The sequence below is a fragment of the Anomalospiza imberbis genome, chromosome 13 (assembly GCF_031753505.1).
Source record: "Anomalospiza imberbis isolate Cuckoo-Finch-1a 21T00152 chromosome 13, ASM3175350v1, whole genome shotgun sequence".
In the NCBI taxonomy this organism is placed as follows: domain Eukaryota; kingdom Metazoa; phylum Chordata; class Aves; order Passeriformes; family Viduidae; genus Anomalospiza; species Anomalospiza imberbis.
The window spans coordinates 18,547,641-18,617,256 of record NC_089693.1 but is presented as its reverse complement, the minus strand read 5'-3'; the positions used below and the strand labels follow the sequence as shown (position 1 = coordinate 18,617,256).

Sequence of the window (69,616 nt, the reverse complement as noted above, 5' to 3'; positions counted from 1 at the left end):
CATCCCATTCCATGGGGGAAGTTTCAGGATGGATTCTCCATCCCATTCCCATTGATGTTCCAGGATGTATTCTCCATCCCATTCCATGGGGGAAGTTCAAGGATGGATTCTCCATCCTATGGGGGAAGTTCCAGGGTGGATTCTCCATCACATTCCCTTTGATGTTCCAGGATGTATTAGTCTTTATCATTATGGGATGATAATGAGATGATAAGGGTTGATAAGGGGTGATAAGGGGTGATAAGGGGTGATAAGGGGTGATAAGGAGTAAGAAGGGATGGTAAGAGATGAGGAAGGGTGATACGGGGTGATATGAGATGATAAGGGATGGTAAGGGGTGATTAGGGTTTATGAGGGATGAAAAGGGTGATAAGGGATGGTAAGGGATGATAAGGCATGATAGTTGATAAGGAATTATAAGAGGTGATAAAGGAAGATAAGGGGAAATATGGGGAAATAAGGGAAGATAAGGGATGATAAGGGAAGGTAAAGGGCACTAAGAGGTGGTAAGGGATGATAAGGGAGATAAGGGGTGATACGGGATGATAAGGGATGATAAGGGATGATAGTTGATTGTAAGGAACGGGAAGGGATAATAAGAGGTGATCAAGGATGATAAGGGGTGATAAGGGATGATAAGGTATGATAAGGTATGATAAGAGAGAAAAGGTAAGGATTTATCCCCTCCTGAGTTATTATCCCTGCAGGAACATCCATTCCCTGGGCCCTTATCCCGCCTTTCCCCGCGCTCCCGATATTCCAGCCCTGGGCTGCTCCAGCCTCATCCCAGCGGGATGCTGAAGAGGAGGGCACAGCTCAGGGGGCATCGGGGAGCCCAGATTTGTTTTGTTTTGTTTTGTTTTGTTTTGTTTTGTTTTGTTTTATTTTATTTTATTTTTAATTTAATTTAATTTCATTTCATTTCATTTCATTTCATTTCGTTGTATATTATTTTTTATTTTTCTTTTATTTTAATTTTTAATTTTTAATTTTCAAGTTTTAACTTTTAAATTTTAATTTTTAATTTTTAATTTTAATTTATTTCACTATATTTTATATTTTATAATTATTCCCCCGCAGGCCAGGGACAAGGAGACACCACAGGTGGGGACAGGGGGACATGGCAGCCATGGGGACAAAGGGACACTGCAGGTGGGGACAAGGGGACAGGACAGCCATGGGGGGACACCACAGCCATGAGGACAAGGGGGACCCCACAGATGGGGACAAGGGGACACGGCAGCCATGGGGACAGGGGACAGGGCAGGTATGGACAAGGGGACACCACAGGTGGGACAGGGGACAGGGCAGCCATAGAGGGACACTGCAGCCATGGGAAGAGGGGGACACAGCAGCCATGGGGACAGAGCACAGGGCAGCCATCGGGGAGACACTACAGCTGGGGACAGAGGGACACCACAGCCATGGCATGGGGACAGAGGACAGGGCACGTGGAGACAAGGGGACAGGGCAGCTATGGGGACAGGTGACAGGGCAGATGGGGACAAGGGGACACAGCAGCCATGGGGACAGGGCAGCCTTGGGGGACACCACAGCCATGGGGACAGGGGACATGGCAGGTGGGGACAAGGGGACAGGGCAGCCATGGGGACAGGGGGACACAACAGCCGTGGGGACAAGGGACACGGCATAGTGGGGACAAGGGGACAATGCAGCCATGGGGACAGGAGGACACTGCAGCCATGGGGACAAGGGACAGGCCATGGTGGGGACAAGGGGACACTGCAGCCATGGGGACAGGGCAGCCTTGGGGGACACCACAGCCATGGGGACAGGGGACATGGCAGGTGGGGACAAGGGGACAGGGCAGCCATGGGGACAGGGGGACACAACAGCCGTGGGGACAAGGGACAGGCCATAGTGGGGACAAGGGGACAATGCAGCCATGGGGACAGGAGGACACTGCAGCCATGGGGACAAGGGACAGGCCATGGTGGGGACAAGGGGACACTGCAGCCATGGGGACAGGAGGACACTGCAGCCATGGGGACAAGGGACAGGCCATGGTGGGGACAAGGGGACAGGGCAGCCATGGGGACAGGAGGACACTGCAGCCATGGGGACAAGGGACAGGCCATGGTGGGGACAAGGGGACACTGCAGCCATGGGGACAGGGGACCCCAGAGCTGGGGATAAGGGACAGGCCAGCCCCGCCCCTGCGGGAGCAGCTGTAGTGCTGTGGCCTTGAGGAGCTTTGTGGGCGCTGAAAGGAGAGGGGACGGCCCCGAGGCTCTAATTGCCTTAATTACCTTAATTGGGGCCTCAGACAGGCTCCAAGGTCAGCCCTGAATCCTTGGGAGAGGGGGAGGGAGAGGTTCCAAACTCCATGGAAACGGGAATGGGGGATTTGGGAACGGGGGATTTGTGAATGGAGGATTTGGGAATGGGGCTTGGGAACGGGGGATTGGGAATGGACGATTTGGGAATGGGGGATTGGGAATGGGAGATTGGGAATGGAGGATTTGGGAATGGAGGATTTGGAATGGAGGATTTGGGAATGGGGGATTTGAGAATGGGGAATTTGGGAATGGGGGATTTGGGAATGTCCAGGAACTCTCTGGAGGTGTGAATGGGGGATTTGGGAATGTCCCAAAACCCCTGAAAAGGGGAATGGGAGATTTTTAGGAATGCCCAGGAACCCCTGGAAATGGGGGATTTTTGGGATATCCAGGGGTGAGGAGCGGGGTCAAAGGGCTTCCAGGACCCTGGAGTATCTCAAAAGGAAAATCCCAATCCATGTCCCATTCTCTCAGGGATCTTCCACCACTTTTCCAGGCTCCCTTTCCCTCCCTGAATCCCTGGAATTCTCTGGGATTCTGGGATTGCATACTTTTGGGATGGGAACATTTTGGGGGGGATCTGTTGCTGCCACTTCCATAAAATCCCATTTTTCCCTGAAGTATGCCCCTGGAGCACCTGCCTCCTTCACTATGGTTAAGGACAGGCCCCTCTCTGTCCTCATCCCAAAAAAACAACTGGCTGCCATGGCAATGCAGTGATGGAGTGGCAATGATCCCATGGCTTGGGATATTGGCACTGGAATGGGCAGAGAGATCATCCATCCATCCATCCATCCATCATCCATCCATCCATCCATCCATCCATCCATCCACCATCCATCCATCCATCCATCCATCCATCATCCATCCATCCATCCATCCATCCATCATCCATCCATCATCCATCCATCCATCCCCCATCCATCCATCATCCATCCATCCATCCATCCATCCATCCATCCATCCATCCCCCCGTCCATCCATCCATCCATCATCCATCCATCATCCATCATCCATCGTCCATCATCCATCCATCCATTCATCCATCCATCATCCATCCATCCATCCATCCATCTATCCATCCATCATCCATCCATCAATCATCCATCATCCATCCATCCATCCATCCATCCATCCATCCATCCCCCCGTCCATCCATCCATCCATCCATCCATCCATCATCCATCATCCATCCATCCATCCATCCACCATCTATCCATCCATCCATCCATCCATCCATCCATCATCCATCCATCCATCCATCATCCATCCATCATCCATCCATCCATCCATCATCCATCCATCATCCATCATCCATCATCCATCCATTCATCCATCCATCATCCATCCATCATCCATCCATCCATCCATCCATCCATCCATCCATCCATCCCCATCCATCCATCATCCATCCATCCATCCATCCATCTATCCATCCATCTATCCATCCATCATCCATCCATCCATCATCCATCCATCATCCATCATCCATCCATCCATCATCCATCCATCCCCCATCCATCCATCCATCCATCCATCCATCCATCCATCCATCCATCCATCATCCATCCATCATCCATCCATCCATCATCCATCCATCCATCCATCCATCATCTATCCCTCATCCATCCATCCATCATCCATCCATCCATCCATCATCCATCCATCCATCCATCCATCCATCCACCATCCATCCGTCCATCCATCCATCATCCATCATCCATCCATCATCCATCCATCCATCCATCCATCCATCATCCATCATCCATCCATCCATTCATCCATCCATCCATCATCCATCCATCCATCCATCCATCCATCTATCCATCCTTCCATCCATCCATCCATCCATCTATCCATCCATCCATCCATTCCCACCTTTTCCCGACCCTATGTCCCTGTCCCTGCCATGGCTGGCGCCGGTCCGGAATCTTCCATGGAAGGGTGGGGGAAAAGCAGCAGAGGGGGCTTCATTCTCCATTTCCCTGGAAAAAGGACAATCCTGGCTGGGAGATCTCCTGGAAAATGGGATCCTATGGGCAGGTGGTGACCCTTGAGCTGCTTTTCGCCTTTTTCCATGGAAAAGGAGCACGTTCCCAGTTTTCCATGGCAAAGGAGCCACATCCTCGGTTCTCCATGGAAAAGGAGCCAATTCTTAGTTTTCCATTGAATGGGCGCCGCTTTTCTGGTTCTCCATGGAAAAGAAGCTGCTTTTCCCATTTTCCATGGCAAAGGAGCCGCATTCCCATTTTTCCATGGAAAAGGAGCTGCATTCCCATTTTCATTGACAAAGGAGCCACATTCCCATTTTTCCATGGAAAAGAAGCTGCTTTTCCATTTTCCATAGCAAAGGAGCTGCATTCCCATTTTCCATGGCAAAGGAGCCACTTTTCCCATTTTTCCATGGCAAAGGAACCACTTTTCCCATTTTCCATGGAACAGGAGCCCATTCCCATTTTCCATGGAACAGGAGCCCATTCCCATTTTCCATGGAATAGGAGCTGCATTCCCACTTTCCATGGAAAAGGAGCCGCTTTTCCCAATTTTCCATGGAACAGGAGCTGCATTCCCGGTTTTCCATGGAAGCAGCCGCGGCAGCGCGGATCGAAGCCGAGTCTGTAATTGCCTCCCCCGGCTCCTGCATAATGCACGAGCTGCTCCTGCTGCCCCGCGGCTGCCCCGCTCCCCTCCTATTGCATTTTCATTATTTTATTTTATTTTATTTTATTTTATTTTATTTTTTCATTTCATTTCATTTCATTTCATTTTTATTTTATTTTATTATTTTATTTTATTTCATTTTTTTTATTTTATTTTTTGTTTTATTATTTCATTTGATTTTACTTTATTTCATTTCATTTTAATTAATTTTATTTTATTCCACTTCATTTTCTCATTTTATCTCATTTCATTTCATTTCTCAGCCCCTTTTATTGTATTTATCAACTCCTTTTATTGAATTTCTCAGCCCCTTTTATTTAATTAATCAACCACTTTTATTGATTTATCAACTCCACTTTTCTTTAACTTATCAAGTTTTATTTAATTTATCAACCCCATTTAATTAATTTACCAAGTTTTATTTAATTTATCAAGTTTTATTTAATTTATCAACCCCATTTATTTGATTTATCAACGCCTTGTATTTAATTTATTTTATCAACCACTCTTTTATTTATTAACCCCTTTCTTTTATCAGCCTTTATTTTATTTTATTTTATTTTATTTTATTTTATTTTATTTTAAAATTTATTTTATTTTATTTTTTCATTTTCATTTTTATTCTATTTTATTTTATTTTATAATTTATTTTATTTTATTTTATTTTATTTTATTTTAATTTTTATATTTTAATTTAATTTATTTTATATTTTCTTTTATACATATATTAATTTTACATTTTTTTTTACCAACCCCATTTTTATTTGCTTTCCCAACCCCTTTCACCTTTGCATTTCCAACACTGGGAATCCCGGAGTTCCTTCCTGTCCCTCGTGTCCCCTGGCTAACGGTGACAGCCAGCAGCGAGGGGACAGAACAGATTGAGGACAGTGTCCCCAGCACGTTCCCATGTCCCAAACTTGTCCCCTGTTTGATGGTGACAGCTGGCAGGGAGGGGACAAATTTGGGATGATGTCTTGGGGACACCTCCAATGTCGCCGAGAGCGTGGCTTGGGGACCAAGCCAGGGAGAGTGTCCCCAGCATGTCCCCATGTCCCAAATTTGTCCCCTGTTTGATGGTGACACAATGGAGGGGGGGACAGATTGAGGACAGTGTCCCCAGGACGTCCCCATGTCCCAGATTTGTCCCCTGTTTGATGGTGACAGCCTGCAGGGAGGAGACAGATCAGGGACGATGTCTTGGGGACACCTCCAAGGTCCCCAAGAGGTCCCCAAGAGCGTGGCTTGGGGACCAAGCCAGGGAAAGTGTCCCCAACATGTCCCCATGTCTCAAATTTGTCCCCTGGTTAACGGTGACAGCTGGCAGGGAGCAGACAGATCGAGGATGGTGTCCCAAACATGTCCCCATGTCCCAAACTTGTCCCCTGTTTGGTGGTGACAGCCAGCAGGGAGGGGACAAATTGGGGACGATGTCTTGGGGACACCTCCAAGGTCCCCAAGATTGTGGCTTGGGGACCAGGCCAGGGAAAGTGTCCCCAGCATGTCCCCAGGTCCCAAACTTGTCCCCTGGCTAACAGTGACAGCCAGCAGGGAGGGAACAGAGTGGGGCCAGTGTCCCCAGCACGTCCCCATGCCCCAGATTTGTGCCCTGTTTGATGGTGACACAGAGGGGACAGAGTGGGGACGATGTCTTGGGGACACCTCCAAGGTCCCCGAGAGGTCCCCAAGAGCGGACCAGGCCAGGGAAAGTGTCCCCAGCATGTCCCTATGTCCCAAACTTGTCCCCTGTTTGATGGTGAGGGCCTGCAGGGAGGGGACAGATAGGGAAGGGTGTCCCCAACATTTCCCCTTGTCCCAAGTTTGTCCCCTGGTTAACGGTGACAGCCTGGAGGGAGGGCACAGAGTGGGGACAATGTCCTGGGGACACCTCCATGGCCCCAAGAGGTCCCCAAGAGCTTGGCCAGGGAAGGTGTCCCCTACACGTCCTGGTGACCGTGGCCTCTCCCCTGAGCCCCGTGACCCCGATGCATGTGACAATGTCACCACGGTGCCACCCTCTCTGGGAGGACACGACAGCATCCCCAGGAGCCTAGCGTGCCACCCAGTGTCCCTCTGAGCTGCCACCACCCCCTCGGGCCACCTGGTGTCCCCTCCCCACCATCCCCCCACCCTTGGGGACAGGGATTGGGATCAGAGCCCACCCGGAGGGATCTGGCGACTGCCACCACCCCCTTGGCCACCTCGTGTCCTCTCCCCACCACCCCTGGGGACAGGGATTGCAATCAAAGTCTTTCAGGGGGATCTGGAGACTGCCACCACCCCCTTGGGCCACCCAGTGTCCCCTTCCGGCCACCCTCTGGGACAGGGACTGGCATCAGAGCCCACCTGCGGGGATCTGGCGACTGCCACCACCCCCTTGGCCACCTCGTGTCCTCTCCCCACCACCCTTGGGAACAGAGATTGGGATCAAAGCCATTCAGGGGGATCTGGCGACTTCCACCACTCTTTGGCCACCTCCTGTCTCCTTCCTGCCACCCTTGGGGACAGAGATTGCAATCAAAGTCTTTCAGGGGGATCTGGTGACTGCCACCACCTCCTGTCCCCTCCCTGCCATCCCCCCACGCTTGGGGACAGGAATTGGGATCAGAACCCACCTGGGGTGACCTGGCGACTGCCACCACCCGACTGCCACCAGCCCCTGGCCACCTCCTGTCCGCTCCCCGCCACACTCAGGGACAGGGACTGGGATCAGAACCCACCCGGGGGGATCTGGCGACTGCCACCACCCCTTGGCCACCTCCTGTCCCTTCCCCGCCACCCTCGGGGACAGGCGCTGGGAGCGGAGCCACCGGCACTAATTAATGAGCTCGTTAATTGCCGGCAGCTGCCGCCCCTCCCCCGCGCCGCTCACAGCCCGGCGGGTGCGAGACGGCGCGTCTGGCACGGCCCGGCCCGGCCCGGCACGGCACGGGTTAAACGCGGGAAAAGCCGGGACTGGGGGTAAAAAACGGGAACTGGGGGTAAAAAACCTGGGATTTGGGGATATAAAACTGGAATTCAGGGGTGAAAAACTGGAATTGCTCTGGAATTCAGGGGTGGAAAACTGGAATTCAGGGATAAAAACCCGGAATTGCCAGATAAGACTCTCGAATTCCTGGATAAAAGCTGGAATTCGGGGATAAAAAGCCAGAACTGGGGGATAAAAACTGGAATTGGGGGTTAAAAAGCTGGAATTCCCGGATAATTTCTTGGATTCCGGGATAAAAAACTGGAATTCAGGGGTAAAAAGCTGGAATTTCGGGATAAAAAAGCTGGAATTTCGGGATAAAAAGCTGGAATTCTGGGATGAAAAGCTGGGATTCGGGGATAAAAAGCGGACATTTGGGGATAAAATACTGGGATTCAGGGGTAAAAGCTGGGATTGGGGGATAAAAAGCCGGAATTCCTGGATAAAACCCTGGAATTCCTGGATAAAAGCTGGAATTCAGGGATAAAATGCCAGAACTGGGGGATAAAAAGCTGGAATTCCCAGATAAAATCTGGGATTTGGGCATTAAAAGCTGGAATCTGGGGATAAAACTCTGGAATTGGGGGTTAAAAATCTGGAATTCCCAGATAAAATCTGGGATTCTGGGATAAAAAGCTGGAATTTAGGGATAAAAACCTGGAATTGGGGGTTCAAAAGGCAAAATTGGTGGAAAAAAACCTGGAATTTCCAGATGAAAGCTGGAATTGGGGGATAAAAAGCCAGAATTAGGGGATAAAAATCTGGAATTCCCAGATAAAATCTGGGATTCAGAGATAAAAACTGGAATTTGGGGATAAAAAGCTGGAGTTCCTGGATAAAAGCTGGAATTCCCGGCTAAAAGGCAGAGCTGAGCTCTGTGGGTGCGGCTCCAGCCACCCGCAAATCCCGCCACTGGCACTCCGTGTCACCCCGTGTCACCCCGTGTCACTCCGGCACCGCAGGGGTGGCTCTGTCCTGACCCCGGGCCCGTGTCGCTCCCGAGTCGCCCGTGTCCCTCCCGTGCCACTCAGTGTCCCTCCCGTGTCCCTCCCGTGTCCCTCCCGGGGGTGGCTCTGTCCTGACCTCCCTCCCGTGTCCCTCCCGTGCCACTCAGTGTCCCTCCCGCGTCCCTCCCGTGTCCCTCCCGTGTCCCTCCCGGGGGTGGCTTTGTCCTGAACCCGGGCCCGTGTCCCTCCCGTGTCACTCCTGTGTCCCTTCCATGTCCCTCCCGCGTCCCTCTGGTGTCCCCCCGGCCCTGCAGGGGTGGCTTTCCCCTTCCGTGACCTGCCAGCCTTTGGAATCACGAGCCCAAAGCCCCAGAGCCCCACAGACGGAAATCTGGGAACGTGCGGCAATCGGCGCTCTTGTTTCCCCAGCATTTTTCCCAGGTTTTTCCTGGCTGGGGACAGGTGCTGTGACAGAAGGTGACAGCACGGGAGCTGCAAGCTTGGGATGATCCCAATCCACCCCAAGGGATTCCCGGGCGCAGGGAGCCGGAGTTCCAGGTGGGAATCAGGCCAGGGCTGCTCTCCCTGGAGCCTCTCTGTCAGTTCAGCTCCCATCCCAAAAATCCCAGAAGGATTTCAGTGTGAAGGGAAGCCAGAGCTGAGCCTATATCCATGGGCACTTCCCAAATATCCCAGACTGCTCCAATCCCATTCCACGGACATTTCCCAAATATCCCAAACTGCTCCAATCCTATTCCATGGACATTTCCCAAATATCCCAAACTGCTCCAATCCCATTCCATGGGCGCTTCCCAAATATCCCAAACCGGTCTGATCCCACATCCCTGGGCACTTCCCAAATATCCCAAACTGCTCCGATCCCACATCCATGGGCGCTTCTCAAATATCCCAAACTGCTCCGATCCCACATCCATGGGCGCTTCTCAAATATCCCAAACTGCTCCGATCCCATTCCATGGGCGCTTCCCAAATATCCCAGACTGCTCCAATCCCATTCCATGGACACTTCCCAAATATCCCATATCCATGGGCACTTCCCAAATATCCCAAACTGCTCCGATCCCATTCTCTGGGCACTTCCCAAATATCCCAGACTGCTCCATGTCTCAGCCAAGCTCAGCGTGGCTAAGCCCAGCTCAGCCAAACGCTCCCTGCAAGCCGAGCTGGATGAATTCCAGCTGGGAATTCCAGCCCCGCTCTCATTGTTCCCACTCCTCAGAACATTCCCGGCTCCAGACCCAACCTTGGGACGTTTGCTTGTGAATTTTTCCTGATTTTCTTTCACATTCCCGCTTTTCCAGCTCTTGCCCTCACCCCCACCGCAGTTTTTTCCATCTTCCCGAGAAACCGAGCTGGTTTTCCCGGCAGCTGCTCCCAGCGGGAAAACAAAACATCCCTAAACCCTGCAGCGATCGACCACCCCAAAAAAATATCCCAAAATCCCAGAGGAGCCCCGGAATTCCCTGCTGGAATTTGTTTCCCTGCTTTGTTTTCCAGGCAGGAAAACTCCTCCCAAAGCGGGAATTCGCAGCTCGTTCCTGCTGGGGGTGGAGGGAAAAGACATTCCCGGTGTCCCCAAAATCCGGGAGGTTCGGAGCACCCCTGAATCTTGCCGAGCATTCCTGGAGCCTTTCCCATCCCCGTTCCCGGCCGCCCCGAGCACCTCATTAGCGAGGGTCATTAATTATTCAGGTTGATGAGCGGCGCCGGCAGCCGGGATAATTTGTTTTTCCATCAACACTTCCCGGTCCCCAGCGGAGCTGCGGGATGGAATCGCTGACGGCTGGGAGCGGCCGCGGCTGGATCGGGAATGGCAGCCCGGAATTGCTGGGGTAACCGGGAATGGCACTCCGGAATTCCTGGGATATCCGGGAATGGCAGCCCGGAATTGTTGGGATATCCGGGAATGGCTCTGGCATATCCGGGAATGGCAGCCTGGAATTGCCGGGAAAACTGGGAATGGCAGCCTGAAATTCTTGGGATAACCAGGAACGGCAGCCTGGAATTCTGGGATATCTGGGAATGGCAGCCCAGAATTGTTTGGCTATCCAGGAATGACAGCCTGGAATTCCCGGGATATCTGGGAATGGGTCTGAGATATCTGGAAATGGCAGCCCGGAATTGTCGGGATAACCGGGGATGGCAGCCTGGAATTGCTGGGATATCCCAGAATGGCAGCCCATAATTCCTGGGATATCTGGGAATGGCAGCCCGGAATCGCTGGGAAAACCAGGAATGGCAGCCTGAAATTCTTGGGATAACCAGGAATGGCAGCCTGAAATTCTTGGGATAACCAGGAACGGCAGTCCAGAAGTGCTGGGATAACCGGGATTGGCAGCTTGAAATTCTGGGATATCCGGGAATGGCTCTGAGATATCCCAGACTGGCAGCCTGAAATTCCTGGGATATCTGGGAATGGCTCAGGGAAATCTGGGCATGGCAGCCCAGAATTGCTGGGATATCTGGGAATGACAGCCTGGAATTCCCAGGATATCTGGGATAAATCCAGGAGTGATGCGGGATAAATCCAGGAGCGATCTAGGATAAATCCAGGGGGGATTTTGGATAAATCCAGGAGCAATTTGGGATAGATCCAGGAGGGATCCAGGATAAATCCAGGAGTGATTTCAGATAAATCCAGGAAGAATCTGGGATAAATCTGGGAATGATTTGGGATAAATCCAGGAGCAATCTGGGGTAAATCCAGGAACAATCTGGGATAAATGATTGGGAATGATTTGGGATAAATCCAGGAACAATTTGGGATAAATCCAGGAGCAATCTGGGATAAATCTGGGAACGATTTGGGATAAATCCAGGAGCGATCCGGGAGCAGCAGCCGCTCCACACCCTCCCCACTGCCGGTGATTTACGAGCGGCTGTTGGGAAGGCGGCAGCTTTATCCCACTCTCGAGACTCCATAAATTCTGGAGGAAGATGGAGAGCCTGGGAATGCTTTTCCTGCCTGATGGCTCCCCAGGCTCCATTCACGGCGCTAAACGCCTGGAGCGGGAATAACGGGAATAACGGATTTAAACAGGCGGCATTGGGACACGGATAAGAGGGGGAAGGGCTGGAGCATCCTGGGGTTGGGCTGGGATATCCTGGAGTACGGCCAGGGAATCCCAAAAAAGGGTCGGGATTTCCCGGGATTTTTCCAGGATATCCTGGAATAGGCCAGGGCATCCAAAAAAAGAGTCAGGATATCCTGGGATTTTTCCGGGATATCCTAGAATATGGCAGGGCATCCCAAAAACAGGTCAGGATATCCCAGGATTTGTCCAGGATATCCTGGAATACAGCCAGGGAATCCCAAAAAAGGGTCGGGACATCCCAGAGTCTGGGATGTCGAATTCCCATGGATCCTTTGGGACATCTCAGCAAATCCTGGGACAACCCCATATCTGTGGATCTGCCCCATCCCATCCCTATGGATCTGCTCCCATCCCATCCCATCCCATCCCATCCCATCCCATCCCTATCGATCTGCTCCCATCCCATCCCTATGGATCTGCCCCATCCCCATGGATCTGCTCCACCCCATCCCCATGGATCTGCTCCACCCCATCCCTATGGATCTGCTCCATCCCCATTGATCTGCTCCCATCCCATCCCTATGGATCTGCCCCATCCCATCCCTATGGATCTGCTCCATCCCATCCCATCCCATCCCATCCCATCCCATCCCATCCCATCCCTAAGGATCTGCCCCATCCCATCTCTATGCATCTGATCCCATCCCTCTGGAGCTGCCCCATTCCCGATCCCGTCTCTGTTCCCCACCTCCATTAACTGGATCATATCCTGGAATTCTCATTTTTGCTCCCGTTAATTCCGGGAACAGACCCAGGCCTGGTCCACGGGCGGAAAACCGGGAAAAGCGGCTGGATAGGAAAATCGCAGCTCCTGGACCCAGCTGGATCCTGGGAAAAGGGAAAATCCAACGGATCCATCCCTTTTCCATGGATGCTTTTCCCATTGTCTCCGAGTTTTCCCATCTCAGATTCCTTGGAGCTGCCGGGCGTGGGATGGGAGGAGGACACTGGAATGTCCTGGATCCGCTGGAAAATCCCAAAAATCCTTGGAAAATGCTCTCTGCATTGCCAGGACGGCCCAACAACACAAACATCCAAGGATGGAAAGTCTGGATTTTTCCTTGGATCCAGCTGGGATTTTCCTTGGATCCAGCTGGGATTTTTCCTTGGATCCAGGCTGGATTTTTTCCTATGATCTAGCTGGGATTTTCCCTTGGATCCAGCTGGGATTTTTCCCTGGATCCAGCTGTGATTTTTCCCTGGATCCAGCTGGGATTTCCCTTGGATCCAGGCTGGATTTTCCTTGGATCCAGGCTGGATTTTCCCTGGATCCAGCCAGGATTTTTCCCTGGATCCAGCCAGGATTTTCCCTTGGATCCAGCCAGGATTTTTCCCTGGGTCCAGGCTGAGCTGGATAAATTCCATTTATTCTCCTCATCCTTATGATTTTTAGGGAATTTCCCGCTGGAGCAGAGCTCGTTAAAGATCCCAGCGTTTTTCCAGCAGTTCCCTCCTCCCATCCAATCCCAACTCACGGAATTTCCCTGGAGATCCATCTGGGAATGGCCTCAGGATTCCAAATCTCCAAAATAATTTTCCTTCCTAATTCCAGGGCCGATTCCCAATCCACCTGTTCCATAATGGAATTCGCCGCCATTCCCGCCCGGAATTCTCCTCCCAGAATTCTCCCATTCCCTCCCCCTCCTGTCCCAATTTTTCTTCACTCCCGTGACACTTCCAGGGCCTCGATGCCGGAAAATTGCGGGAATTAAATCCAGGAATTTGCACTTTTCCAGGCGTGCCACTGGAAAACCTGGAGATTTTCCAGCTTTTCCGTCCAAGAGCTTTTTCCCCCCTCATTTTCAGGGAAAAAAGAATGTGGATTCCCGCTCTGTGCTGACCCATTCCCATCCTGCTCCAGGGAATTTTTTCCCTCCTTATTCCTGGGATTTTTGTTCTAGGAAGGTCCTGTTTTCCAAACCCCTGGAATCTCTGGGAGTGGGAATTTTTCCATGGAAAATCCAGAGGGACAAACCCAAACATTAACAGAGCTGGGAGCAGCTTTGATCCCATTTTCCAACCCCTGGAAGCTCCACAAATCCAACTTTTCCCCTCCTTTTCCCCACTTTTCCCCCTCCTTTCTCCCTATTTTCCCCCTCCTTTTTTCCCTCTTCTCCCCTCTTTTTTCCCACCATTTTCCCTCCTTTTTCCCCTCATTTTCCCCACCTTTCTCCATCCTTTTTTCCCCTTTTTTCATTCTTTTCCCCCCTTTTCCCAATTTTTTTTCACTTTTTTCCCACCTTTTTCCCTATTTTTTTTCTTTCCTCTTCCTTTCCATTTTCCCTCTTTCTCCATCTTTTTTTTCCCTCCTTTTCCCTCTTTCCCCCCCTTCCTTCTCCCCTGTTTTTCCTCTTTATTCCCAGAGTTTTTTTCCTTCTTCTCCCCACTTTTTTCTCTCATTTCCCCTCCTTTTTTCCTGCATTTTCTGCTCCCTTTTCCCTCTTTTTTCCTCTATTTTTCTCCCTCCTTTTCCCCACTTTCCCTCCTCCCCTTCCCCCTCTATTTCCCCTTTCTTTATTCCCTTTTTTCCCCCTTCTTCCTTTCCCTTCTTTTTCCCCTTTTTCCTTCCCTGCCGTTGGGAATGATCCATGGGATAATCCCGGATCCGTGGCAGCAGCTGTTCCGTGCCTGGGAATTCTTCATCCAAAGGCTCCAATTCCTGGGAATTCTTCATCCAAAGTCTCTGGAGAAATGAGGGAAAAATCATTATTCCGGTGCCAAGGCCTTTCCCATCCATCAGCTGGAGCGGAATTCCCACCGGGAGCACGGAACCGATGGATGTGGCAATGGAATGCAGAATTCCCAGGATTTCGGGGCTCTGGGACCTTGGAGCTGCCAAAATTCCTGAGGCTGCAATTAAGAATTCCCAATTTCTGGATCCCCCAAGCCCTGCCTGGATTTGAGAAGAGATTCCCAAGTTCTGGAGCCTCCAGGTCCTGGGAATTTGGGGAGAGATTCCCAAATCTGGGATCATTCAAATCCTGGGAATTCAGGGAGATATTCCCAAATTCTGGATCAGCCATGCCTGGATTTGGGGGGAGATTCCCAAATCCTGGATCCTCCAAATCCTGGGAATTCAGGATCCATCCCTTATCCATCCCATCTCATTCCTGGGAATTCCAGAGTTTCTCAGGGATGCCGGAGCCTCCTCCAGGCACGTTCCCACATTTTTTTGGGATGAAGTTCCCACATTTTTTTTTTTTGGGATGAAAGGCGAGCCGGGTGCAGGTGGCTCCTGTCCCAGGCAGCTCTACATTCCATGAAAATCCCACATTCCAGGCCTGAAACAACAGGATTATCCCGGGGAAAAGGGTTGGGATCAAATGGCACTGGCGGAGGCCCCGGGCAGGGGAAGTTTTGGGATTTTTTTTGGGATTCCCAGGCACCTGCAAGGCATGGAGCCAGAATTCCGGCCCCGAAATTCCTGACCCCAAAATTCCAGCCCCAAAATTCCTGACCCTAAAATTCCAGCCCCAAAATCCTTCGTCTGGAATTCTCAAATGAATCCCACACCCCCCTGGAAGCATCCTGGGATGTCCTGGTCCTTCAGGATGAGGATTCCATGGAAATTGGGATGAGGATAAGGTGGGTGATGCTGGAGTTCCCTGGATCCAGTGCTCTGGGATGAAATGGGAAAAACCAGAATTTCCCATCCCCGGACATGTCCCTGGATAATCTGGGATGCTTTTCCCACTTTTCCCATTCCTGCTTTTCCAGGGCCACCCTTGATGTCCTGGCAGCCCCATATCCAAGCTCCTTTCCCAGGAAAAAAACCCCAAACTCCTGGAATTCCTGGAATTCCAACTTTTTCAGGATATCTGCAGGGGTTTAGTGATCCCGCCAGGAATGGGGATGGATTTCCCTGGGAATATTTTCATTTAGGATTAAGGAAAACCCCCGAGGGCTCGGAATTCTGACCATTTCCCAGGAATCTCCTTCAGGACCTGCAGCGGCATTTTCCCTTTAAAAACAACCCCGGGAAAAGTGGGAAAAGCAAAACAAATCCCAAAGATCCCTCAGGTCACGAGGCTCAGGCTAAAAATTCAATGGGATTTTCCGCCCGGATGAAGTTTGCCGGGATTTGGCGTCACGTGGGGATTTGTCCACATTCCCGAGGTTTTTCCACGAGCTCTGGGATTTATGGGATGGAGGATGGGCTTGGGGCTGCTCCCGCCCTCTTGGCATCCCAAAATATTTTCCGTCCCTTTCCTGCATTCTCTGTGGGATCCCTGGGGGGTATCCCGGGGTTTGGTGTCCCTGAATTCCCAAGAAATCCCAAGAAAATGGCGGGATTTGGGATTTGGAGGAAGGATCTGGCTTGGCTTTGGACATCTTGATACTTGTGGGATCATCCCAATCCCTGTGAGATCATCCCAATCCTTATGGGATCATCCTGATCCCTGTGAGATCATCCTGATCCTTATGGGATCATCCCAATCCTTATGGAATCATCCTAATCTCTGTGGGATCATCCTGATCATTGTGGGATCATCCCAATCCCTTTGGGATCATCTCAATCCTTGTGGGATCATCCCAATCCCTTTGGGATCATCCCGATCCCTGTGGGATCATCCCGATCCTTATGGGATCATCCCAATGCCTGTAGGATCATCCCAATCCCTGTGGGATCATCCCAATCCCTGTGGGATCATCCCGATCCTTGTGGGATCATCCCAATCCCTCCCTCCAGTGAGTGCTTCCCCCTCCATTCCAAGGAGGTTTGGCCCTAAATTCCCAAGAAATCCCAATAAAACCTCAGGATTTGGGGAAAGGATCGGGTTTGGATTTGCGCATCCCAGTCCCTGTGGGATCATCCCAACCCTAATCCCTGCGCTCCCCCTCCATCCCAGGGAGGTTTAGCCCCAAATCCCTGAAAAACCCCAAGAAATTTGTGGGATTTTGGGGAAAGGATTGCGCTGAGCTTCCCTTGCCCTGCCCCCTCCATCCCAAGGAAGTTTTCCCCAAAATTCCCCAAAATCCCAATAAAACCTCAGGATGTAGGGAAAGGATTGGGCTCAGTTTTGCCCATCCCAATCCCTGTGGGATCACCCCAGTCCCTGTGGGATCGCCCCAGTCCCAATCCCTGTGCCCCCCCCCCCCCCAGGGGGTTTTAGCCCCAAATCCCTGAAAAACACCAAAAAAATTGTGGGATTTTGGGGGAAGGATCGGGCTCAGCTTCCCCTGGGTATGATCCCACCGGGAACGAGGGGTGTTCCCATCCCGATCCCTGTGGGATCACCCCGATCCCTGTAGGATCACCCCAATCCCTGTGAGATCACCCCAATCCCTGCTCTCCCCCTCCACCCCAGGGAGGTTTAGCCCCAAATTCCCGAAAAACCCCAAGAAATTTGTGGGATTTGGGGCAAGGACCGCGCTCCGCTCCCGCTGCTCCTCATCCCAAAGTTCCCACCCCATTCCCGCCGTTCCCTTTCATCCCAGCAAATCCCAAATCCCGGGAGTAGCTCGGACCCGCCTCCTCCCCCAGCAAAGCTCAGCCCCAAGCCCCGCTGGGCCGGGTTTAAATCCCTAAAGCCCCGCGCGTGGCCCCCGGCCAAGGCTCCATGGAGGGGATAAAGATCCCAAAGTTTTCCCAAAATCCCAAAGTTCCCGCAGTTCCCGGAGCCTCCGGAGCCTCCCGAGCTGCATGGCCGGGCCGGGCCGGCCTTTAGACCGAGCTTAGCAAAGCCCGGCTCGCCGCAGGAATTCCCGGGGGGGGGGGTCGCAGGCGCGGCCGGAAGGAAGGGCAGGAGGAAGGAAGGAAAAGGTAAACCTGGATTTGGGATTTTTCCCTCTTTTCTCCTTCCCCCCCTTTTGTGGTGTTGGGGTTGTTCGGTCTCTCGGCTCGGCTGTGGATTCCAAGGTGGGAATTTGGCATCAAATCCTGTCCTGGGGGTGCGGGAATTCCCAAAAATCCCCCAAATCCCCCCAAAATCCCAAATTCCTCCCCCCGGCAGCACTTTCATCCCGGATTTCTCCTCCCTGGGGGCTGCAGAGTCCCAGGATCAGGAAAATCCCCAAAAAAATCCCAAATTCCGCCCCCCGGCAGGAGTTTAACCCCCAGCGGACTCAAATCCTGCCCGGGGGGTGCGGGAATTCCCAAAAATCCCAATTTCCCCCCCCCCCACCCCCCCGCAGGGATTTCACCCCCGGTTTCCCTTTTGCTGGGGCTGCAGAATCCCAGGATCAGGAAAATCCCAAAAAAAACCCCAAATCCCGCCCCCCGGCAGCGCTTTCATCCCGGTTTTCTCTTCCCTGGGGGCTGCAGAATTCCAGGATTATGAAAATCCCAAAAAAAATCCCAAATTCCCACCCCCCAGCAGGCAGCAGGGGTTTAACCCCCGGGTTCCCTTTTCCTTGGGGCTGCAGAATCCCGAGATTAGGATTTGGGATTCCGGGAATGGGGGAACAGCGGGGATTTTGGGGGAATTTTGGGGTGGGATTGTGGGAGAAATGGGAATGGGGCTGGGAATGGGATCGGGAATGGGGTCGGGAATGGGATCAGGAATGGGGCAGGGAATGGGGTTGGGAATGGGGTTGGGAAAAACAGCTCCCGGGATTCTGGGAACGGGGGAATTTTGGGTTGGGATCAAGACAACCAGGAATTAGATTGGGAATGGGTTTGGGAATGGAAATGGGAATGGGGTCAGGAATGGGGTTGGGAATAGGGTTAGGAATAGGGTTGGGAATAGGGTTAGGAATAGGGTTGGGAATGGGATCAGGAATGGGATCAGGAATGGGGTTGGGAAGAGCTGGAGCAGCTCCCGGGATTCTGGGAATGGGAGAACTGTGGGGATTTGGGGGGAATTTGGGGGTGGGATCAGGACAACCAGGAATAGGATTGGGAATGGGGTTGAGAATGGGGTTGGGAATGGGATCAGGAGGGGGATCAGGAATGGGATCGGGAATGGGGTCAGGAAAAACTGAAGCAGCTCCTGGAAATCTGGGAATGGGGGATCCAGGGGGATTTTGGGGTGGGCTTGGGAATGGGGTTAGGAAAAAGCTCCTCAATCTCTTGGGATGGTCCCGGAATCCCTCGGGAATCTCTGGGATGTTTGTGGGGTTTGGAGAGCTCTGGGGCTGCTTTTCCAGAGGGTTTTCCCCCCAAAAAAAAACCTGGGAGAGGCTTCTGAGGGTCCAGGTTCCCACAGCATTTTTGGGATCATTTTGGGGCCGGGTTGCTGCCCTTGGGGTGGGATCAGCAGCCCCAAAAGGATCCTAAATCCACTTTTGGGATTTGCAGGGATCAGGAAGGGGAATTAAAGGAAATCCGGATTATCCCAACCGCTCCCAGCTCCCAACCCCCTTTTTTTGGGATCGTTTTGGGGCTGGATCCCTGGATTTAGGGTCTTTTGGGGGTCCTGGAGCAGGATCTGTCCCTAAATCAATTTTTAGGATTTGCAGGGATCAGGAATGGGAATTGAAAGAGAGGAGATCTGGATGATCCCAACACTTCCCACTTTTTTGGGGACCGTTTTGGGGCCGGATCGTTGAGTTTGGGGTCTTTTGAAGATCAGATCCTAAATCCACTGTTGAGATGTGCATGGGATTGGGAATTCAGGGCAATCCGGATGATCCCAACCCCCAGCCCCAACATTCCCTGGAAAAGCCTGGAATGGAATTGGGGCCATTTTGATTAAAAACTGGATCGGGATCTGGGAATTCCCTCCTGGATCCTTTTCAGTTCCCAGTTTTATTCTGGGAATTTCCTCCTGGATCCCATTCCTGGTTTTATTCTGGGAATTCCCTTCCAGATCCCTTTTCCCATTTCCAGTTTTATTCTGGGAATTCCCTCATGGATCCCCTTTTCCCATTCCCAGTTTTTTTCCAGGATACCGAAATTCCCTCCCGGATCCCTTTTCCCATTCCCAGTTTAATCCCGGGTTCTGGGAATTCCCTCCTGGATCCCCTTTTCCCATTCCTGGTTTTATTCCAGGAATTCCCTCCCAGATCCCATTCCCGGTTTTATTTCGGGACCTGGGAATCCCCTCCCGGATCCCAATCCCGGTTTAGTTCCAGGAATTCCCTCCCGGATCCCTTTTCCCATTCCCGGTTTTCTCCTGGATCCCGAAATTCCCGGAGCAGGGCAGAGGGGGATGGGCGGGAGTTTTCCCGCAGCGCTCCGAGGCCGGGGAGGAGCGGGGTCGGATTCCAAGGAAAACTCGGGATCCGATTCCAAGGAAAACGCGGGAGCTGGGCCGGCCCGGCCAGGAATGCGGAGCCTGCTGGGCTTTTGGTGTTCCCGCCTCTTTTTTTTGGGATTTCGAGAGTCAAGAAGGAGCGGAGGGATCCAATTCCATGGGAGAGACAATTCCCGGGACGCTTCAGAGGCGGAAAATTGGGAAAAATCGGGAATGAGCCCTGCCTGAAAATCGGGAATGAACCCTGCCTGAAAATTGGGAATGAACTGTTCCTGAAAATCGGGAATGAGCCTTTCCCTGTGTGGGAAAATCGGGAATGAGCTGTTCCCTGTGTCCTGGAAGGCTGAAAAAACTGGGAATTCCCAGAGCCTCTTCCTAAATCCCAAATCCCAGTCCCAACCCCCTAATCCCAAACCTCAATCTCAAATCCCAAACCCAAACCCCATTCCCAAATCCCAAATCCCAAACCCCATTCCCAAACCTCAATCCCAAATCACTAACCCCATTACCAAATCCCAAACCTCAACCCCAAATCCCAAACCTCATTCCCAAACCCCAAATCCCAAAGCCTATTCCGAGCTCCCAAATCAAGGATGGGATTTGGGATGGGATTTGGGATTTGTGGGATCCTAAACTGGGATTTGGAATGGATTTGAGGATGGGCTTTGGGATGGGGTTTGGGGTTTGGGATGGGATGTGGGATTTGGGATGGGGTATGGGATTTTGGGAATGGAGTTTGGGATGGGTTTTGGGATTGCTGGGATCCTAAATTGGGATTTGAGATGGAATTTGGGATTTGGGATTTAGGATTAGGGATGAGATTTGGGATTTGGGGTTTGGGATTTGGGATCACCCAAGGACTAGGTGACAAGGACTAGGGAGGGGTCAGGCTCTGATTCCCAGCGGATTTTTGGGAAGGGAGGCACAAATCCCAAATTTCCATCCTGGCACGGGGGAAACCCCAGGAAAAGCTGCCAGGGCCGGGGTGCCAGGGGTGACACTCGGTGACACTCGGTGACAGCGCCACTGCTGGGTGGCGCCTGCGGGGACCTCTTGGATCCATCCCGATCCCGATCCTGATCCTGATCCCGATCCCGATCCCTGGAGCAGAGCCAGCCCCAGCTGTCCCCTCACAGCCCTGGGGACATCCCGGAGCTGGGGTGTCCTTGGGGTGTCCCCAAATCCCGGGTGTCCCTGGAGCTGCTGCCACTCTCCCTTGGGGACACTGGGGACATCCCCGAGCCGTGTCCCCAAGGGTGACCCTGGATCTGCTCCCGGGCTGTCCCCAAATCCCCGGCATGTCCCCAAGCCCCTCAGGTGACATTTGGGGACATTTTGGACTTGTCCCGGCCCCAGACTGATCCGGAATTCCCGGGATGGCGCTGGGGACAATTCCCGGGATGGGAATGGGGCCGGGATCCCAGGTCCCGGGCTGGCGATGTCGCCGCTGGTGGCACTTTGGGGACAGCGCGGCTGCCGCCCCTCCCCCCACACCCCGTGCCCTTTGCGCCGCTTTTCCAGCGGGAAGAATTCCCAGGAAAACCCAAACAAAGGCGGGAGCGGCTCCGGGAGCGGCCCCACCCCCGCTCCGGAGGCAGCGGGAATTCCACCGGGAATTGGGATGCCAGCCCCATGCCACTTTTCCCGCTGCTTTTCCCCCTTTTCCTATCGTTTTTCCCACTTTTCCCGGCATTTTCCCCATTTTTCCCGGAATTTTTCCCACTTTTCCCGGCACTTTTCCCACTTTGCCTGGCCTTTCCCCCACTTTTCCAGCCCCCATCCCACTTTTCCAGCCCCAATCCCTCTTTCCTGGAGTTGTTACCATTTTTCCCTGCATTTTCCCCACTATTCCAACTCCTATCCCTCTTTTCCTGGTACTTTCCCCTGCATTTTTCCCACTCTTCCTGGCTTTTTTACCATTTCTCCAGCCCCCATCCCTTTTTCCCTGGCATTTTTCCTGTTTTTCCCAGCATTTTTCTCACGTTCCCTGGTGTTTTCCCCACTTTTCCAGCCCCCATCCCTCTTTTCCTGGAGTTTTTCCTGCTTTTCCAGGACTTTTCCCCACTTTTCCTGTCATTTTCCCCACATTTCCCTGCATTTTCCCCATTTTTCCACCCCCCATCCCACTTTTCCCCATATTTTCCCCTCTTTTCCCAGCATTTTTCCCACTTTCCTGTCATTTTCCCTCTATTCCCCACATTTTTCCCACTTTCCCATAATTTTGCCCTCTTTCCTGTCATTTTCCCAGATTTCCCATAATTTTTTTCCTCTTTTCCCATAATTTTCCCACTTTCCTTTCCCGGGTTTTTTCCCCACTTTACCAGGGTTTTTCCCACTTTTCTCAGCATTTTTCCCACTTTCCTGGGGTTTCCCCCACTTTCCCGGGTTTTTTCCCACTTTTCCCATAATTTTTCCCACTTTTCTCAGCATTTTTCCTACTTTTCTCAGCATTTTTCCCACTTTCCCTGTTTTTTTTTCCCACTTTTCCCATCATTTTTTCCCACTTTTCTCGGCATTTTTCCTGCTTTCCCGGCGTTTTTCCCACTTTCCCGGGTTTTTTCCCGCTTTTCCAGCCGCAGGGATCTCGGTGGGGGAGGGGCGGCCATGGCCCCCAACAGCTCCGTGGGAATTCGGGATTCCCCCCTGGAGCCAGGGATTTTCCTGGACGAGGATTTGGCATCCGACTGGTACATCTACGAATCCACGGAGTCCTCGCCCCAGGATGAGTGAGTGGCCCCAGAATGTCCCCAAAAATGTCCCTAAAAATGTCCCCAAAATATTCCCAAAAGTGGCCCCAAAATGTCCCCAAAAGGGTCCTCAAAGTGTCCCCAAAAGGTCTCCAAAATGTCCCCAAAAGTGTCCCCAAAATGTCCTTGAAAATGTCCCCAAGAGGTCACCAAAAGTTCCCAAAAGTTCTCAAAAATGTCCCCTAAAGGTCTCCAAAATGTCCTCAAAGTGGCCCCAAAATGCCCCCCAAAATATCCCCAAAAGGTCCCCAAAAATGTCCTCAAATTGTCCCCAGAATATCCCCCAAACATCTCCGACAGGTCTCCGAAAGTGTCCCCAAAATGTCCCCAGAATATCCCCAAAGGGGTCCTCAAAATGTTAAACACACTAAAATCTGTGATTTTTCCCATTTCCCCATCATTTTCTAGGGCCTTTTAGGGTTAAATCTAAATATGGGATTTTCCACCATTTTCCCATTGTTTTTCCCGTTTTCCCTGGCCCTTTTGGGGGGGGGGGGGGGGGGCGGGAAATCCCAAAAATCTCAAAAATCCCAAATCTGGGAATTTCCCCATTTTTCCCAGCCCTTTTAGGGTTACACACAAGTCTGGGATTTTTTCCATTTTTCCATAATTTTCCAGGCCCTTTTAGGGTTAAACCCACCAAAATATAGGATTTTCCCCATTTTTCCATCATTTTCTGGATCCTTTTAGGGTTAAACCCAAATATGGGATTTCCCACCATTTTTCCATTGTTTTTCCTGGCCCTTTTACAGGGGGGAAATCCCAAAAATCCCAAATCTAGGATTTTTCCCTTTTCCCCAGCCCTTTTAGGGTTAAGCCCAAATCTGGGATTTTTCCCTTTTCCCCATCATTTTCCAGGGCCTTTTAGGTTTAAACCCACCCAAATCTGGGATTTTTCCCGTTTTTCCAGCCTTTTTCCCGACACCATCCCAGAATGCCACCCCACAATCTCCCCCCGGATGTACCACACTGTCATGGCTCCCATTTCCGTGAGTATCTGCCCCAAAATTCCCCACAAAAAACCCCAATCCCACATTCCCACATTCCATTCCCCACCTGGAATCCACGGATTTCATTTCCGACGCCATCTAGGATGGATTTTCCCGCCTAAACCATCTCGGAATTCCCAGATTTCTGGGATTTCCCTTCCCTGTGGGACAAGAACTCCAAAATTCCTCCCAAATCATTCCCAGTTTTTTTTATTCCTCTGGATTTATGGGATCTCTGTGGGGTTCCCATCATTCCCATCATTCCATGGATTTATGAGACCCCCATGGGCTTCCCACTACTCCCAGGATCCCTTTTCCATGGATTTATGGGGTTTCCATCAGGATCCCAGCACTCCCAGGACCCTTTCCCATGGATTTATGGGATTTCCATGGGGCTCTCATAATTCCCATCATTCCCAAGTCTCTTTTCCATGGATTTATGGGGTTTCCATGGGGTTCCCATCATTCCCAAATCTCTTTTCCATGGATTTATGGGGTCTCTGTGGGGTTCCCATCATTCTCATTATTCCATGGATTTATGGGGTCTCCATGAGGATCCTATCATTCCCATCATTCCCAAGTCCCTTTCCCGTGGATTTATGGGGTTTCCATGGGGTTTCCATGGGGTTTCCATGGGGTTCCCAGCAGTCCCAGGACCCTTTTCCATGGATTTCCATCCCGTTCCAGCTGGCCGTGCTCCTGGCCTTGTCCTTCCTGGTCAAGCGCCGCCGGCTCCACCTGAACTGCTGGAACGGCGTCCCGGGATTGCTCAGGTATGGAATTGGCAAAATCCCACTGATCCTTCCTTGGAAATGACTCGGAATTCCCAAAATCCCTCCCTGGAAACGACTTGGAATTCCCAAATCCCATCCCTAGGAAGAGCTTGGAATTCCCAAAATCCTATCCTTGGAGATGACTCAGAAATTCTAAATTCCCCTCCCTGGAAAGGGCTTGGAATTCCCAAAATCCCTTCCATGGAAAGGGCTCAGAATTCCCAAAATCCCCTCCCTGCAAAGGGTTTGGAATTCCCAAAATCCCCTCCCTGCAAAGGGCTTGGAATTCCCAAAACCCATCCTTGGAAATGACTCGGAATTCCTGAATCACATCCCTGCAAAGGGCTTGGAATTCCCAAAACCCCACCAATCCCCCCCTCTGGAAAGGACCCGGAATTCCCAAAATCCCATCTCTGGAAAGGGCTCAGAATTCCCGAACCCAATTCCCAAACTGATCCATCCAAGGAAAGGCTTTGGAATTCCCAAAATCCCTCCCTGGGAAGGACCTGTAATGCCCAAACTTCCTGGGAAGGAGTGAGAATTCCCAAACTTCCTGGCAAGGAGTGGGAATTCCCGAGTGCCTGGGAAGGAGCGGGAATTCCCAAATCCCTGGGAAGGAGTGGGAATTCCCTGGCAAGGAGTGGGAATTCCCAAATCCCTGGGAAGGAGCAGGAATTCCCTGGGAAGGAGTGGAAATTCCCAAATCCCTGGGAAGGAGAGGGAATTCCCTGGGAAGGAGCGGGAATTCCCGAGTCCCTGGGAAGGAGCGGGAATTCCCGAATGTGGGGCAAGGAGCGGGAATTCCCGGGTGCCTGGGAATTGCCGGCATTCCCGCCTCGCTGGCCGGTTGCAGCCCCGGGAATCTCCTGGAGCAGGACGGGCAGCGCGCCGTGGCCGCGGCCGTGCTGGCGCTGCTGCTCTCGGAGCTCTGCCGGCTGCTGCTGCTCCCGGCCCCGCTGCCGCTCCTGGCGCCCGGCACCGCGCCCAGCGCCCGCGGTGAGACACCGGCACCGCGGACACGGCTCGGCGGGAGGGCTCGGAATGACCAAATCCCCTCCCAGTTCCCAAATGCCAACCCAGTTCCCAAAATCCCATCCCGGGGAGGGCTTGGAATGCCCAAATCCCATCCCAGTTCCCAAAATCACATCCCAATTCCCAAAATCCCATCCCAATTCCCAAATCCCATCCCAGTTCCCAAAATCCCATCCCAGGGGAGGGCTCGGAATGACCAAATCCCATCCCAGTTCCCAAAATCACATCCCAATTCCCAAATCCCATTCCAATTCCCAAAATCCCATCCCAATTCCGAAATCCCATCCCAGAGGAGGGCTTGGAATTCCCAAATCCCATCCCAATTCCCAAAATCCTATCCTGGGGAGGGCTCAGAATTCCTAAAATCCTATCCCAGGGGAGGACTCAGAATTCCCCAATCCCATCCCAATTCCCAAATCCCATCCCATTTTCCAAAATCCCATCCCCGGGAGGCTCAGAATTCCCAAATCCCATCCCAAGGGAGGCCTCGGAGTTCCCAAATCCCATCCTGGGGAGGGCTTGGAATTCCCAAAATCCCCACTCTGGGAAGGGCTCAGAATTCCCAAATCCCATCCCAGGAAGAGCTCAGAATTCCCAAATCCCATCCCAATTCCCAAATCCCATCCCGGGGAGGGCTCGGAATTCCCAAATCCCCACCCTGGAAAGGGCTGGCTGGGCTGGTGGCAGTGTCCCGGTGTCCCTGGGGTGGTGGCAATGTCCCCAGGGCGGTGGCAGTGACTGGGATGGTGGCAGTGTCCAAGGTGGTGGTGGTGTCCCCGGGGCTGTGGCAGTGTCCCCACGTCCGCAGGGTGGTGTCCCCATGTCCTTGGGCTGGTGGCGGTGTCCCCATGTCCCCAGGGCAGTGGCAGTGTCCCCATGTCCCCGGGGCGGTGTCCCCATGTCCCCAGGGCGGTGGCGGTGTCCCCACATCCCCAGGGTGGTGTCCCCATGTCCTTGGGCTGGTGGCGGTGTCCCCACGTCCCCAGGGCAGTGGCAGTGTCCCCATGTCCCCGGGGCAGTGGCAGTATCCCCATGTCCCCAGGCCGGTGTCCCCATGTTCCCGGGCCAGTGGCGGTGTCCCCATTTGCCCAGGGCAGTGTCCCCATGTCCCCAGGGCAGTGTCCCCCTGTCCCCGGGGTGGTGGCGGTGTCCCCATGTCCCCAGGGCAGTGTCCCCCTGTCCCCGGGGTGGTGGCGGTGTCCCCATGTCCCCAGGGCGGTGGCGGTGTCCCCATGTCCCCGAGGTGGTGGCGGTGTCCCCGTGTCCCCAGGCCGGTGTCCCCCTGTCCCCGGGGCAGTGTCCCTATGTCCCCGGGGCGGTGGCGGTGTCCCCATGTCCCCGGGGTGGTGGCGGTGTCCCCGTGTCCCCAGGCCGGTGTCCCCCTGTCCCCGGGGCAGTGTCCCTATGTCCCCGGGGCGGTGGCGGTGTCCCCATGTCCCCGGGGTGGTGGCGGTGTCCCCGTGTCCCCAGGCCGGTGTCCCCCTGTCCCCATGGCAGTGTCCCCATGTCCCCGGGGCGGTGGCGGTGTCCCCATGTCCCCGCGCTGTCCCCGTGCTGAGGCGGCCGTGGCTGTGGCAGAGTTCTGGAAGGTTCTGGCCCTGCTCTACATGCCGGCGCTGTACTCGCCCCTGCTGGCCTGCGCTGGCCCCCGGCACCGCCTGGGCTACGCCGCGGGGACGCTGCTGGCCTGGGGACACTGCGGGGCGCACGTCTGGCACCGCGCACAGTGTCCCCTGGCACCCCAGGTGGGTGGCACCCAGGGGGCACGGCCTGCTGCGGTGGCACTGAGGTGCTGTGGCTCCCTTGTCACCTCCTGGGGTGGCCCTGAGGGGTTGTGGCTTCCTTGTCGCCTCCTGGGTTGGGCATCGTGAGCCCAGGGTGGTGGCAGTGTCCCCAGGGTGGTGGTGGTGACATGGTGTCCCTGGGTGTGGTGGCAGTGTCCCTAGGTGGTGGTGATGGGTGGTGTCCCCAGGGTGGTGGCGGTGACCCCAGGGTGTGATGGGTGGTGTCCCTAGGGATGGTGGTGGTGTCCCTGGGGTGGTGGTGTCCTTGGGGTGGTGGCAGTGTCCCCAGGGGTGGCGGCAGTGTCACTGGGAGCGGTGGCAGTGACCTGCTGCTGTCCCTGGGGTGGTGTCAGTGTCCCTGTGTGGTGTCAGTGTCCCTGGGTGGTGGCAGTGTCAGTGTCCCCAGCTGGTGTCAGTGTCCCTGGGTGGTGTCATTGTCCCTGGGTGGTGGCAGTGTCAGTGTCCCCAGCTGGTGTCAGTGTCCCTGGGTGGTGGCAGTGTCCCTGGGTGGTGGCAGTGTCAGTGTCCCTGTGCGGTGTCATTGTCCCCAGGGGCAGTGTCATTGTCCCCAGGGGCAGTGTCATTGTCCCCAGGGGCAGTGTCAGTGTCCCCGGGCGGTGTCAGTGTCCCCGTGTCCCCGGTGGTGGCGGTGACCCGCGCTGTCCCCGCGCAGATCCACCGGCTGTACTCACTGCTGTCCCATGTCCCCGTGCTGCTGTCCCTGGCCCTGCTCAGCCTCTGGTACCCGGCACAGCTCCTGCGCAGCCTCCGGAACGGGAACGGCCCCGAGCCGCGGGTACCGACACGGGAACTCGGCACCGGGATCGGGATCAGGATCAGGATGGGGATCGGGATCAGGATTGGGATGGGGATTGGGATTGGGATAGGGATCGGGATCGGGATTGGTACCTGGCGCTGCTCCTGCGCAGCCTCCGCAGCAGGGACAGCCCCGAGCCAAGGGTACAGACATGGGTACGCAGCTGGAAATCCAGGAACTCGGGAACTCAGGAACTCAACTGGGAACTCAGGAATTTGGGAACTCATCCGGAAACTCGGGAACTCACTTGGGAATTCACTCAGGAATTCAGGAACTCGGGATCAGGAGGGGGATTGGGACTGGGATCAGGGTCAGGATCAGGACTAAGAGTCTGATTGGGATCGGGGTCAGGATCGGGATCGGGATCGGGATCAGGATCGATATTGAGCCTGATTGGGATCGGGATTGGGATTGGGATCAGGACCGGAATTGGGATGGGGATTGGGACTGGGACTAGGACTGGGATCAGGATCTCCACATGTTCCCCTCCCCGCCCTGACGCTGGGGTTCTCTGTTGCTATCCTGGGACTGGTTTTGGGATCAGGATTGAGATCAGGATTGGGATCGAGATCAGGATCTCCACACATTCCCCTCCCAGCCCTGCTGCTGTAGGTTCTCCGTTGCTGTCCCGGACCGGCAGCGGGGTCGGGAAATTCCTCTGGGATAAATCCCTTACACAAGAGTATCTTGGCATCAATGGCTCCATTCAGACCAGCTCTGGGCTCTCCTCATTTTCCCAGATAACCTCCAGAGCTCTGAGCTTGTGGGTTTGTTGGGAAGTTAGGACAGAAAAGCAGGAAAGACCTGAGGTGACCCCTCAGGCAGGAACAAGGGATTCCGGAGGGTTTTGGGAACAAAATCCCACTTTGTTCCCACTTTTCCATACCAACATATACACCGGCTCGGGAATTCCTGTTGGGATACACTCGGGATGAGGGGGTGGCCAGGGCAGCTCTGCCTCCCCAAATCCATCTGTTATTCCCAGATTTCCGGGAAAAGCTATTACAGGAAGTACCTCAAGGCCTTGCTGTCCAAACGGGGCCAGAAGGGGAGGTAAGGACGGAAATTCCCATTCCCGGCAAATCCCATTCCCAAAGGTCAGGAATGTCACCCTCTTCCACCTCCTGCAGCTCCAAGATCGAGGAGAGCCTCAGCTCCCGGATCTGCTCCTACCTGCGCTCCTATGTCTACATTCCTGAGGAAGGTGGGCACCCGGAAAATCCTACGGAATCCAGGAATGGTTGGGGTTGGGATTTATGGATCAGCCAGGGCATTCCCAAAATCCCGGGTCACTCCAAGCCCTGTCCAACTTGGAGCCCAAATCCAGCCATGCTTGGGGCAGGGATCCACAAATCCATGGAAAAGGGGCCTGGGAGTGATGGGAACCCCACAGAGGCCCCATAAATCCATGGAATTATGGGAAACCCATGAAGGCCCCATAAATCCATGGAAAAGGGGTCCTGGGAGTGATGGGAATGATGGGACCCCATAGAGACCCCATAAATCCATAGAATTACGGGAACCCCACGGAGGTCCCATAAATCCATGGAATTATGGGAAACCCATGGAGGCCCCAAAAATCCATGGAAAAGGTTTCTGGGAATGATGGGAAACCCATGGAAAACCCACAAATCCATGGAAAAGGGTTCTGGGAATGATGGAATCCTCATGGAGGCCCCATAAATTCCCTGGAACAGTTCCAGGGAATTTGAGCCAGCCATGGTTTTCCTGGGAAAGCTTGGCCAGGGAAGGATGGGAGCAGGCGGGGGTTGGAGAAGGGAATTGTCCTGCACTGAGGGGGTGAAATCCCGGGAATGTGGAGCCATTCCCATCCATGGAGGGGGCAGGGAATATCCCGAGTTTCCATGGAAAAGCAGGATGGAGCCATCCGTCCTTCGCGACTCTCCATCCTGGCAGAAATTCCCTATGGAAATCCCATTCCAAAGGGTGTTCCCTTTGCTGGGTACACCCTGATCCTGCTCCACCATCCCAAATTCCCAATTTTCCCTCCAGGATTCCGGATCCCACTGAAGCTGGTGGTGTCCATCACTGTGGCCATCGTTGCCGTCTACCAGGTGACATTCCCGGAGGATCCCAGGGCTCACCTGGGAATGGCATTACAATTCCTTAGGAAATTCCACACTCTTACAAATCGTGGAATCCCATGGGATCTGAGCCACAAATCCCTAAATTCTGCGGAATCTGAGCCGTAAATCCTGCGGGATCCGGGCCATAAATCCCTAAATCCTGAGGGATCCGTGCTGTAAATCCCAAAATCCATATGGATCCGAGCCATACATCCCAAAATCCTGCAGGATCCGTGCCATAAATCCCATGGGATTATTTGAGCTGTAAATCCTGTGGGATCCGAGCTGGAAATCCCTAAATCCCACGGGATTTGAGCCTTAAATCCCAAAATCTCGGATTTGAGCTGCAAATCCCGCAGGATCCGAGCCATAAATCCGGAAATCCTGTGGGATCTGAGCTGTAAATCCCGAAATCCCACGGGATCTCAGCCTTAAATCCTGAGGGATCTGAGCCGTAAATCCTAAAATCCCATGGGATCCAAGCCATAAATCCCAAAATCGCATGGGATTTGAGCTGTAAATCCCACGGGATTGGAACCTTAAATCGCATGGGATCTGAGCTATAAATCCCGAAATCCCATGGGATCTGAGCCTTAAATCCCACAGGATCTGAGCCGTAAAACCCAAAATCCTGCAGGATCCGAGCTTTAAATCCCATGGGATCTGAGCAGTAAATCCTAAAATCCTGCAGGATCTGAACCATAAATCCCAAAATCTCACGGGATCTGAACCTTAAATTTCACGGGATCCGAGCCATAAATCCCGAAATCTCACGGGATCTGAGCCGTAAAACCCAAAATCCCACAGGATTTGAGCTGTAAATCCTGCAGGATTGGAGCCGTAAATCCCAAAATCCCCGTAGGATCCAAGACTTAAATCCTGTGGGAGCCGAGCTGTAAATCCCGACATCCTGTGGGATCCAAGCCTTAAATCCTGCAGGATCTGAGCAGTAAATCCAGAAATCCTGTGGGATCTGAACCGTAAATCCCAAAATCCCGTGGTATCCGAACATTAAATCTCACGGGACCCGAGCCATAAATCCCAAAATCTCATGGGATTTGAGCTGTTAATCCTGTGGAATCCGATCTGTAAATCCCACGGGATCGGAGCCGTAAATCCCAAAGTCCGTGCCGGAGCTAAGGTGGCCCCCGCGTCCCCGCAGGTGGCCCTGCTGCTGCTGGTGGCGGTGGTGCCCGCGCTGCGGATTGTCCGGGCGGGAATGACCAAGGACGTGGTGGTGCTGCTGGTGCAGTTCGGGCTGGTGCCCTCGCAGGGCGCGGCCGGGCCGGGGCACCTGGAGCAGGAGCTGCGCACCGCCCGCCACTTCCTGTGGGCCCTGGAAGGTGCGTCCGGAGGGATCCGCAGGGATTTCCCCAGGATTCCCCGGCCCGGAGCACAGGATGGGGTGGATTCCAGGGGGTGGATTCCAGGGGGATTTGGGGAGGATGGGATGGGGCGGATTCCAGAGAAAATTCCCCGCCTGGAGGATGGGATTGGGCAGATTCCAGGGGGATTTGGGGAGGATGGGATTGGGCAGATTTCAGAGGGATTTAGGGAGGAGGAGGAGGTGGGGTGGATTCCAGGGGGATCTGGGGAGGATGGGATGGGGTGGATTCCATAGGGTGGATTCCAGGGGATTTGGGAAGGATTCCTCGCCTGGAGGATGGGATTTGCAAGATTCCAGAGGGATTCTGGGAGGATGGGATTAGGCAGATTCCATGGGGTGGATTCCAGGAGGATTTTGGGATGATTCCTCACCTGGAGAATGAGATGGGATGGATTCCAGAGGGATTTCTGGAAGATTCCCCACCTGGAGGATGGGACTGGGAGGATTCCAGGGGCATTTCCAGAGGATTCCTGGCTCAGAGGATGGGGTGGGGCAGATTCCAGAGGGATTTCCAGAAGATTCTCCACCTGGAAGACAAGATGGAGTGGATTCCAGGGGGATTTGGGGAGGATGGGATGGGGAGGATTCCATAGGGTGGATTCCAGGGGATTTGGGGAGGATGGGATGGGGAGGATTCCAGAGAAGATTCTCTGCCTGGAGGATGGGACTGGGAGGATTCCAGAGGGATTCTGGGAGGATGGGATTGGGCAGATTCCATGGGGTGGATTCCAGGAGGATTTTGGGATGATTCCTCACCTGGAGAATGAGATGGGATGGATTCCAGAGGGATTTCCAGAAGATTCCCCACCTGGATGATGGGATGGGGCAGATTCCATGGGGTGGATTCCAGAAGGATTTTGGGAGGATTCCTCACCTAGAGCACAGGACTGGGAGGATTCCAGGGGCATTTCCAGAGGATTCCTGGCCCAGAGGATGGGATGGGGCAGATTCCATGGGGTGGATTTCCAGAAGATTCCCCACCTGGAGGATGGGATGGGGGGGATTCCAGGGGGATTTGGGGAGGAATCCTGACCTGGATGATGGGACCAGGAGGATTTCCAGAGGATGGGATGGGGCAGATTTCAGAGGGATTGTGGAGGATTCCTCACCTGGAGAATGGGACTGGGAGGATTCCAGAGGGATTTCCAGAAGGTTCCCTGTCTGGAGGACGGGATGGGGCAGATTCCAGGGGGAATTCCAGAAGATTCCCCACCCAGAGGGTGGGACTGGGAGGATTCCAGAGGGATTTTGGGAGGATTCCTTGCCCAGAGGATGGAATGGAGCAGATTCCAGGAGAATTTCCAGAGGATGGGATGGGGCAGATTCCAGGGGGATTTTGGGAGTGGCTGACAGGGATTGGGCAGATTCCAGAGGGATTTCTGGAAGATTCCTCACCTGAGGGATGGGATTGGGAAGATTCCAGGGGGATTTGGTAGGGTTCCTTGCCCAGAGAATGGAACTGGGAGCATTCTAGAGGGATTTCCAGAGGATGGGATGGAGCAGATTCCAGGGGAATTTTGGGAGGATTCCTCACCTGGAGAATGGGACTGGGGGGATTCCAGGGAGATTTCTTGAGGATTCCTCTCACAGAGGATGAAATGGGGTGGATTCCAGGGGGATTTTGGGAGAATGGGATGCCGAGGATTCCAGGGGGATTTGGAGAAGATTCCTGGACCGGAGGATGGGATTGGGAAGATTCCGGAGGGATTCTGGGAGGATGGGATTGGATGGACTCCAGAGGGATTTCGGGAGCAGCTGGCAGGGATGGGGCTGTGCCAGGCTGGCGCGTGCCAAGGCGGGAAGAGACACCGGGAAAAGCCGTTGGGAAGAGCCGCAGGGAAGAGCCAGAGGGAAGAGATGGCAGATGCTGCAGTCTTGGAAATGTGCTGGAAGCGAACAGATGGGCCTGGATCCCTGGAGAGTGGAAATCCTTGGATGGGGGGATGAGGGAAGAGCAGGGAAGAAGGAATAGCAGGGATGAGGGAATTTCAGGGATCAGGGAATTTCAGGGATCAGGGAATAGCAGGGATCAGGGAATTTCAGGGATCAGGGAATTTTAGGGATAAAGGAATAGCAGGGATGAGGGAATTCCAGGGATGAGGGAATTCCAATAAAGGGATTTCAGGGATGAGGGATAAAGGAATTTCAGGGATCCAGGAATTCCAGGGATAAAGGAAGAGCAGGGATGCCCCTCCCTTCCTTGGGATCCCAAACCTGTCTCATCCTATTTTTTCCCTCCTCCCTCTTTCCTGCAGATCCCCTTTCCCAAGACCCCCATCCCAGCTCATTCCAGGGATTTTCCTGGATTTCTCTTCCCATTTCCCTCCCTCTGTTCCATCCATCTCCCCTTGGGAGCTGAAGGAGGGAGCCACAAAAGGAGGGAAACTGAGGCACGGTGCCAATCCCTCATCCCCGAGGTGCAATTCCCAGCGAAACCCCCCCTCCTGGCATTATTCCTGACCTGAAATCCAGGATTTTTTCCCCGTTTTTCCGCAGTGTGCTACATCTGCTCGCTGGCGCTGTGCTGCCTGCTCACCTGCACCATGCTGCTCAGGAGCCTGGCCATGCACAGGTGGGGCCGGCCTCGCTCCCGGCATTCCCAGTCCCTATATTCCCGTTCCCAATGTTCCCATTCCTGATATCCCCTGCCCCATTCCTGATATTTCTGGCCCCATTCCCAATATCCCCAGTCCTGTTCCTGATACCCCCAACCCCATTCCCAATATTCCCTTTCCCAATGTTCTCATCCCCATTCCCAATGTTCCCATTCCCATTCCTAATGTCCCTGGCTGCATTCCCAATGTTTCCATCCCCATTCCCAATATTCCAATTCCTGATATTCCCATCACCATTCCTGATGTCCCCATCCTCATTCCCGATGTTCCCAGCCCCATTCCCAATATCACCATTCCAATTCCCGATATTCCCATTCCCAATGTCCTCAACCCCATTTCTAATGCCCTCGTCCCCATTCCTGATGTTCCCATTGCCATTCCCCATGCCCCCAGCCCCATTCCCAATATTCCCATCCCCATTCCTGATGTTCCCATTCCCAATATCCCCATCCCCATTCCTGATATCCCCATCCCCATTCCCAATAGCCCCATTACTGATATTCCCATCCCTATTCCCGATGTCCCCATCCCCATTCCCAACGTTCCCATTCCCAAGGTCCTCATCCCCATTCCCAATATCCCCGGCCCCATTCCCAATGTCCCCATCCCCATTCCCAACATTCCCATTCCCGATATCCCCATCCACATTTCTGATATCCTCATCCCTATTCCCAATACCCCATTCCCAATATTCCCATTCCCATTCCCAGTGTTCCCATCCTCATTCCCGATATCCCTGGCCCCATTCCCAATGTTCCCATTCCCAGTGCTCCCATCCCTATTCCCAATATTCCCAGCCCCATCCCTGATGTCCCCATCCCCATTCCCAATAGCCCCATTGCTGATATTCCCATCCCCATTCCCAATGTCCCCGCCCCATTCCCGACATCCCCATCCCCATTCCGGGCCGGGATCAGTCCAGGACGTTTTTCCATCCAGATCCAACCTGCGGGCACTCTACCAGGGCGCTGTGCTGGATGTCTTCTCCAAGGCCCACATCCTGCGGCCTTCCCGGGAATCCCTCGTCTGTTGGATGGCCTTCTCCAGCTTCCAGGCGGCCTTCGCCTGCCTGGGTACCGGGATTTTGGGATCACGGCATGGGGATCCCGATTTTCTTTAGGACTAAGTGACAATTCCCTGTTTTCACCCCATTTCCAGGAGGGTTTTTAGTGCCATTCTTCAAACGGGATCTGGTGGGTTTTGGGAATACTGGATGGTTGGGAATTGGGAAAAACTGGGGAAATAATAGGAAAAATTGAAAAAAAAATTGGAAAAATTGGGTTGGGAATTCAAAGAGGAGGAAGGGGTGGGATGATGCCTGGGTAATGGAACTTTGGAATCATGGAATGGGGATCCCAATTTTCTTTTGGACTAAGTGACAATTCCCTATTTCCAGGAGGGTTTTAATCCCCCTTTCCTCGAAAGGGATCTGGTGGGTTTTGGGAATACCGGATGGTTGGGAATTGGGAAAAACTGGAAAAATAATTGGAAAAAATGGGAAAATTGAGTTGGGAATTCAAAGAGAATGAAGGTGTGGGATGATGCCTGGGTACCGAGATTTTGGGATCATGGCATGGGGGATCCTGATTTTTTTCAGAACTAAGTGACAATTCCCTATTTTCCCCCCATTTCCGAGAGGGCTTTAATCCCCATTTCCCCTACTGGATCTGGCGGTTTTTGGGAACACTGGATGGCTGGGAATCGGGAAAAACTGGAAAAAATAATTGGAAAAATCAGAAGAATTGGAAAAATCAGAAGAATTGGAAAATTTGGGTTGCGAATTCAAAGAGGAGGAAGGGGTGGCATGATGCCTGGTTTTGGCTGGATCCCAAATATTTGGATGGGAAAAGCTGGGGAAGCCTCTGGTCCTTGGCGCATTCTGGGGATTCCTTGTCCCCATCCCAGCTGGATCATCCTGGGAATGGGATGGGGGACCTCAAAAAGGGGGAAAATCTTCTCTCCACCCCCAGGAATTGTGAGTCAATACCTTAGGAATGCAGACCTGTTTTGGGAGACTGACAGGGATTTTTATGGGATTTGGAGAATGAAAGCCATTTTTCCATCCCAGATTCCCGCTCCGTGTCCCCATTCCAGGTCTCCTGATCCAGCAGGTGATTTTCTTCCTCTGCTCCGTGGCCTTCACCTTCCTGGTGGTGATCCCACTCCAGATCGGCACCAGCTCCCCGCTCTTCGGGATCATCCGGAACATGTGGTGAGCCCTCAGGAAGGGCTGGACACCCCGAGGAATGGCCCTGGATGGATTTGGGATGCTCCATTTGGGGTTTTTCCAACACCACTGGAAGCTTCTACCCTTGGTGGTGTCTTGGGAGATTCCTGATGTTTTGGGACATTCCTGGTGTTTTGGGACATTCCCGATGTTTTGGGCCAATCCTGGTGTTCTTCCAGGCCCCTCTGGCTGGCCCTGGTGGTGGCCGTGCTTGTGCAGCATCTCCTGGCCCATTCCCAGTTCCTGGAGCAGCATTCCCTGCAGAAGGAGATCACCAACAGGTACGGGGACACTGCTATCGTCCCCCATTGTCCCCAATTGTCCCCAGATGGGGTTTGGGGGGCATTCCAGGCTCCCAGGAGGTTTCTCCAGATGTTCTAGCCTGGATTTTGGTGGTGTGACACCGGTGAGGGTGGCCTTGCTCCACCAGCCCCGCTTCCGAGGCTTGGCAAGCCCAGATCTCTCGGGATCGGCCTGGTGGGGTCGGTCACCGCTGGCAGATGTCCCCTGCTCAGGGATGGTGACGCCACCCGAGACCAGGGTGACAGAGGGACCCAAGTGCCACCCCCAGGGCACAGAGGCTCTCCTGGTGTCCATCCCAAACCACCAGCAGATGTCACTCACCCAGGGTGACAGAGGGACCCAAGTGTCCTGTGCCACCCCCTGGCAGGGCACAGAGGCTCTCCTCGAGCCAGTGTCTATCCCAGGCCACCAGCAGATGCCACTCCCATGTGGTGTCACCACCAGAGACCAGGGTGACAGGTACCCAGGTGTCCTCCTGATAGGCCAGCGAGGCTCTCCTGGAGCTGGTGGCCTCCATCCCAAAATCCCAACCCCGCATTTTGGCCAGCTCCTCAATCTCTGAGGAGACAAGGAGCTCCTGACAGTTCTCCAGGAGCCTGGGAGGGCGTTGGCTTCTCCGAGCAGGATGGAGCCACCTGGGCTGGACGCAGGTGGGGCTGGGAGGTTTGGGGTGGCTGGAATTGTCCCGGGAAGGTCCATCCCATGGGAATGTGTGCCCTGCAGGCGCGCGCTGTACATTGTCACCTTCCTGCTCTTCCCCACCAACGTCCTGGTGGGCGTCATGGCTGCAGTGTGGCGTGTGGTCATCTCCGGCCTCTACAACGCCGTCCACTTCTGCCGGCTGGACATCAGCCTGCTGCATCGCGGCGTGGAGACCTTCGACCCAGGTGGGACGGCGAGAGGTCACCGTGCCACCAGCGGGGTCTTTGTCCCACCATGGTGGGTTGGGATGGGGGCCCGGAGCTGCTGGGATTGAGGGTGGCCCCAAACGTTGGAAATGGGACACCTAGAGCAGGTGGCTTCTCCTCATTCCTGCTTTTTATCCCAAAAAAACGAGTGGCGATCTTGGAGCTTCACCAATGGTCACCTCATGTCCTGGAGACATGAGGAAAGGAGGAAAGAGGAAAGGACCTCCACGTTTTTCCTGTGGGATTGAGGGTGGCTTGGAAATGGGACAATGGCAGCAAGGAGCTTCTCCCAACTCCTGCTTGGTCCTGCTCTTTGATCCCAAAAAATGGGGGATGACCTTTGGGGTTTCACCAGTGGTGACCTGATGTAAAGGTTAAAGGATAAAGGAGAGGGGACCTCAGGGGACATCAGGGGACCTCGAGCCTTCCTCTGTTTTCCCTGCTGGGATTGAAGACTCCAAACTGTTAGGATTGGAATGCCTGGAGAAGGTGGTGCCAGTTGGCTGCACCTGCTGTTTTATCCCCAAAAAGAGTGGGATGAGCTTTGGGGTGTCACCTCATCTCCTGTGATAAAGGAGAGGGGACCTCAGGGGAGCTCAGGCTGGCCCCTGCTTTTCCTGCTGGGATTGTGGGAGCATGGAGACCAGGGCTGGATCCTTCCTCGGGCTCCAGGGTGGGAATGGGGAATGCTGTCCCCCGTGACTGCGCGGTGTCCCTGCAGGGTACCGCACCTACTGCCACTATCTGAGGGTGGAGGTCAGCCAGTGCCACCCACTGCTGAAGGCCTTCTGCTTCCTGCTGCTCCAGCCCAGCCGGCCGGAGCCGCCGGCACCGCCCCGAGACACCCAGCTGGAGGAAGGTGGGACCTGGGGGCACCAGGGGATTGGGGGGAAGGGACATGATGGTGACCTCTGGATGGCACCTCTGGTTAGTGTGGGGACACCTCCATCCATCCAAGGATCCATCCATCCATCCTCTATCCATCTATCCTCCATCCATCCATCCATCCATCCATCATTCATCCATCATCCATCCATCCATCCATCCATCCATCCATCCATCCATCCATCCATCATTCATCCATCATCCATCCATCCATCATCCATCATCCATCCATCCATCCATCCATCCATCCATCCATCCATCCATCATTCATCCACCATCCATCCATCCATCATCGATCCATCCATCCATCCATCCATCCCTCATTCATCCATCATCCATCATCCATCATCCATCCATCAATGCATCCATCATCCATTTATCCATCATCCATCCATCATCCATCATCCTTCCACCATCCATCCATCCATCCATCCATCCATCCATCCATCCATCCATCCATTCATCATCCATCCAAGGGCTGATCCCTCTCCAGGGTTGGGATGGGGCTCTTTGGGGTGTGGTGGGATCTTGGTGGCTCCAGAGAAATGGGGCTGGAATCCAGGAATCCTGGAACGCTTTGGGTTGGAAGGGCCCTTAAAGCCCATCTAGGGACACCTCCCACTATCCCAGGCTGCTCCAAACCCCGACCAACCTTTCCTTGGACACTTCGGGCATCCAGGGGCAGCCACAGCTCCTCTGGGAATTCCATCCCAGCCAGGAATTCCATCCCAGCCTCCTCTTTCCCAGCAGGAATCCATCCCTCTGCACCCCATCCCAGCCCCTCTCCTGCTCTCCTGGTGCTTTTCCAGGCCCTGAATCTTCTCCCTTCTGCTCCCGTCTCCTTCCAGGCCTCCAGCTGATGCATCCCAAGCATCCAGCTCCGGGAAGAGCACGGATCCGGCGGATCCGGGCGCGCTGGTGGGTGGCCTACACGCTCCTGCACAACCCATCGCTGACCGCTTCCCGGAAAACTGCGCTGGCCGATCCTGCAGCCAACGGTGCCCAGCTCGGCGTTCCCAGGCCCTGAATTCCTGGGAATCCCATCCCATCCTGTCTCACATCCCCCATCTCCCATCCCTGTTTGCGCCCCTTCCCAGCCTTCAGACTCTCTCCAAAGGTTTATCCCTAAATCCGTGCCGAGCCACTCCCAAAGTCTGGAGGTGACACCTCCAAGCCCAGCCTGGATGGACCAAGGAAAACACTCCTGGCATCCTGAAAACATTTTGGGATTCACTCCTGCAAGCAGCCTGGTTCTCAGTAGCTTTTCCAGAACGGGACAATTCCCAGGGAACTGGGAGAGCAGCTGGGAGGGATTCCCAGCAGGCCGAAGAAATTCTCAACCACGAGGAATTACCCCGGGAGCTCCAAATGGGAGAAAATTCTCATTCCCGGCTTCTCCCTTCCCCATCCCGGCTCCATCTGGGCTCCACATCCACTCCCGGGATGTTTTGTTCCCCGATTTTTGAAGGACCGAATCCTGCCCTGCTTCCTGTCCTCTTTCATTCCTGCTTTTGCGGTGATCCCGCGGTTTTCCAGGGCTGGGATCCATGGAAAGGGATCCACTGGGATCCACACCCTGGGAAGCGCGGGGGAAGGAGAATAAACGGATGCCTTGTTCCTACTCCCAGGATGTGCTGTTCTCCTTGGATATTCCCGCTTCCAGCAGAATTTGGGATCATCCCAGCACCAAATCCAGGGAATGGTTGGGATGGTCTTGCCCAACAGAGATTTTGGGGATCTGCTCCAGCTGGGAATTTTGGGATCCACTCTGTGATCCCGCTTTAGGGCCATTTTACGGGTAAACTGCTCCCTTTGCGATCCCACAGCTTTGGGAAGGGTGGGAATGGGAACGGGGAATTTTAGGGATAAAACACCAATGGGATGGGAACAAGGAGGTGCTGGATCACCTCTTCCTGCTCTTAAATCCCAGAATTCCGTCCTTTATGGGCTGGAATGACCAGGCTCCTGGTGGATCCCGAACACCCCAAAATTCCCTTGGGAATTCTCAGCCCAACCCGCAGGGATCATTCTGGGATTTCCTTTGGGTTTGGCCAGAGCTGCTCTCTGCAGGATACCAAGGACCCCATTCCCCTGCTCTGGAATGTTCCCAGCACCCTCAGGACGGCTCCGGCTCACCAAGGGCTGGGGTTTCCTTGGAGCGTCCCCTCCCTTTTCCCAGGATTCCCTTCCAGCCCATCCCAACCCCTGCAGCTCCAAAGGCAGCCTAAAACCCCATGAAAAAAATCCCTTTAAAAATCCCTTTAAAAATCCCTTTAAAAATACCTAAAATCCCTTTAAAAATAAAATTTAAAAATCCTTAAAATCCCTTTAAAAATCCCAAAAATCTCTAAAATCCCTTTTAAAATCCCTAAAATCTGTGGAAGCTCCATGCTATGGGTGGGGCTGAATTTTGGGATCTGTTTCCACAGCCCCACCCAAAGCTCCCTGGAGATCCCTGGAATTTGTGTGGTTTTCGGGATAGCAGCAGTGTCCTGGGCAGGATTTGGGATTTTCTTCCCCTTCCTGGTGCTTCCTGGCTCGCCTGGAAACCCCAAATCCACATCCTCACCCCTCGCATCCCAGCTGGAATTTCGGGAATAATCTTGGATCCTGCTATTCCCAGGGATAAAACGAAGGTCAAAAGTCAGATCCTGTGAAATGAACCCAAAACTTTCATTGGGGCCACGTTTTTTATCCCACAGTGGGAAAAATTTATGGGAATCCAGGAGCTCCCCACAGAGACCTCGGCTGCCACTTCCCCTAAAATCCCCCTGGATAAGGATTTTCAGTGCTGGGGAGCTCCAGGCTCTGATTTTGGGGTCACTTCCATTCCTGGGCTGCTGAAGGGGTGATTTTGGGGTATCCCAGGATTTTGGGGGTTCCTTCCAGATTTGGGGTGAGGGAACAGGGAAATTTGGGGGATCTTGGGATGCTCCAGAATTGGGAAGGTTTTGGGGATTCTCCGGCACTGGGAAGGATTTAGGGGATTCGAGGGGATGCCATGGGATAGGGAAGGATTTTGGGGGGCTGGGAGGAATTCTCCAGAGCTGGGAAGGATTTGGGGGATTTGAGGGGATTCTCTGGGATAGGGAAGGATTTGGGGGATCTGAGGGGATTCTTTGGCACTTGGGGAATTGGGAAAACTGGGGGGATGTTCCAGCACTGGGAAGGATTTGGGAACACTCCAACACCAAGGGATTTGGGGGATTCTCCAGAACTGGGAAGGATTTGGGGGATTTGAGGGGATTCTCCAGAGCTGGGAAGGATCTTGAGATTTGGGGGATCTGAGGGGATGCCATGGGAATGGGAAGGATTTGGGGGAAATTGTGGCACTGGGAAGGATTTGGGGGATTTGTGAGGGATTCTCTGGGACTAGGAAGGATTTGGGAAAGCTCCCACTCTGGGGGATTTAGGGGAGCTGGGAGGGTTCTCCAGAGCTGGGAAGGATTTAGGGGATCTGAGGAGGATTCTCTGGGACTGGGAAGGATCTGGGGGAAACTCTGGCACTGGGAAGGATTTGGGAAAACCGGGGAGATGCTCCAGAAGAGAGAAAGATTTGGGGATTCTCCAGCACTGGGAAGGATTTGGGAAAAGTGGGAATGACAGAAGTGTCCCCTGATCCAGGAGGGTTGGGGACAATCCGGGGGAGCCCAGGAGCCACTGGCTTGGGGGAATTTTGGGATTTTGGAATGCACAGACCAAGCGAAGCCCGGCTGGTTTAGAAAAAAAAAAAAAGGAGTTTATTCAAAGTGTTTATAAAAAGTAATTATTAATTCAAGGTGTTTATTAATTCAAGGTATTTATTAAAATAGTTTCTTTATTGCAGGTGTTTATGATGGGTATTTCTTAATTAAAGGCATTAATTAAAGGCATTTATTGCTGTCCCTGGTTTCCCGGGACACCTGGATAAGGAATACTTGTCCCGCCGGGAATTCCAGAGCACTTGGGGAATGTTTATGGCTTCAAGGCAGCTCAGCTTCTCTGCTGTTCCCAATCTTTCCCCCATTCCCACCAGGAATGATTTGGGAATCTTTGGCTCAACCCGGTGGGTCCATCCCAGACAGGTTTTTGGGATTCCCGATCCAAGGCTGTGGGTCCATCCCAATCCTCTGTGGCATCCGTGTTCCCCAGGACCCCGTTCCGAGGGATTTTATCCTTGGGTTCCTCCCTGGTGGCTCTGGGGAGGGATTGTCACTTTTGTCACCTCCCGTGGCCGCCCTCTGATCCGGGCAGGGAGAAAAGCGGGAAGCAGCACATTGGGACAGCCGGGAATTGGCGGCAGATCCCGGCTGGATCTGGGCTGGATTCGCCCCACGTTCCATGAGCTCCTCCAGGAATGGGAATGGCGAGGGCTGGACCACCCGCTCCGGGCCTGCAGTGGCCCCGTTGGGCTCCGGAGCACTCCCGGATGCCAGAAGCTCAGCAAAGGCACTACGAGAGGAAAAACTACGGAAAAACGGGAACACCGAGGTTCACCAGAGCAGCAGCCCCAGAGCCAGCGGCAGAATTCCCAGGCGGAATTCCCTGGTCCCCGTGCCGCTCCGGACCTCGCCGGACATGCGGTAGATGATGACCAACTTCTCGCCCATGCCGGAGGGATCCAGCTCGTCGCCCTTGGTGCAGCTGTGCCCTCCGGGGTGCCCGGCCTGCGGGTCATCGCGGGGCAGCTCCTCAGCCGGGTTGGCCGAGCCGGCCAGCGCCACGTTGACGGAGACATCGCGCATGCCGACGTCGTTGACGGCCAGGCAGGTGTAGGTGCCTTCGTCCTCCTTGCCAAAGTCGGGGATGGCCATGGTGCCGTTCTTGAAGGCCAGGAAGCGCTGCCGGCCCGCTTTGGCGCTGCCGTCGCGCGCCACCGTGGGCCCGTGGATGTCCACGTGGCGGCCAGCTGTACGGATCTGCCAGCGGATCTCCGGCGGGGGGCTGCCGGCCACGCTGCAGTGCAGGGTTAGCGTCGGCCCGTCCCCAGGGCCGGCGGCGGCTGGGCCGGACAGGTAGGTTAGCTGTGCTGAGGGCGGCACACAGAGCGCGCCGGGGATGTCGGTGACCGGCCGGCCCCGCAGCCGCGCCGGCGCAGCGCACAGCGTGGAGCCGGCCCTGGAGAGGACCACTGAGGTGCCATGCGCCCACTCCTTGAGCCAGAAGAGCTTGCAGGAACAGTTGAAGGGGTTGTGGAAGAGCTGCAGCTGCGCCAGCGCCGGCAGCCCCTCAAAGGTGCCGTGGGCCAGCGTGGCCAGCTCGTTGTCGTTGAGCCACAGCGAGCGCAGCTCCCGCAGGCCGGCCAGCGCGCCACGGGGCACGGCAGCCAGCCGGTTGTTGCTGAGCTTGAGGATCTGCAGCGCGCTGAGGTTGCGCAGGTCCTGCCAGGGGAAATCCACCAGCCGGTTGTGGCTCAGGTCCAGGTTCTTGAGGTGCGGCAGGGCCGCAAAGGCACCGGGCTCCACGGCCGAGATGTGGTTGTAGCCCAACCACAGCGACTGCAGCTCGGGCGCCTCGGCCAGCGAGGCGCGGCCCAGGTGGCCCAGGCGGTTGGCGGAGAGCGTGAGGATGGTGACGTTGGGGGACAGGCCCCGCGGCACGTCCCGCAGCTCACGGTACGCGCACTCAGCCAGCAGCCGCCCGTTCTTCTTGGTGGAGCAGGAGCACGGCTCGGGACAGGCCAGGCCCGGGGACACGAGCGTCACCAGCGCCACGAGGCCAAGCAGCGGCCGCATCCTCGCCTCCTGCCGGGGACAGAGACGGGAATGAGCCCGGCCAAACAGCCGCGATGGGAAAGAACTCCGGCTGCCAAAAGCGGTTTGGGAGATTCCCTAAATCCCCCTCGAGCTTGTTCTTCCCCCTCTGGAAAAGCTTTTCCGGGTTTGGGATGAAACAGCGTTTGCGACAGGGAGCGGGAGCCGGGGGGTTCCGGGTTCCTCCCGCTAAGGAGGAACGGAGCCTCCGCAGCTCTTTCCCAACCGACCTTCCCATAAATCAGGGAACTGGCCTTCCCAGAAATCAGGGAATTTTTGGGATTTCCATCGGCCTCGCAGGCCGTGTCATGGAAAAAACCCAGCGCCTTCTCTCAGCCAGGGGCTGTGGTGTCCCCGCGGCCGCTGGAATTCTTGGGAAGGGAATTTTTCCCAACTTAACTCCTCATTCCCCTCGCGGGGGCTTTTCCAAGGCACTCCAGATGTTCCTTCCCTCTCCGAATTCCCCGCAGCTGGCAGGCAGATCCCTTTGTCTTTCCCTGCCCTCCATTCCCAGCTCCCAGCGCTGCCATTCCCAGCGGGAATTTCTCGGGAATAAACCCGAGATCGGGATCTGAGGGGTGGCAAAGGCGCCCCGCTGGCTCTGGGGGAGCTCCAGGTGACATTTTGGGGTGCGCAGGGAGGGACAGATCCGATCTCCCGGAGGTTGGGGAGGGGAAATCCCAGAATTTTTTCCCTCCTGGAGCTGCGGATCGCATCCCACCCCTTTTCCAGAGCCCCCCAGGGCTCCCCCGCCGCCTCCCGGCGCATTCCAGGGCCGTGAATAACCGCCCTGCCTCCTTCCTCCCCTCCTTTCCCGGATATTTTTCACGCTTTTTTCCCGTTTTTTCCCCGCTCCAGCCCCGCTCCCCGGGCCCGCCGCCCCCGCCCCGTCACCGCCGATGGAGCCCCGGTGTCCCCGCTCCGCTGGACTCGGCCCCGCCGCTCCCGGGCCCTCCTCGGCTTCTCCTCCTCCTCCTCCTCCTCCTCCTCCTCCTCCTCCTCCTCCCGGCCCGTCCCGTCCTGTCCCCTCCCCGTCCCCCGGGCCCGGATTGTTTTCCATGGCACCGAACCGCGCAGCCCGTCCTCGGCTCCTCCAATATCCCCTAAAACGCACACCCCTGAGCCCCAAAATCCCCTAAAACCCGTTACCGCACACCCCTGAGCCCCAAAATCCCCTAAAACCCGTTACCACACACCCCTGAGCCCCAAAATCCCCTAAAACCCTGTCACCCCACACCCCAGCACCCCCAATATCCTCTAAAACCCTGTCAACCCAAATCCCAGTCCCCCAAAATCCCCTAAAAACACATTACCACAATTCCATATTCCCCAATAGCCCCTAGAAACCCATCACCCCAAATCTCTGACCCCCAAAATCCCTTCAAACCCCATCAACCCACCCCCCTGCCCCCCAAAATCCTCTAAAAACCTGCCACCCGAGTTCCCAGTACCCCAAAATCCCCTAAAAACCCATTGCCACAATTTTCTGTCCCCCCAAATCCTCTAAAAACCCATTACCAAAATTCTCTATCCCCAAAATCCCCTAAAAACCCATCACCCTACATCCCTGCCCCTTCAAACAGCCCAAAAACCCACCACCCCCAATTCCCTGTCCCCCAAAATCCCCTAAAACCTCATCACCCCAATTCCCTGTATCCCAGAATCCCCCAAAACCCTGTCTGGGGACAGGGTTTGGGGTCAGGGACTGGGGACAGGGTTTGGGATCGGGGATTGGGGACAGGGTTTGGAGTCAATGTATGGGGTCAGGTTTTGGGGACAGGGTTTGGGGTCAGTGTATGGGGTCAGGTTTTGGGGACAGGGATTGGGGTCAGTGTATGGGGCCAGGTTTTGGGGACAGGGATTGGGGACAGGGTTTGGGGTCAGTGTATGGGGTCAGGTTTTGGGGACAGGGATTGGGGTCAGTGTATGGGGCCAGGTTTTGGGGACAGGGATTGGGGACAGGGTTTGGGGTCAGTGTATGGGGTCAGGTTTTGGGGACAGGGTTTGGGGTCAGTGTATGGGGCCAGGTTTTGGGGACAGGGATTGGGGACAGGGTTTGGGGTCAGTGTATGGGGTCAGGTTTTGGGGTCAGTGTATGGGGTCAGGTTTTGGGGACAGGGTTTGGGGTCAGGGTTTGGGGTCAGTGTCTGGGGCGAGGGTGGGGACAGGGTTTGGGGTCAGGGTTTGTGTTCAAGTTTTGGGGACAATGGTGTGGACAGGCTTTGGGGTCAGGCTTTGGGGACATAGGGTGGGGACATGGATTGGGGACAGCATTTGGGGGCATGTTTTGGGGACACGGTTTGGGGTCAGTGTCTGGGGACAGAGTTTGGGGACATGGGGCGAGGATACGATTTGGGGTCATGGTTTGGAGTTAGGGTTTGGGGTCAGGTTTTGGGGACAGGCTTCGGGGACAGGCTTTGGGGACAGGGATTTGGGACAGCATTTGGGGACAGGCTTTGGGGACATGGGGTGGCGAGGTGACCCCACAGAGGAGTTGTGGGGCTGGGGACTGGGTCAGGAGGCAGGAGGAAATTCCCGAATGCAGGGATGGCACCGGGGATGGCACCGGGGGATGTGACAGGGGATGGCACCAGGGATGTCCCCGGCGCCACCTCCGCATGTCCCTGCGGAGAATTCCTGAGAAAAGGTCGGAAATCTGGGATTGTGGAGATTTCATCCCTCAGTTCCCACAAGGGAATGGGAACAAGCACTGTCCACCCCAAACTGGTCAAACTGGGAAATCCCAACTGGTCAAAACAGGGAATTCCCAACTGGTCAAACTGGGAAATCCCAACTGGTCAAACTGGGAAATCCCAACTGCTCAAACCGGGACATTCCAAACTGGTCAAACTGGACATTCCCAACTGGTCAAACTGGGAAATCCCAACTGGTCAAACTGGGACATTCCCAACTGGTCAAACTGGGAAATCCCGACTGCTCAAACTGGGAAATCCTGACTCGTTGAACTGGGAAATCCCGACTGCTCAAATTGGGACATTCCAAACTGGTCAAACTGGGAATTCCCAACTGGTCAAACTGGGCCATTCCTGCTGCGGGTCTGGAATTTCCTCGTGAGCTCCCCGCTCATTCCAGCCGTGGGGATAAAACCGGAGGATTTTTGGGAATTGCGAGCACTCCATGGATGCTTGAACCATTCCCAGCAGGAATTTTTTCAAGGAGAAATGCAGATCACCACCCCCACCCCGCCTTCATTGGTGCCCTCCTGGAGAGCAGCAAATCCCCGCCTCATCCCAGATTCCCGGGAATCCACGTTCCCTAATTAAAGGCAGCTGGGATGATTGTTCTTTTCCATTCCCGCCGTGACTCCCGAGCGCGACGCTCAATTACGGGAATATCCACAATTATGGGACTATTAGCAATTATGGAGATATTCACAATCATGGGAACATCAACAATTATGGGAATATTCACAATTAATTATGGGAATATCAACAATTATGGGAGTATCAACAATTATGGAGATATTCACAATCATGGGAATATCCACGATTATGGGAATATTCACAATTAATGATAATATCCACAGTTATGGGAATGTCAACAATTATGGGAATATTCACAATTATAGGAATATTCACAATTAATTATGAGAATATGCACAATTATGGGAATATTCACAATTAATTATAGGAATGTCAGCATTTATGGAGGTATTCACAATCATGGGAATGTCAACAATTATGGGAATGTCAACAGTTATAGGAATATTCACAATTAATTATGGGAATATCCACAATTATGGGAATATTCACAATCAATTATGGGAAAGTCAACAATTATGGGAATATCCACAATTATGGGAATGTCAGCAGTTATGGGAATGTCAACAATTATGAGAATATTCACAATTAATTATGGGAATATCCACAATTATGGGAATATTCACAATCAATTATGGGAATGTCAACAATTGTGGGAATGGCAACAATTAATTATTATAATATCCACAGTTATGGGAATGTCAATAATTATGGGAATATCAACAATTATGGAGATATTCACAATTATGGGAATGTCAACAATTATGGGAATATTCATGATTAATTATGAGAACATCCACAATTATGGGCATGTCAACAATTATAGGAATATCCACAATTATGGGAATATTCACAATTAATTATGGGAATATCCACGATTATGGGAATATCCAGGCTCTGCCAGGCAGATCCGAACACCTGGAGCAGCCTCGGATTCCCGGAACTGGGGGGATTTTGGGGGAATTTTGGGGGAATTTGGGCATTTTTTTCCCCTGGAGAAAGGAATGTTGGTTTGCCAGGGGGGGATTTCATTGATGGGATGGGACTGGGAGCAGAAATCCAGCAGGAATTTTGGGATGAGTGCTGGGAGTGCTTGGGAACTGAGGTGGCAGCGGCAGGGAGAAGAATTTGTGGAGAAAAAGGCAAAAAAAGAGCAAGGTTTGGGGTGTTTTTTTACAAAAAAAGAGACGCGGGGATTGTAGAAATTCCATCAAAACTTAAATAAGCTACAGATAAAATGATAGATAAAATATCTCTAAAATGATAGGAATCATATAGAAAATAATAAAAACATCTCTAAAATGATAGAAAGCATATCTAAAACGAAATGAATTATATAAAAACGACAGAAATGATAATTAAAATGATAGAGCATGATCTAGAAAATGATAGAAAATGATCCATAAAACGGTGGAAAAAACACATCTGTGGGATGTTTCCTTGCTCCAGCGGATTCCGATGCTCACCGGGGGGAAATGGAATTCCTTTTTTTCTTCCCTCCGGGGTGAATTTATAGGGAAGATTTAATGGATTTGGGCGATTCCGTTCGCGATTTCCGCGCCTGCTTTATGGCCGGAAAAAATGAATGGATGTTTTTAGGGTATTAACAAAATGGGACAGCACATAAAAGGAGGTGGCTGTGGCGGTGCCACCTGCTGGCTGTCCCCTCCCCGCCCTGGGGACAAAATCCCGGTTTTTCCCCCCAAGCACGGAGGCGGCTCCACTTTCAATCCCTTTTATTGACTCGTCACGGACAGAAGCGCGCAGAGAAAGCGCCCGCGGCTCTCCGCGGCACCGGGGCGAGCGGCGAGCGGGCTGGCAGCCACCGTGGCCACCGTGGCGACCTCGGCCGCCGGCTCCGGGCGCGTCTGCGGCACACACACTTGGCTACAAGGCTACTCTACCCAAAACACACCGAGGGGAGGGGACGGGGACCGGGCATCGGGGGCTGGGGACCGGGGACTGGGGATTGGGGATCGCGGATCGCGGACTGGGGAGCCCCCGGCACCTTGGTGGGCTCGGAGCTGTTCCGGCTCATTCGGTGCTGAACGGGGAGAGAGGGATCAACCGGGAACGGGAGTGGCGGGGACCAGGAGAACCGGGACCCACCGGGAACGGGAGTGGAGGGAACCAGGAGAACCGGGACCCACCGGGAACGGGAGTGGCGGGGACCAGGAGAACCGGGACCCACCGGGAACGGGAGTGGCGGGGACCGGGGAGCACCAATATCCATCGGGGTCTGGAGAGAACCGCCCGGGAGCGGCGGGGACCGGGAATGTCGGCACCCACCGAGGCGCGGGGAGCACCGCCCGCGAGTGGCGGGGACCAAGGAGCCCCGGAATCCATCGTGGAGCGGGAAAAACTCCCGGGAGCAGCGGGGACCGGGAATGTCGGCACCCGCCGGGGAAAATCGGGATGCGCCGGAGCACGGTGCTCACCCACCGGGGAGCGGAGGGGACCGCTCCGGGCTCGATAGGAGAGAACCGGGGAGCAGAGGGGACTCACCGGGCACCGAGGAGCGGCGGGGACTGAACCGATTCCAGCAAAGAGAATTTGGGGCTATCGGGCTTTTTGCTTTTAGCCGTTTTCTCGGGGTTTTTTCGTTTTTTTCCTCGGAGGGGAAAGCGAGCGCGGGGCTGGCGGGCGGCGGAGGGAGGCGGGGGAGAGGGAATCGTTGTTGCCCGAAATGGAAACGAAATCGTGGGAGGCTCATCCCGGCGGCACCGGGCGAGAAGGAGAAGGGGGAGGAGGGGGAGGAGAGGCGGGGATGGCTCTGCTCGTTCCCGGAGGTTTTTCCCGGGCGGAGCGGGGATGGGGAGCGGGGGCCGGGGGGTTCGGGGGGCTCAGCGGGGCCGCTGCCGGTAGTTGCCGTTGATTTCCGGGGAGATGGTGACGGCCTCGGCGCCCAGCGGCAGCTTGTCGCTGTACTCGGAGCGCACCTCGAACTCCTCGGCGCCGCCCTTGGACTGCGACTCCGCCATGGAGCTGGCGGCCACGCTCTCCTCCCGCTCCAGCTCCGCCGCGCCGTCCCCCTCCCTCCCGCGCCGCCACCTCGCTCCTTCTTCATCCCCCGTCTCCTCATCCTCCTCCTCCTCCTCCTCCTCGGCCTCGGCCTCGCCGGGACCGAAGTTCTTCTCTGACTCCAGGTAGGAGGCGCGGGGGTCGAAGTCGGCGGCCATGCGCTTCTCCATCTGGTCGGGGTTCTGCGCCTTCATGATCAGCTTGTAGGGCTTGGCCTGCAGCTTGGCGAGCAGGTGGCACCACGTGGCGCCCAGCAGCGGCAGCGTGGCCAGCAGCAGCAGGAAGATGCTGACCACCACGATGATGATGAGCGATGGGATCTCCTTCTTGGTGGTGAACACCACCTGCACCCGGCAATCCTCGCCCGGCGAGCTCAGGCACACCGAGTAGTTGGTGCCGGGGCTCAGGCCCTGGAACCAGTAGGAGTTCACGCCTGCCTCTATCTGCGACCACTGCAGCAGGGCGTGGCCCTGGCGGCCCTGCTGGCACAGGTAGAGCATGCCCAGGTGGCCCCCGCCGGGCTCAGTGGGCGTCAGCTGCACACGGGCGTCGCGCTCGGCCACATCCAGGGCGATGACGCCCAGATCGAAGCTGTGCCGCTTGAAGTCGCCGCTCTGGTTGAAGGCGTGGTTGGAGATGTACTTGGGGCCGCCCGCCAAGGAGCCGCACTTCTTCTCCAGGCCCGGCGGCTCCACTGGGACCCGGCCCTGGCCCTCAGGCTCCGGCCCCGCTGCCGAGCCGGGCCGGCTCTGCCGGGTGGGGCCCAGCGCTTTGCCCCTCTCCTCTGGGGTCAGCACGCTGTTCTTGGCCGCCTCGGCATCGGGTTTCTTGTCGCCCACCTGCCCCTTGCCGCCCAGCGGGTCGCCGCCGGGCGCCGGCGGGTATTTCTGTGCGCCCGCCACAGCCACATTGACCGAGGAGTGGTTGCTGCCCACCTCGTTGGTGGCCACGCAGGTGTAGGTGCCCTCCTCGCGCTTGCTCAGGCGCGGGATCACCAAGGTGCCGTTCTTGAACACCACGAAGCGCTCGGGCTCCGGCCGTGGCGCCTCCTTGGCCGCGCTCTCCGGGCCACTCCCGCCGAGCTCCAAGCTCTGGCCAGCCGTGCGGATCTTCCAGCGCAGCTCGGGCGGCGGCGAGCCGCTGGCGGCGCAGTGCAGGCTCAGCGTGAGGCCGTCGGGCAGCTCGGCTGCATCCAGCTCGGGTGAGTAGCTGAGGCTCACGGCGGGCGCGGCGCAGGGCAGCTCGGGCAGCTTGGCCAGCGGCACGCCGCGCAGGCGCTCGGGCAGCGCGCAGGCGATGGAGTCCTTCTCGGGGATGGAGATGAGCGTGCTCTCCATCCAGCGCTTCAGCCAGCGCAGCGCGCAGGAGCACTCGAAGGGGTTGTTGTAGATCTGCAGGTGCGACAGCGAGCCCAGCGAGTCGAAGATGCCCTCGGCCAGCGTGGCGAAGCGGTTGTTGTTGATGCGCAGCGAGCGCAGGTCCTTGAGTGTGTGGAAGGCGTCGGGCGGCACCAGCGCCATGCGGTTGTTGTTCATCTTGAGCAGCTGCAGCGCGCTCAGGTTGCGCAGGTCCCGCCAGGGGAACTCCACGATCTGGTTGTGGCTGATGTCCAGGTTCTTGAGCTGCGCCAGCACGGCCAGCGCGCCGGGCTCGATGGTGGCGATCTCGTTGTGCGCCAGCCACAGCGAGCTCACCTGGGTCACCTCGGCGAAGGCGCCGCGGGGCAGCGAGCTGATCTTGTTGGCTGACAGGCTCAGGGTGGTCACGTTGGAGGGCAGCCCCGCGGGCACGGCCTGCAGCTCCTTGTAGGCGCAGTCGGCGAACTGGTGCGCGTACTTGTCCACGCAAGCGCACGGCTCCGGGCACGCCCGGCCCGAGCCCAGCAGGGCCGCCAGCAGCAGTGCCAGCAGCGGGGCCATGTCCCCCTGACAGGGGACAGCGCGGGGCTCAGCGCCAGCGCGCCCCGGCCCCGCCCGCCGGCGGGAGGTGGAGGCGGCGGGGCCGCGCCCCATTGTCTGTGCCCGGCTCCCCCCGGCTGCCGCCCGCTGCCTCTCGCGCATCCCCTCCTCGCACTCTCCCCCGCTTTCCTCCCCTTCCCGGCGGCTCTTCCCACCCTTCTCGCTCTCTTTTTCTCTGCTCCAGCAGGTTTTCCTTCCCTCCTCCCTGGCCGGCTCTCCCCACCCTTCTCACTCTATTTCCCGGCTCGATCGGGTTTTCCTTTCCTCCCCTTCCCGGGAGCTCTTCCCACCCTTCTCACTCTTTTTCCCGGCTCGATCGCGTTTTCCTTCCCTCTCCCCTTCCCGGCTCTTCCTACCCTTCTCACTCTCTTTTTCCTGGCTGGATCAGGCTTTTCCTTCTCCCTTTCCCAGACGGCTCTTCCCACCCTTCTCACTTTATTTTTCTCGGTTCTATCTGGTTTTTCCTCGCCCACTCCCCCTCCCGAAATAACCAACTAATTAACCTCCATTTTCTTTATCCTCTGCTTTCATCCCTCCTTCCCCAATTATTTCTTTCGCTTCCCTCTCCTCTCTCTCCCTTCCAGCTCTTCCCTCCCTCGCTTCCCCGTCTCTCCCTACTTCATCCCCGCCCTACTCCCCCTCTCCTGTCCCCCTGTCGCTCTGTCCCCCGCCACTCACCCTTTCCTAGGTGCCTCTCCGCCACCCTCAGCCCTTCCCGGCGCTCCTCATCCTCCTGCCAGCCGGCCGAGGGGCGGGGGGACCGGGGGGACCCCGCCCGCTGCCCCCGCGCCTGCCGGGGCTGAGCTGCGAGCGGCGGCGGGGCCGTGCGGGCTCTGGGCTGCCGAGGCACAGCGAGAGGCAGCGATTTGCATTTCTGCCAGCCTCCCCCTCCGCCCGCTCGCCACCCCCTTCCTTCTCCCAGCCCACCACCCACCCACCCACCCCCCCCGGCCGGCGCCGCCCGCGGCCGCTCCCGCGCCGCCGGTACCCCCCCGAGAATACAGAAATAACCCCAAAAAAGACGCGGAGCCGCCGGTGCTGCTCGGCCCGCGGGCGTTCTCTGCCGCTCCGCCGCCGCTGTGCAGTTGCCGGTTTTCCCCCGGAGCGGTGGCGATGCCGTCGGGGCGCGGCTCCCCGCGTCCCGCCCGCGCATCCCTCGGAGGATAGAGGAGAAGAAGGTCGGAGCCTCCCGTGCCGCTATTCCCAATCCATGCGGGAATTCCAGCGGCCCGTGCAGCCGCTTGATGCGGGAGGGAGGACGGGGACGGGAGCGGGGGGACGCGGCTCCCGCATGCCGCCCCGGAGCGATCCTCCCCGGGAAAAGCGGGATCCAGGGAGCGGTGCCCCCGAGCCCCGGGGCAGGAACCATCGACCGGGGCACGGCATCGATCCCGATCGGGGCGGGGATCGATTCCCTCCTTTCCCTTCCCGACCCCGATCCCGCCATCCCCGCCCCGCGGCCAGCGGCGAGGGCCGGGGGGGCTCGGCGGGGACTGGCGGGGACGAGCGGCTCCTCCCGGTGTCGGCGACACGGCTGAGTCGCGACAGAGAGCGGCCCCGCCCCCAGCTGTGCCTGCCGCCACAGGCCTCATTCCAAACAATCCATGCCAAGGGATGGAGGGATGGATGATGGATGATGGATGATGGATGGATGGACGGATGGATGGATGGATGGATGGATGGATGATGGATGATGGATGAAGGATGGATGGACGGACGGACGGATGGATGGATGATGGACGATGGATGATGGACGGACGGACGGACGGATGGATGGATGGATGGATGATGGATGGATGGATGGATGATGGATGGATGATGGATGGATGATGGATGGATGGATGAGGGATGAAGGATGATGGAGGATGGATGGATGGATGATGGACGGATGGATGGATGATGGATGAAGGATGGATGGATGAACGGACGGATGGATGGATGGATGGATGGATGATGGATGGATGGATGGATGGATGACGGATGATGGATGGATGGACGGACGGACGGACGGACGGATGGATGGATGATGGATGATGGATGGATGGATGACGGATGATGGATGGATGGACGGACGGACGGATGGACGGATGGATGGATGATGGATGGATGGATGGATGACGGATGATGGATGGATGGACGGACGGACGGACGGATGGATGGATGATGGATGATGGATGGATGGATGGATGGATGGACGGATGGATGATGGATGGATGATGGATGATGGATGGATGAAGGATGATAGATGGTGGATGGATAGATGGATGGATGGATGATGGATAGATGATGGATGGATGATGGATGATGGATGAAGGATGGATGGATGGATGATGGATGGATGATGGATGAAGGATGGATGGATGGATGATGGATGGATGATGGATGAAGGATGGATGGATGGATGATGGATAGATGATGGATGAAGGATGGATGGATGGATGGATGATGGATGGATGGATGGATGGATGGATGGATGATGGATGAAGGATGGATGGATGGATGATGGATGGATGATGGATGAAGGATGGATGGATGGATGATGGATGGATGGATGGAGCATGGATGGATGGATGATGGATGGATGATGGATGGATGGATGATGGATGGATGGATGAATGATGGATGAATGGAGGATGGATGGATGGATGATGGATGGATGATGGATGGATGGATGAATGATGGATGAATGGAGGATGGATGGATGGATGATGGATGGATGGAAGTGCTAGCTTCATTTTTTGGATCAATGAGTTTTGGGGCAGGACTGGGGCAAGGACAAGCTGATCCTGATCCCACAGCCCGAGATTTTGTGAACATCAGGAATAATAGCCCTGGATCCTTTGGAATAACTGCTGGATTGGGAATTACATCCTGATCCTTTGGGATTGCTGCTGGATTGGGAATTCTGTCCTGGATCCTTTAGGATCGCTGTGGGATTGGGAATAATGTCCTGATCCTTTGGGATCACTGTGGGATTGGGAATTATGTCCTGGATCCTTTGGGATCGCTGTGGGTTTGGGAATAACATCCTGATCCTTTGGGATCACTGTGGGATTGGGAATTATGTCCTGATCCTTTGGGATCACTGTGGGATCGGGAATAGCATCCTGACCCTTTGGGATCACTGTCGGATAGGGAATAATGTCCTGATCCTTTGGGATCACTGTGGGATAGGGAATAACCTCCTGATCCTTTGGGTAAGCTCCCCCTCCCACCCTTCTCCCTCCTTTCCGTCCCCCCTCCCTCTCCCTCCCTCTCCCTCCCCTCCCTCCCCTCTCTCCCCCTTCTCCCTTCTCTCGCCTCCTCCTTCGCCCTCTTCCCTCCCTCTCCCCTCCCTCCCCTCCCCCACTCCCGGCCCTGCCACCGCCCCCCAGGGGCTCCGGGTGGGCACGTGACAAATGGCAGTGTGACAATGGCAGTGACACTGCGTCCGTGTCCCCAGTGTCACCGTGTCAGTGTCACAGGGTCAGTGTCAGACATGTGACTGTCACCCTGTCAGTGTCATCAGTGTCACACTGTCAGCGTCACCATGTCAGAGTCACCGCGTCAGTGTCACACTGTCAGTGTCACCGTGTCAGTGTCACAGGGTCAGTGTCACAGGGTGACATGTGACTGTCACCGTGTCAGTGTAATCAGTGTCACACTGTCAATGTCACCATGTTAGAGTCACCGCGTCAGTGTCACACTGTCAGTGTCACCGTGTCAGTGTCACAGGGTCAGTGTCACAGGGTCAGTGTCACTGTGTCAGTGTCACCATGTCAATGTCACCGTGTCAGTGTCACCGTGTCAGTGTCACAGGGTGACATGTGACTGTCACCCTGTCAGTGTAATCAGTGTCACACTGTCAATGTCACCATGTTAGAGTCACCGCGTCAGTGTCACACTGTCAGTGTCACCGTGTCAGTGTCACAGGGTCAGTGTCAGACAAGTGACTGTCACCGTGTCAGGGACATCAGCATCCCACTGTCAGTGTCACCGTGTCAGTGTCACAGGGTCAGTGTCACTGTGTCAGTGTCACCGTGTCAGTGTCACAGGGTCAGTGTCACAGGGTGACATGTGACTGTCACCCTGTCAGTGTCATCAGTGTCACAGGGTCAGTGTCACCGTGTCAGTGTCACAGGGTCAGTGTCACAGGGTCAGTGTCACTGTGTCAGTGTCACCATGTCAATGTCACCGTGTCAGTGTCACAGAGTCAGTGTCATAGGGTCAGTGTTAGACATGTGACTGTCACCCGGTCAGTGTCATCAGTGTCACACTGTCAGTGTCACAGGGTCAGTTTCACCATGTCACTGTCACACTGTCACTGTCACACTGTCAGTGTCACCGTGTCAGTATCACACTGTCAGTGTCACTGTGTCAGTGTCACAGGGTCAGGGTCACAGGGTCAGTGTCACACGTGTCACAGTGTCACACGTGTCACAGTGTCACACGTGTCACAGTATCAATGTCACAGTGTCAGAGTGTCAGTGTCACCGGATCCCCGTGTCAGTGTCACCGGGTCCCCGTGTCACCAGGTCAGTGTCACACGTGTCATTGTCCCCAGAGCAGCGCCAGCCCGCGAGCCGCTGTGCAAGGGGGACACCTGGTGGTGGCACTGCCTTGTCACAGCCAGCCCCGCTCGGCAACACCGCCCGCGCCACGCGACTGCCACCCAGGGCCACCTCCATGGGGACACCCACTGCCACCACCACGGGACACCCAGGGCCACCTCCATGGGGACACGCAGTGCCACCACCACGGGACACCCAGGGCCACCACCACGGGACACCCAGTGCCACCTCCATGGGTACACTCAGTGCCACCACCATGGGGACACTCAGTGCCACCTCCATGGGGACACCCACTGCCACCACCACGGGATACCCAGTGCCACCTCCATGGGGACACCCAGTGCCACCACCACGGGACACCCAGGGCCACCTCCATGGGGACACCCACTGCCACCACCACGGGACACACAGTGCCACCTCCATGGGACACCCAGGGCCACCTCCATGGGTACACCCAGTGCCACCTCCATGGGGACACCCAGGGCCACCTCCATGGGGACACCCACTGCCACCACCACGGGACACACAGTGCCACCTCCATGGGACACCCAGGGCCACCTCCATGGGTACACCCAGTGCCACCTCCATGGGACACCCAGGGCCACCTCCATGGGTACACCCAGTGCCACCTCCATGGGGACACCCAGGGCCACCTCCATGGGTACACCCAGTGCCACCTCCATGGGGACACCCAGGGCCACCTCCATGGGTACACCCAGTGCCACCTCCATGGGTACACCCAGTGCCACCTCCATGGGGACACCCAGTGCCACCACCACGGGACACCCAGGGCCACCTCCATGGGACACCCAGTGCCACCACCACGGGGACACCCAGTGCCACCTCCATGGGGACACGCAGTGCCACCACCACGGGACACCCAGTGCCACCACCATGGGTACACCCAGGGCCACATCCATGGGGACACCCACTGCCACCACCGCGGGACACCCAGGGCCCCCTCCATGGGGACACCCAGTGCCACCTCCATGGGGACACCCAGGGCCACCTCCATGGGTACACCCAGTGCCACCTCCATGGGGACACCCAGTGCCACCACCACGGGACACCCAGTGCCACCTCCATGGGGACACCCAGTGCCACCACCGCGGGACACCCAGTGCCACCTCCATGGGGACACCCCGGGCCACCTCCATGGGGACACTGGGCACAGCAGTGCCACCTCCATGGGTACACTCAGTGCCACCACCATGGGGACACCCAGTGCCACCTCCATGGGGACACCCAGTGCCACCTCCATTGGACACCCTGTGTCACCACCCCCAGGCCATCCTGGGAAAAGGGGCTGGCATGGGGATTTTGGGGTCTCTCTGTGACCCCACATTCCCCAGATAATGTCACCTTTGGAGATACCCTTGATGCTGAGGAATTCCGGAATTCCCGGCTCCAACCAGGAATCCCAAAGGCCGGGATGGGGGCAGGGCCAGGTGCCACCCCGGTGTCCCCATGTCCCCAGAGTCCTGGAAAAAGCAGGAAAAGGGATCCCAATCCTGGCTGGTGGCCTGGGGCTGGATCGGGCAACCTTGGGAGCGAGGAACAGGAATTGAATCCAGGGGAAACATTCTTGGAGCGAGGAACCCCAAAAATTGGATCTGGGAATCCCAAATCCAGGCAGGTCAAATCCCGGTAATTGAATCCATGGAAAACATTCCTGGAGTGGGGGTGTCCCAAAAATGGGATCTGGGAATTCCAAATCCAGCCAGGATTGAGACAGGAATGCTCAAATCCTGGGAAATTTAAGCCATGGAAACATTCCTGGAACTTGGGGTGTCCCAAAAAAAACCCCTGGGATCCAGTATAAAAGCAGAGCCCCGAATTCATTTGCTGTTTTTCCTCAGGACAATCCCGCAGCCTTTTCCTGGGAAATGGAATTTCCTTTTCCTTCTTTCCCGGCAGCCCCAGATTTGTGGGAATGTGACTGGAACAGGCTCCTCCACCCATGGAATGTGGGGATTTTATCCCTGGGATCTCTCCTTGTCCTCAGGGATCTCTCCCATCCCTGAAACACTGGGATCGGTGCCAGGAGCAGGGAGCGGGGTCAGGTTTTACCCCAGAATTCCCGATTTTCTCTCTGCTTGGGAGGGACTAGGAAAAGCAGGGCTGGAATTTTATCCCGGAGCAAATTTATTGAGGGGAGACATAAAAAACCCGGGATTTTAATCCCTCATTACATTGGAAAACCGATCCCAATCCTAATCCCAATCCCCATCCCAATCCCAAGGAATTCCCTGCTTCAAGTGCTGATGGGGAATCCCAGAGGGGGATCCCACTGTTGGGATCATCTCCCCACCTTTGGGGGGGCTTGAGAACGGGATTGGCCAGCACAGATCCCAACTCCCATCCCAAATTTTATTTTGGGATCAAGCCAGATGTGATTTCAGAGGAGAACATTCCCAGGGAACCTCAGATCCTCGAAGGGGAGATCCCAGCAGATCCCGGCCAGATTTGGGGCCGCTCCGGAACACTGGAGGCTCAGTCCAGGAATAAATTTGGGATTGGCCAAGAAGAGGAAAGCCCAAGCGGAAATCTGGGAATGGGAGGCTGGGAATTGCGGGAATTGCGGGATGATCCCATGGGATGTCAGCATGGCTCCGGTGTCACCGTCACCACCACAGTGTCCTCGTCGCTGTCGTCCGAGCTGCAGATGATGATGCTGCCGCCCTCTGCAAGGGAAACCCCAAAATTCCGGATCCCACGGGATCAACGTTCCCGAGCTTTGCACCCAGAACCAACTCCTGGAATGATGGTGACTCCATGGATCCTGAATTCCAGGGATCCCTCACCCCATGGATCCCTGAGTTCCATGGATCCTTCACTCCACGGATCCCTCACCCCATGGATCCCCAAATTCTATGGATCCCTCACCCCATGGTTCCCTCAACCCATGGATCCCTCACCCATGGATCCCTCATCCCATGGATCCTTCATCCCATGGATCCCTCACCCCATAGACCCTGAATTCCATGGATCCTTCACCCCACGGTTCCTTCACCCCACGGATCCTTCACCCCATGGATCCTTCACTCCAGGGATCCCTCACCCCACGGATCCCTCACCCCATGGATCCTTCACCCCATGGTTCCCTCAACCCATGGATCCCTCACCCATGGATCCCTCATCCCATGGATCCTTCATCCCATGGATCCCTCACCCCATAGACCCTGAATTCCATGGATCCTTCACCCCACGGTTCCTTCACCCCACGGATCCTTCACCCCATGGATCCTTCACTCCACGGATCCCTCACCCCATGGATCTACATCATCCCCATCCGTGGCCAAGACTCCCATGGAATGGGGGTGCAGAAAGGCCGGGAAGGATCCCAGGGGATGGGGACAAGCGGGATAACGGGGACGGAGCCGTTCCCGGAGCCCACCTGCATCACCGGCACGGGCGCAGTTGTGCGGTGCCGTGGAGGGGCCGGGCTCCGTCTGGAATTCCCACTGGGATTTGGGGTGGCTGGGGCCTGGCTCGTGGTCACATTCCAGCTTCAGGATCTTGGGGGACACCTGGCTGCCCCGCTCCACACCGGACAGCGGCCGCGTCGTCCAGCAGCACAGCGGGACAGGCTGGAAAAGCGGGATCAGGATCAGGGTGGGATTGGGGTGGGATTGGGGTTGGGGTGGGATTGGGATTGGGGTGGGAATTGGGATTGGGGTGGGAATTGGGATTGGAATTGGGATTGGGGTGGGATTGGAATGGGAATTGGGATTTTGATTAGGATTGGAATTGGGGTGGTATTAGAGTAGGATTGGGATTAGGATTGGGATTGGGATTGGGATGGGAATTGGGGTGGGATTGGGGTTGGGGTGGGATTGGGATTGGGATTCGGATTGGGGTGGGAACACCTGGATCCCAGCGGATCCCCCCTGGATGGGCCTCACCTGCTCCACGTGGATCTCCTCAAGGCCGGGGGAGACGCTGTTGGGTTTGGGATCTTCCTGCGGGAAGAGTGGGGAGTTAGGATGGATTTGGATCCCAGTGGAGGGGCGGGAACACCCTCGGGAATGGGGAAACTGAGGCACGAGGGGGTTGGGATGGGTCTGGGTGCCATGGTCACGGAATTGCCCAGGGGTGGAGCAGTGCCCGGTGGGATGTGGGAATTTCTAAGGGAGGAGAGCGTGGGTTTGGGATGGGGCAGGAGCACCCCGATGTCTCACCAGGTTGTTCTCCAGGGTCACCTCAACCTCGGGAACATCTGGGGACAGAGAAAACTGGGATGAGATCCCAAACCGGAGCCTCTGGAGCCAGGAAAATCCCGCCCGGCAGTTCTGAACCCCTTCCCTCTGGATTGGGGTGGCCCCGGGAGCTTGAGAGGCTCCGGGGAGCTGGGAATGAGCATCCCCATTGTCACCGGGATCGGGGACACCCAAAGGGGCTCCACAAAAACAACGGAGCAAATCCCAGTTCCGGGGGGGGTGAGGAGCCAGAGCAGGGAAATGGGGGAAGAGAACGAGGAGGAGAACAAGGAGAAGAAGGGGAAGGAGTAGGGGGAGGAAAAGGAGAAGAAAAAAAAGAAGAAGAAAAAGAAGGAGAAGAAGAAAAAGAAGAGAAGGAGACAAAGAAGAAGAATCCAGCGCTGCCCCTGCTCACAGAGGGCGCTTTGCAGCCGACCAAACCCCGCGCTCCCTCCCCGGCCCATCCCATCCCACCCCATCCCATCCCATCCCATCCCGGCCCATCCCGGCCCATCCCGGCCCGGCCCAGCCCTCACCTGGCCGCCCCGTGACGCGCTCCACCAGCGCCCGCAGCCGCACCCGGCACTCGGTGATGTCGGGGGGCTCTCGGAGCTCGGGGGGCTGGGGCGGCCGCAGCCGCCGCAGCTCCAGCAGCGCGCCCTTGACGAAGGGCTGCATGTCCATGAGCTCCTGCTCGCCGCCGTAGCGCCCCAGCCTCTCCACCAGCCGCTCGGCCGCCTCCAGCCGCAGCAGCGTCCCCTCGGCGCCGCGCAGCTCCTCCGCCAGCGCGCTCCGGCCGCGCTCCGGCCGCGCCTCCAGCAGCGCCCGCAGCTCCTCCGCCTCGCTGCGCACCAGCTCCTGCAGGCGCTCGGCGCTGGCGCGGACGCGCTCCCGCAGCTGCTCCCGCTGCTCCTCCCGCCGCGCCGTCTCGCCCCGCAGCCGCACCGCGGCCGCCTCGAAGGCGCGGCGGAGCCGCCGCAGGTCGCGGCGCAGCGAGTGCAGCTCGTCCTGGCGCCGGCGGCTCTCGGCGCGCAGGTCGCGGAACGGAGCGTGGCCGGTGTCCAGCAGCGCGCACGGACAGCACAGAGCACGCTCGCAGCGCGGGCAGTAGATGCTGCCGGGGGGACACACGGGTGGCGTCAGGGAGCGGGGGCAGCAGGAGGGGTGACAGCGCGGCCACGCGGGGCTGGGTACGGCCGGGAGCGGCTCCGGGATACCGGGATGGGGGGATGGACGCGGGGCAGGGATGGACACTGGTCAGGGATGGTCTACGGTCAGCGATGGTCAGTGGTCAGTGATGGTCAGTGATGGATGCGGGGCAGGGATGGACAGAGGTCAGGGATGGACAGAGGTGGAGGTCAGGATGGACATTGGTCAGGGATGGTCTGCTGTCAGCGATGGTCAGTGATGGTCAGTGATGGTCAGTGGTCAGTGATGGACAGAGGTCAGGGATGGACAGGGGTCAGGGATGGACAGGGGTCAGCAGTGATGGTCAGTGGTCAGTGGTCAGGGATGGTCAGCAGTCAGGGATGGTCAGTGATGGTCAGCAGTCAGTGATGGCCAGTGGTCAGCAGTCAGTGATGGTCAGTGGTCAGGGATGGTCAGTGATGGTCAGCGGTCAGTGATGGCCAGTGGTCAGCAGTCAGTGGTCAGGGAATGTCAGTGGTCAGTGATGGTCAGCAGTCAGTGATGGTCAGCAGTCAGTGGTCAGGGATGGTCAGCGGTCAGTGATGGTCAGATGGTGAGTGGTCAGCAGTCAGAGATGGTCAGTGGTCAGGGGTGGTCAGTGATGGTCAGTGGTCAGTGATGGCCAGTGGTCAGCAGTCAGAGATGGTCAGCAGTCAGGGATGGTCAGTGATGGTCAGCGGTCAGTGATGGCCAGTGGTCAGCAGTCAGTGATGGTCAGCAGTCAGTGATGGTCAGCAGTCAGTGGTCAGGGATGGTCAGCGGTCAGAGATGGTCAGTGGTCAGGGGTGCTCAGGGATGGTCAGTGGTCAGCGGTCAGTGATGGTCAGCGGTCAGGGATGGTCAGCGGTCAGTGATGGTCAGATGGTGAGTGGTCAGCAGTCAGAGATGGTCAGTGGTCAGGGGTGGTCAGTGATGGTCAGTGGTCAGTGATGGCCAGTGGTCAGCAGTCAGAGATGGTCAGCAGTCAGGGATGGTCAGTGATGGTCAGCGGTCAGTGATGGCCAGTGGTCAGCAGTCAGTGATGGTCAGCAGTCAGTGATGGTCAGCAGTCAGTGGTCAGGGATGGTCAGCGGTCAGAGATGGTCAGTGGTCAGGGGTGCTCAGGGATGGTCAGTGGTCAGCGGTCAGTGATGGTCAGCGGTCAGGGATGGTCAGCGGTCAGTGATGGTCAGATGGTGAGTGGTCAGCAGTCAGAGATGGTCAGTGGTCAGGGGTGGTCAGGGATGGTCAGTGGTCAGGGATGGTCAGTGGTCAGCAGTCAGTGATAGTGGTCAGGGATGGTCAGCGGTCAGTGATGGTCAGTGGTCAGGGGTGGTCAGGGATGGTCAGTGGTCAGGGATGGTCAGTGGTCAGCGGTCAGTGATGGTCAGATGGTGAGTGGTCAGCAGTCAGAGATGGTCAGTGGTCAGGGGTGATCAGGGATGGTCAGTGGTCAGGGATGGTTAGTGGTCAGCAGTCAGTGGTCAGGGATGGTCAGCGGTCAGTGATGGTCAGTGGTCAGGGGTGCTCAGGGATGGTCAGTGGTCAGGGATGGTCAGTGGTCAGTGCCCATTCCAGGACAGCTGGGTAGTGCCCAGCCCCTCTGGAGCCTTTCCCAGATCCCCACCGGAGCTCCCCTGGCACCTCTGTGCCTCTGTGGGGTCACTGCCCCAGTCCCCAAACATGGGGACAAAATCCCATTGGCAGAGCTTTGGGGACAGGGGATTTGGGGACAGGGGATTTGGGGACAGGATGAGGTTTGGCTACGGGATGACATTTGGGGACTGTGTGACATTTTGGGACAGGACGAGATTTAGGTTCACCCCACTCCTGCCCATTCCAGGCTGGAGCATCACCCCAAACCTCCTGGAGCAGGGCAGGATTCGGGGACAAGACGAGGTTTGGGGACAGTGTGAGATTTTGGGACAGGATGAGATTTGGGGTCACAGCACTGTTTGGGGAGAGGACGAGGTTTGGGGACAGCATGAGTTTTGGGAGCAGAACGAGCTTTGGGGACATGATGAGTCTGGGGACAGGACGAGGTTTGGGGATGTGGGACATTTGAGAGTGTGGTGAGATTTGGGTACAGGATGAGATTTGGGGATGGGGAGGTTTGGGGACAGGATGAGGTTTGGAGACAGGATGAGATTTGGGAACAGCATAAGTTTTGGGGGCAGGATGAAATTTGGGGATGGGATGAGTTTTGGGGGCAGGATGAGGTTTGGGGACAGGACAAGATTTGGGGCCATGGCAATGTTTGGGGACAGGCCAAGGTGTGGGGACAGTGTGAGGACAGGACAAGGTTGGGGGATGGGATGTGATTTGGGGACAGAACGAGGTTTGGGGACAGGATGAGATTTGGGGACAGGATGAAGTCTGAGGACAGGATGAGATTTGCGGACGGGATGAGCTTTGGAGACAGGATGAGGTTTGGGGGCAGGACAAGATTTGGGGACAAGACGAGGTTCGGGGACAGGAGGAGGTTTCAGGATGGGATGAGATTCGGGGATGGGATGAAGTTTGGGGACAGGACAAGATTTGGGGCCGTGGCAATGTTTGGAGACAGGCCAAGGTGTGGGGACAGTGTGAGATTTGAGGACAGGACAAGGTTGGGGGACAGGATGAGATTTGGGGGCAGAATGAGTATGGGGACAGGACAAGGTTTGGGGACAGGATTTTTGGGGATGGGATGAGATTTGGGGATGGGACAAGTTTTGGGGATGGGACAAGATTTGGGGCCATGTCTGGGGACAGGCCAAGGTTTGGGGGAGTGTGAGATTTGAGGACAGGACGAGGCTGGGGCCGGGATGAGATTTGGAGATGGGATGAGATTTGATGACAGGACAAGATTTGGAGACAGGATGAGTTTTGGGGACAGGATAAGGTTTGGGGCCAGGACAAGATTTAGGGTCAGGACAAGATTTGGGGCCAGGAGGAGATTTGGGGTAAGGAGGAGATTCGGGGTCATGACAAGATTTGAGACCAGGACAAGTTTTGGGGCCAGGACAAGATTTGGGGCCAGGAGGAGATTTCGGCACACGCCCCCATCGGGGGCCGGCCCGAGGTGCTCCCACCTGCACACGCGGCTCTCCTCGGGGTGGCTGCCGCTGGAGCAGAAGAGGCTGCAGGAGCTGCGCGTGTCCTCCAGGAACTGGCGCGCCGAGCCCGCCCGCAGCTCCTCCACCCTGCGCACCCTGTGCGCCTTCTTCTTGTGCCACCACTGGTGCTCCTCCAGGCAGCGCCCGCACAGGAACTCCTCGCACTCCTCGCACCACACCAGCGCCGCCTCGGCGCGGCAGCGGCCGCAGCCCGGCCCGCCGGCGCTGCGGATCTGCCGCCAGAGCTGCAGGCGGCTCCGCAGGTTGCAGAAGAGCAGGTTGTCCACGGCGGGCGCGGCCGTGGCCGCCTGGCAGCGCGGGCACTGCTTGGTGTCGCTCAGGCACGCCGGGCACAGCGTGTGCAGACAGCGCAGCAGCCGCGGCCGCGCCGAGTCCTGCCCGCAGCCGTCGCAGTGCAGGAACTGGAAATCGTCATCGTCCTCATCCTCACCCTCACCCTCCGCGGGGTGACGGGGAGGGGAGGCCGGCACGGGGGTGCTCGCGGCGGGGCACGGCTCCGCGAGAAGCTCCGCTGCCGCTTCTGCCTCCGGTTCCGTCTCCATCTGCGAGGATTCGCCCGTGGGATGGAGGAAGTTGGAGCTCGGCCCTACAAATCCCGCTCGGGGTTCTGCTGTCCCGCCCCTCGCTCGTTCCTCCCCACCCTCCCCGAGCTCTCGGTCTTCCTGGAATTTGGGATTGACCGAGCGCCGGTGGAAACGAAAGCAAAACTATTTTGGCGCCACCGCCCCTTCCTGCCCCGACAGAGGGAAAAGCGAGGACACCCTGGCAGCGACCCCAAAACCCCCTTGGCAGAGACCCCAGAATACCCCCGGCAGCGACCCCAAAATCCCCCAGGCAGCGACCCCAAAACCTCCCCGGCAGCAACCCCAAACCCCCCTTGGCAGCGACCCCAAAATCCCCGTGGCAACAACCCCAAAATCTCCCTGGCAGCGACCCCAAAACCCCCCCGGCAGCGACCCCAAACCCCCCCCGGCAGCGACCCCAAAACCAAGGGATCCCCCTTCCCACCCCGCCCTAAAAATGCGCCCGGCCCCTCTCCCCGGGCAGGAGCCGCCCGCGGTCCCTCGGGGGCTCCGGTTTGTCCCCGGGTCCCCCCACCCGGGGGCTCCGGTTTGTCCCCGGGTCCCCTCCGGTACCTGCGGGGCGCGGCGGGGACGGAGCGGCGGGAAGAGGAGCGGGGAGAGGGAGGGAGTGGAGAGGGAGGGCGGGAGCTGCGAGGCGGTGCCGGAGGAATCCGGGAGTGCGGGGACCGGGACCGGAATGTGGGACCGGGATGGGGATGTGGGATGGGATTTGGGATCGGGATGGAGATGTGGGATCGGGATTTGGGACCGTGATGGGGATTTGGGACCGGGATGTGGGACTGGGATGAGGATGTGGGACCGGGATGTGGGATTGGGATGGAGAATGTGAGACCATTATCGGAATGTAGGATCGGGATGTGGGACCGGGATACTGATTGTGGGATCAGGATGTGGGACCAGGATGTGGGATCGGGATGGGGATATGGGATCGGGATGGGGATTGTGGGATCAGGATGTGGGACCGGGATATGGGATCGGGATGCAGAATGTGAGACCAGGATAGGGATGGGGATGTGGGATTGGGGTGGGGATGTCAGATTGGGATGGGGATGGGGATTTGGGACTGGGATGTGGGATCGGGATGGAGATGTGGGACCGGGATGTGGGATCGGGATGGAGATGTGGGACCGGGATGTGGGACCAGGATGAGGACTGTAGGACTGAGAAGGGGATTGTGGGATCGGAATGTAGGACTGGGAAGGGGATCCCGCCCCGGGAAGGCGCTGCCGGTGCCGTGGAGCGGTTCCGGTGGCCGAGCCCCGCCCCCGCCGTGCCGGGCCCGCTCCGGGCTGGGCCCATTGTCCCTGTCCCGGCCCGGAGGGACATCTCCGGCCCCATTCCCACCCTAATCCCGGCCCCAATCCCGGCCCCATTCCCGGCCCTATTCCCGGCCCTATTCCTACCCCATTCCCGGCCCCATTCCCACCCCATTCCCGGCCCTATTCCCACCCCATTCCTGGCCCCATTCCCACCCTAATCCCGGCCCCATTCCCGGCCCTATTCCCACCCCATTCCCGGCCCTCTTCCCACCCGACCCTTCCCTTCCCCCTCCCCACACGGGGGGTGGTGGCACCGCCACAAGGCCGGGACGGGGACTTTGGGGACAAACCCCTTCTGCCGCCCCCTTTGGGGCGAGGCTGCCCCGATCCCAAATCCCGATCCGTAATCCCCGCGGTCCCAAACGCCGATCCCAAATTCTGATCCCAAATCCCCGCGGTCCCAAATGCCGATCCCGAATCCTGATCCCAAATGCCGATCCCAAATCCCCGCGGTGCCAAATGCCGATCCCAAATCCCGGTCCCAAATCCCGGTCCTAAATCCCAGATCCCGATCCCAATCCCGTTTACCGGGCCGGGCCGGGCTCGGTCGCTCCTCACGTGACGGAGCCGCCAGGAAGCGCCGCCGCTCCTCGTTCCTGTCCCCATCTCCGCTCCGGCGACAACGCCACCTGCCCGCGGCGACAGTGTCGCCAAGCGGGGCCGGGACCGCGGCGGGATCCCCGATGTCCCGGCGGTGGCACCCGGGGTGGCACCGCTCGGGTTTGTCCCCCGGCGTGGCATCTGGGGTGGCACCGCTCGGGTTTGTCCCCCGGCGTGGCATCGCTCGGATTTGTCACCTGAGGTAGCATTTGGGTGGCATCACTCGGAGCTGTCACCTGGGGTGGCATCTGAGGTGGCACGGCTCGAATTTGTCGCGTGGGGAGGAGGCAGTGGGGATGTCACCTCCCGGATTTGTCACCTGGGGTGGTGGCGGGGATGGCACCACTCAGATTTGTTACCCGAGGTGGCACCTGGGGTGGCACCGCTGGGATTTGTCCCCCGAGGTGGTGGCAAAACAGCCCCAAAATTGTTTTCTCAATCCTCAGCCAGGTGACCCCAAATCCTGCCCTGGTGTCCCTGGAGTGCCACCACCCCAGGTGACCCCAAACCCTTTTGTGGTGTCCCTTAAGTGTCACCAGCTCAGGGGACCCCAAATCCTCGAGTGTCACCCTGACCCCAGTGACCCCAAACCCCGCCCTGGTGACCCCAAAACCTGTCCTGGTGTCCGTGGAGTGTCACCAACCCTGGTGACCCCAAACTCTGTCCCCAGTGACCCCAAACCCTCAAATGTCACCATCCCAGGTGACACCAAACCCCGCCCTGGTGACCCCAAAACCTGTCCTGGTGTCCGTGGAGTGTCACCAACCCTGGTGACCCCAAACTCTGTCCCCAGTGACCCCAAACCCTCAAATGTCATCATCCCAGGTGACCCCAAACCCCGCCCTGGTGACCCCAAATCCTGCCCTGGTGTCCCTGGAGTGTCCCCAATCACGGGGAACCCCAAATCCTCGAGTGTCCCCAGCCCCAGGTGACCCCAAACCCTTTTGTGGTGTCCCTGGAGTGTCACCGTCCCAGGTGACCCCAAACCCTGGAGTGCCACCCTGACCCCAGTGACCCCAAACTCTCTCCTGGTGTCCCTGGAGTGTCCCCAACACCAGGGGACCCCAAACCCTGTAAGGGTCGGCATCGGGATCCCGGAATTCCCTGGGACTGGCCCCATTTCGGGTCACATTCCCGACCCCAAAAATTCCCAGTTTGGGAATCCCGGAATTCCTGGTGATCCCATGGGATCCTCCTTGGGATTGAGATCCCAGAATTCTGTGGGATCAGCCCCTTTAGGGTCACATTCCCAACACCAAAAATTCCCAATGTTCCCGTGGGATCCTCCTTGGGAATGGCAGGATCAGGATCGGGATCCTGGAATTCTGTGGGATTTGCCCCATTTGGGGTCACATTCCTGATCCCAAAAATTCCCAGTTTGGGAATCCCGGAATTCCCGGCG

The 69,616-nt window shown here is 56.2% G+C and overlaps 4 protein-coding genes across 4 annotated transcripts; 1 reads left to right on the top strand and 3 right to left on the bottom strand.

Annotated features, from left to right (window-relative positions):
• Nucleotides 1-22,684: 22,684 nt before the first annotated feature.
• Nucleotides 22,685-39,728, top strand: STRA6 (signaling receptor and transporter of retinol STRA6). Its single transcript, XM_068203362.1, has 17 exons — nt 22,685-22,856; nt 23,788-23,866; nt 24,554-24,639; nt 25,493-25,635; nt 27,250-27,416; nt 28,129-28,251; nt 29,258-29,325; nt 29,403-29,476; nt 30,286-30,347; nt 31,522-31,702; nt 34,243-34,318; nt 35,301-35,434; nt 36,456-36,573; nt 36,768-36,869; nt 37,615-37,778; nt 38,521-38,658; nt 39,533-39,728. The coding sequence occupies exons 1-17, from the start codon at nt 22,735-22,737 to the stop codon at nt 39,709-39,711; spliced, it is 2,016 nt and encodes a 671-aa protein (XP_068059463.1). The 5' UTR covers nt 22,685-22,734; the 3' UTR covers nt 39,712-39,728.
• A 2,681-nt stretch (nt 39,729-42,409) lies between these two features.
• Nucleotides 42,410-45,406, bottom strand: LOC137482135 (immunoglobulin superfamily containing leucine-rich repeat protein-like). The gene is made up of 2 exons (XM_068204356.1): nt 45,311-45,406; nt 42,410-44,407 (listed from the first exon to the last, which is right to left on the bottom strand). Exon 2 carries the CDS (start codon nt 44,396-44,398, stop codon nt 43,157-43,159), a length of 1,242 nt encoding a protein of 413 aa, XP_068060457.1. The 5' UTR covers nt 44,399-44,407; nt 45,311-45,406; the 3' UTR covers nt 42,410-43,156.
• A 5,057-nt stretch (nt 45,407-50,463) lies between these two features.
• ISLR2 (immunoglobulin superfamily containing leucine rich repeat 2) lies at nt 50,464-53,575 on the bottom strand. Its single transcript, XM_068204352.1, has 2 exons — nt 53,355-53,575; nt 50,464-52,643 (listed from the first exon to the last, which is right to left on the bottom strand). The coding sequence occupies exon 2, from the start codon at nt 52,635-52,637 to the stop codon at nt 50,541-50,543; it is 2,097 nt and encodes a 698-aa protein (XP_068060453.1). The 5' UTR covers nt 52,638-52,643; nt 53,355-53,575; the 3' UTR covers nt 50,464-50,540.
• A 6,219-nt stretch (nt 53,576-59,794) lies between these two features.
• PML (PML nuclear body scaffold) lies at nt 59,795-66,253 on the bottom strand. The gene is made up of 6 exons (XM_068203669.1): nt 65,667-66,253; nt 61,962-62,539; nt 61,369-61,445; nt 61,132-61,290; nt 60,624-60,816; nt 59,795-59,910 (listed from the first exon to the last, which is right to left on the bottom strand). Exons 1-6 carry the CDS (start codon nt 66,251-66,253, stop codon nt 59,828-59,830), a joined length of 1,677 nt encoding a protein of 558 aa, XP_068059770.1. The 3' UTR covers nt 59,795-59,827.
• Between the last annotated feature and the right edge of the window lie 3,363 nt (nt 66,254-69,616).

Excerpts from the sequence above, each read along its gene's own strand:
- STRA6 (XM_068203362.1), top strand. The coding sequence starts at position 22,735 with ATGGCCCCCAACAGCTCCGTGGGAATTCGGGATTCCCCCCTGGAGCCA. Across the intron at positions 23,867-24,553 it reads CTGTCATGGCTCCCATTTCC|CTGGCCGTGCTCCTGGCCTT; the intron begins GTGAGTATCTGC and ends ATCCCGTTCCAG. Across the intron at positions 24,640-25,492 it reads GGCGTCCCGGGATTGCTCAG|CCCCGGGAATCTCCTGGAGC; the intron begins GTATGGAATTGG and ends GGCCGGTTGCAG.
- LOC137482135 (XM_068204356.1), bottom strand. The coding sequence starts at position 44,398 with ATGCGGCCGCTGCTTGGCCTCGTGGCGCTGGTGACGCTCGTGTCCCCG.
- ISLR2 (XM_068204352.1), bottom strand. The coding sequence starts at position 52,637 with ATGGCCCCGCTGCTGGCACTGCTGCTGGCGGCCCTGCTGGGCTCGGGC.
- PML (XM_068203669.1), bottom strand. The coding sequence starts at position 66,253 with ATGGAGACGGAACCGGAGGCAGAAGCGGCAGCGGAGCTTCTCGCGGAG. Across the intron at positions 62,540-65,666 it reads GAGGAGAGCCGCGTGTGCAG|CATCTACTGCCCGCGCTGCG; the intron begins GTGGGAGCACCT and ends TCCCCCCGGCAG. Across the intron at positions 60,817-61,131 it reads AGGAGATCCACGTGGAGCAG|CCTGTCCCGCTGTGCTGCTG; the intron begins GTGAGGCCCATC and ends CCGCTTTTCCAG.